General features: G+C 36.6%; 1 protein-coding gene, 4 non-coding genes and 1 pseudogene across 5 annotated transcripts; 5 read left to right on the top strand and 1 right to left on the bottom strand.

Moving 5' to 3' along the window:
• The first annotated feature begins 22,524 nt into the window (after window positions 1-22,524).
• Window positions 22,525-25,701, top strand: LOC113347570 (40S ribosomal protein S3-3-like). The gene is made up of 6 exons (XM_026591247.1): window positions 22,525-22,669; window positions 22,786-22,933; window positions 23,052-23,223; window positions 24,218-24,272; window positions 24,368-24,499; window positions 25,293-25,701. The coding sequence occupies exons 1-6, from the start codon at window positions 22,640-22,642 to the stop codon at window positions 25,494-25,496; spliced, it is 741 nt and encodes a 246-aa protein (XP_026447032.1). The 5' UTR covers window positions 22,525-22,639; the 3' UTR covers window positions 25,497-25,701.
• LOC113354866 lies at window positions 23,632-23,741 on the top strand. The gene has a single exon (XR_003362069.1). It is a non-coding gene; the product is annotated as a small nucleolar RNA snoR100 (small nucleolar RNA).
• LOC113354820 lies at window positions 24,615-24,704 on the top strand. Its single transcript, XR_003362032.1, has one exon. It is a non-coding gene; the product is annotated as a small nucleolar RNA Z101 (small nucleolar RNA).
• LOC113354832 lies at window positions 24,769-24,852 on the top strand. The gene has a single exon (XR_003362041.1). It is a non-coding gene; the product is annotated as a small nucleolar RNA Z102/R77 (small nucleolar RNA).
• Window positions 24,935-25,025, top strand: LOC113354809. Its single transcript, XR_003362022.1, has one exon. It is a non-coding gene; the product is annotated as a small nucleolar RNA Z101 (small nucleolar RNA).
• An 18,378-nt stretch (window positions 25,702-44,079) lies between the features above and the next one.
• Window positions 44,080-46,059, bottom strand: LOC113350946 (annotated as a pseudogene).
• Window positions 46,060-72,089: the final 26,030 nt, after the last annotated feature.

A 72,089-nucleotide genomic window follows, 5' to 3' on the forward strand; every position in this document is an offset into this window, starting at 1 on the left:
CCTGCTCCGCCACCAACTTCCTGCCGCCTCAACCACCACCACTCGAGCTCTCAAATCAATAACCCATCACTACCCCCATCATTATTACCACTTTCACCAACTCTATGGCCTCCTAATCTCTCAATTTCACACCTCACCCATGTCAGGAACCCTAGAGGTGAAATTGATAAATTAGGTCGGAATAGAGTTGTAATCACAGCATGGGAAAAGCAAGAGAAGACGAGGAGGAAGCATGGGTCAAAGATCTCAAGTGTTTTCAGTGATTAGGTAAAACTTAATTTGGTAAACCCTAATTTCAATGTTTTAGGGGTTTTTGGGGGAAAGTTGTTATATGTATAAATTGACGTCTTGGGTGTGAGATTGGATATGCTCGGGCTAGACGGTGCACCAAGCTGTAGTAGTATATTGTGTTCATCATGTTCTAATTACTTTTGCTAGGGTTGAGATGAAACCATTAATTTACTGCTAAGTTTGATTCATGTTTCTGATATTGTTCTTGTTGTGCTTTACTTCTTTAGGATAAATATAATCTGAGCTCTTCATCATTTTACTATCACAGTGTATGTCATGCATCCATTGTAGTTAGAATACTTCTATGATGAATGTGCTGCAATTCATGCTTCATTGTCTGTTATTGATCCCTTGACTAATTGTGCCCTGAAAAGACAGTTAGTGCTTTGGAAAGATACCCTAATTGCGATTAGAATATCCATCTTAGGAAAGTTTAATTATCTAAGTTATCAAATTGATCTGTGATTAGTTGTACTGTGAGAAGACAGCTAATACTAGGGATTAGTTAGTTGGCTTAGTTGATATTAATCCATCCATTGAGACCCTTGATAAACGGCAGACTTGCATCTTGTCCGGTGTCCATAAAAAGGGACAAGAACATTATTGAAACTGAACTGACTTAGCTGAGATTAGGTGGTGGATTCGACTTCCCTAGTGTCCTTTAATATGCATTCTTGTTTTCTATTTTGTGTTACATAACCAACATCTAGCCGTATCGGCAAACAAAACCCCCTATTTGTGTTACTTCTTGTTCAGAAATCAGTTGTAGTGAGACCATAGTTTCCAAGCTGCACCCACCTTGTCCCTGAGGACAAACCCTTTCTTACTCCACCTATATACAACAACCCTGTATACTTGCAGGTGCAGTTGTAGGTTCTTTTAAAACCTCACCAGTAATAGTGCCAAAGAAAAATGGAGGAGTGCGAATCTGCATTGGTTTTAATGATCTTAATAAATCCTGTCCAAAAGACATCTTTCCACTCCCCAATATTGATCAACTCGTAAAAACAACGTATGGATATGGGATATTGTCCCTAATGGACTGATACTCGGTTAATAACCAAATCCCACTCGCTTAGGAAGACCAAGAGCATACCGCCTTCTTCACTCCCTGAGATCTATATTTCTAAACTAAAATGCCATTCAGATTAAAAAACGCAGGTGCAACTCCCCGAGGTCTATAATGCTACACGAAAAGGAGCAAATTTTGAGAGTAAATTACCCGATAGCCACGTGTCGACATCTCAAGGGATGGTTTCATAACGAGATGATAAGGTAGAGTACCGAATCATACTCTATAGAGGTGATTTAATCTGAATTGAGACGCCTGCCACCAACACTACATGCCTGGCGCATGTGAGGAGTGGTATAATCCTCTCAGACGGTCAAGTCTAAAAATAAGGACTACGTTTAATGAAGAATCAGAAGAGGCGCGGACGAGTCTACATCGTATTAAAAGACTCGGGCGATCTATACTATAACCCAAGGATGATGCAGCACGAGGTCCCCTAAGGAAGAGCAACACGATGACGTACATGGAGAGAAAACTCGGAATGAGAACCGAGTGGAGCATCACGAGGGATAGTATAAGACTCGTTCGAAGTAATAAGAAGATGTACGATAGTTTCACCAGCTCGGCGACCACACCTCCACGAGTCTAATTTGCCTATAAATACCAGTCCATGTAGAGGGAGATGGACAAGAAATGTATTATTAGATGGTCTTTCTACAGAAAATTCCTGAGAGATATCTAGAGATAGAGAGAGTTAGAAATCTAAGTGAAATTTGTAGATCTTTCAAGGGTAAGAACTTAATCATAAATAAGAAAACATCTTCTTTCCTGTGGATGTAGATCTTCATGGCCGAACCACGTTATATGCTTGTGTGAATCTTTACTTTATTCTATTTACATCTTGTTTATATATGAATCTTGAATGTTAGTAGCTTCATAGCCTTTAGATTTACTTGGGTGTATCCATCAGAAAAAATGCAGTTACGTATGATCTTCAAGAAGGGGTAGTTCTTGAACAATGTTGGAAAGTGTTCATAAGCCCACACCTATACCAATGTGGAATGATACATACAAGAATTGTGGAACATGTGAACAATACACATAAGAACATAAGTTTAAAAACAAAATTACCTGGAGTAGAGTGAAATTCCCGACGAATTGGTTTGTAACCGCCTTAGAGGACCTTCTCATCTCTGCCATCAAATGTGCCATTACCACGGTGCCCCAAGAATAGTTATAGACCTCTTCCGACGGATCCAAGTATTGAAGCATCTTTGCACTAACCCTGTTGCCACTAGAGTCACGGAATACCTTAGTACCCAAGATGAATAACAAGTACACAGCGGTTGTATAACGAATCTGTGCGGGGTCCCATCCTTCCTTCAAACTTCTTTTCTGTGTGTTTTCAAGCTTCTCCTTAAGAAACTTCAGCTTGATAGTCTTTGTCCTACTATTCTTAGATACATAGAATCTTTCCACAGAAGTTTTGTAGTCTCAACCCAATAGCTTGTTAGTAAGAGCGTGCAACTTCGACTATTCTAGGTCCGGAGAATGATCTCCTTCTGCGATTGATTTTCCGGTAACATTCAAGCCTAGAATGTTCTGAGCATCATCAGGGATCAAGGTCATCTCTCCAAGAGAGAAGTGCATGGTATCTGTTTCACCATGATACCTTTCGACGAAGAAATTGATTGTCACAATATCACACTTCACATAATTTTCAACCAAACCATATAGACCATAATACCTTACTAATGTTTGGACCTCTTCACATTCCTTAGACAAATCCCAATGAGACTCGGCTTGGTTTCGGCAAACACGCCTTCTTACGATCCTGCAATTAGGATATAATACGATTAAGAGATTTTACATAAATACAAAAAAATACATATGCACGAGATATAAATTCTTACATAGGTTTGATAGATAGTATGATCCCACGTGTCCTTCTATCCAAATAGCATTCTCGGATCCGAAGCTTCACCCCAAATTTTACCACGATCAAGGTCAGGTAACATGTCATCAATATGAGGAAGGTGCGAACCTTTAACTTTTACTTTGCCTTTGCCCTTGCCTTGTGTCAGTTATTGACTTGGCCTACCATCTTCCTCTAAAACTTGGCTTTGGGTTGCTAATTGAGTTGGATCAACCTGATTATCTTCCTCCTCACTTTCCTCCTCATCTTTCTCATCGTGATCAACTGTATTAGTAGGTTCACGGATTACGAGTCCACTACAGTCACCACCACTCTCCCAAAATTTCCCTCTTGTAGAGCCTGCCTACAAAGGCTTGTTGCGACCTAGTTCTTTCCCTCGAGGAGGAAGAGACTTAGGAGTACCAAGATCATTCTTATTTTTTTTCTTAATGCCAGTATCTTTAGCTTTTACTTTCTTAGCTTCCTTGGCTTTAGCCCTATATCAAAAGAAACACGAAATAAATATAAGACAACTCACTTTCATTGTTAATACCGGCATAGATATTCTAAATAATGACATAGTAATTTAACAAACAAATCATACCGGAACCAAGTGTCGGTATTGTCAAATTATTGTCGAAAATGCAGGTAGTCTTAGGGAAGTTCCTGGATAACAAAATAGCACTGTCGGCGCATTCGTAATATATCAAATTCATGCCGTAATTAAGCACCGGCATGGCATTCAACATAAAACCAATGTCGATACTGATAACAAATTCCTAGGGTTTTATGCATATTAAAAGTGCACTTCCGGCATATTCGAATAAATTTAAAACGATGCCGTAACAAACTACCAGCATACTATTCAACCTAATTTGAATGCTGGTACAAAACATTCTGTTTCAGGCGATTCACTAACTATATACCGCATAGTATTCATACTAAAATAAATGCCGTAACTAGGTACCGGCATTGTCTTCATCCAAAATTTAATGTCGTAACAGAGTAACGACATGGTATTCATACAAACGTCAATGCCGGAACTTAGTAAAACTCAATTGTTTGAGTTAGGATTTGCGATTTTGACCTAAAGCCAATGATATAAATCGATTGAAACACTAGTAAAACAGTTCAAAATCACTTACCTTCTCACAGAAGCCATGTTTACCAGAAGTTGATTGTCTGAAGCCTCTTGTTCTTGTTCTTGCTCTTTCTCTTGAGCAATCAAAGCAATCCTTTTTTCTTGTTTTTGTTGAGTAATCGATTTTGATTTCGATTGGGCATCTGATTTCTTTCGTGGAGGCATTGTTATGGATTCGGACGTTTAATCGACGAATTTTTTTGAACCTACGATTAATCGTGGATGAAGAACGATGAAGAAGAAGATGGAAGAATATTTTTTTCTTCAAAAACTAACCCTAAACGAGTGTCGGAACAGAAGAGGAAATGGGGGGAGATGAATTTGGTTATTTGATTTTAGTTTTAGATTTTTCTTTTGTGGGAAGGGTATAACAGTCTTTTCAGAATGATTTTTAATTAACCAAAGGGTGTTTTAGTATTTTCTCTCCCAAAAAACACCCCTTAGCAGACAGTATTGGTTGGAGGAAGTAATTCATATCCCCCAGTTAGTTTTGATATCCCCCAATTGCGCTTTCTTTTGCTTGGGACCACTAACAGAAGGAAAACTAGAGAAGATCATAATTCATAGCTTATTGGGACCGTTATGCGCTAACGGTAGCTCAATTTCGGTTAAAAAAGAAAATCCAAATTTTGTTTGGTTAGATTTTAATAAACTTTTTAAGAAAAAAATTGATACCAGGGAAAAATAAATTATGGTAAATAAAAGAGTTAAAAGAGAAGGAATTTAAATCCAATATAAATTAGGAATATAAATAAATTAAAAAACGAAAATTGAATATGAATTCTCATTTTTTTCATTAAAAACCATACAAAAACTTAATATCTGTAAATATTTACATACGAAATCTGAGTATTCGTAAAAATATTTTAATATAGAAACTCAAAAACTAAGTTTTCTGACAAAAATATTTTACTATAAATATTCAGAAACTAAGTTTCAGTCAGGAATTTCTTAGCTTAAAATGGGAACAGATGTATTACCTTCTTAAGCCAAGCTAAGACATACAGCCACATTATAGCAAAGAGATGGCACGCAGAGGTTGGCTATGCTGTAATGTGGTCATAGCCAAGTAAAATGCACTATCATCATGCTTATCCTTAGCTTTAAACATATTAAAATGAATTAAAGAATAATGAGATCTGGGGGTTGCTTCTTCATGTAAGTAGGGGACATGCGGAAGATAACTCATCTCCATATGAAATATATATTTTTGTAAGGTCTCCTCAAAATCTAGAAGTTCTCCTATAAGATTGTATTATATAAGCCGAGGGATAAGGGGTATCCTAATGCACATAAAATATTTAAGTTACCACTCGATAAGTTTGTGTTACAGTATTATCCTTCTCCATTAATTATAAACCTAAACTATTATTATCTAAAAACATAAACCTTAAACATTTATTCTTCCCCTTATTAAAACTTGTTCGTTTATTCTTCTTTTTTTCTTTCTTTTTTTCAAATAAAATCGTCGACCATTCATCGTTAATTCTAAGAATTATTCGTTGTCCATTATAATTTATGCAAGAGAAGATTAGGCGGACGAAGAATTATAAAAGATGTAGGACTCAAAATCCCAACGTCGAATTACATGCTTTAAGTAAAGAAGAAATCATGAAGAACCAACCGATCATATACAACAACAAAATGAAGAATTTATCAATCGAGAACTTAATTGAAAACCACAATAACAAGTTAATCATCCAACAACGACTTTTCTTAAGTAAGAATCGAAAAAACCAATATTTTTTTTTGATGTCGATTTCTTAAAAAGGTTAAGTTTGTTCAATTTCAAATTCAATTTCAGGTTCAGTTGCTTCAACGACTAGGTTAAGTCTGAATTTCCTAGATGTAAAACCCTTCCAGGGATAGGTGTTGATAAACTCCTAGTTATAAGTTAGTAATTGTCGAATTTCACGCCTAGAAAATGATGAATTCCAAGTCGTGAGTGATTGCTGAATTTTACGGGTAAAAAATGATGATCTCCTAGCGGTTTTGGGTTTTCCAAAAACTTATTTTTGACACAAAAATCCTAGTCGTAAGTGGTATTTTCTAGCCGTAAATATATGTGGCTAATTTTTTTCACAAAACTTCTAGTCGTAAATAGTTTTTCTTAACCGTCAAAATACATGGTAGCGATGTTTAATTTACTGCTAGGTATTTATGTTGAAAACCTAGTTGTATGTGATCTGGAAGTTCAAAAGTTTACTTATATTTTTATGGCTAGGTTGTATTATTGATACCCAGCGGTAGGTGGTTTTGATGTGTAAATTTTTTAGCTTTGTTATATATATTGAACACGTTTCTTAACATAATTAGGAATCCACCAAAGGAAAAGAATAAAAATTCCTAAGATGTAACACCACAACATCACATCATTAGACTTTAACCCCTCGTAACAATATTTCATAAGGTGAACAACAAAGGAATAAGTGTGCACTTGTCATTGGTGGACCAAAAGAAAAAGAGAGTGAAGATGCAGATGTGATTTTTAAACCACAAAATCAAGAGAACGAAGAACTAGAGAAATAAAAAAAATAGAAATAAGAAGATAATGTCGAAACAAACGTTGGTCTAGTGGTTGCTCCATAAAAACCGAAATTCGAAGCCAGTGTGAAAAGAAGGGGATAACTAGTAGACCACCAACATTTTCGTTCGGGAACCTTATGGAAAATCCTTATACAATCTATACGTTTTGTTAACAATTTGTGTAAAACATTTTTTTAACAAGCTCGAAGTCGAGGTGGTGGTTGTACTCGTGAACAAAGTAAAAGAGCTCGAGGTGGACATTCCCGTGGATGAGGTCATGTCCGTACTCATGAATGATTTTTCATAACTTTTTAGTGGTGGTTGGTTATGAATTTTTAACATCTTTGAGTTATGATTTTATCATAGTATTTGGTTATGGATTTTTAGCACGGTTAAGGATTTTTTTGACATTTCATTTTTTTAAGTTATAGTTATTAGTTAAGCGTGAAGGAATGTATTTGAGTGATTTAAGTTATCTATTTATTCTAGATAAAAATTAAAATAAACATGTTTCAGAATATTTAGCTTACTACTGAGTTTGGAGTAGCCAAACCTAGCCGTTATTGACTATGAAATTTTGAAATTTCAGAATTTTCGTGTTATATCTAGGTCGATACCTAACAAACCCTTATAGTAAGTGACTCTGAAAACCTAAAATTTCAGAGTTTTCTTTCTACGTATAGGTCGAAATAACCCAGCTACAATTGACTTTGAAATTCAAAAAATTCAGATTTTTTGTTCCACGGCTAGGTCGTACCTAAAAAAAACATCCGCGAGTCAATCTGATATGTAATTAATATCATAGTGTTCAATTGACAAATATGAATTTTGTATTTCGTCAATCGATAAAGTACAATCAACTTTATTTATGTCCGCCTTGAACTGTTCTCTGATAGTATCCGCTAATGAAAAATGGTTTTCACTTTGTCCTATTCATAGATAGATTTTTTTTAGGATCAAGGTCCTAGAGGCAAGCGGTTTCGTTGAATTGGTACGGCTCATGGCCGAAGGTCTGGGATTTGGTAGTTAACTGGTTTATGGATAGGATTTTGATTTCACACCTAGTCGTGTGAATAACAAATACCAAAATCTAGGTTATATGTAAATTTTGGGCCTAGGTCCTCCGGGTATCGACCTCGCTACAACTAACTTTAAAATTCCGAATTTCATAGTTTTCTCCCTACATCTAGGTAGACAATATAAATCCTAGCGATAAATATAGGAACATTAATTATTATGGACATTATAGGTTATTTTATTTATTTGAAAACAAATCTGTTGGAAATCTAAATGCATAGTTTCAAAAAAAAAAAGTACAACCGTTATTTTTTTCATCTGAAAATACTAACAGTTAGAAACCTCTAATGGGGGAGTTATTGTAATGGGTTTGAGTTCCTTCATTGAAGTTTTAATTCCTCTTAATTTACTTTGTGATTGTCTCCCTGCATGAATAAATGAATCAGACAGTTATAGAAAGCTCATACTTTTAACAATCTAATTAGGTTATTCTTGAATGGAGCATGGTACTAGATAGAATGAAACCCCATAGGTCAACTCTTCGAAAGCCCCATCAAAACTCACCTCATCCCTCTTAGAAATGGGTGAAAAACGTACATGTCATTGTTCTTATAGATTTATCTGTAAGTCATACTTTAATATCTTTCTCTAATGTTATATGCAAGGGAAAGATTTTCTTATAGCAAGATTTATTAGTAAATAGTGTGTTGATTTCCTATAATTATTTGTAAGTTGAATTTCGAAAAATCAAACAATCTTTTAGAGCATGTTTAAGTTATTCTTAATCCAAAATCAGAACTCTAACTTCATTCAACTGAGGTACTGATGTTTATAATATATTAAGGCATTTATGGTGTTTTTAATACAATGATAGTTTATATTATCTTTCACATTCTCAAAGCAATATTATGCGGTTTAAATATTATGTTTTGTATACATGGAACAAAGATATAAATAATGAGACATTTCATTGATGGTACTCAGTTTGTTTGATACCCAACTTTTAAAATATCAATGGATGGTATACGGATTCATAATTGACTGCCAGGTCAAGTCGTTGGCCAAACTATTAATAACTAATTCATTTTTTTTTACTTATTACATATTTTCATTGGACTTTATCATGTATGTATGATTTATATAACGATTTTAACATTATTGGACAATGTGTGGAATAATAAGTCTAATGAATTGAGTGATATATTTCAACACATTAATGTTGCTTATTGGTGCTCGAGGAAGCAAAATTTACTTTCCTAACTACTAGAAAAGTTGGTTCAACAGTGAGCTGGTTGTTTAGATATGATTTAAATGTATATATTATTAAATAAAGAAGTTGGAAAATGACAGAAAATACTACATCCGGACGAGGAAGATTAGGGAAGTATAACAAATTGATTGGAGAATTGCCGGAAATGTCAAGTAATTTCATTAATAATAATTTTCCCAGAGATTTGATTTATTTGAAAAGAGAAGTGCTTAAATGACTGTCAGTTGAGAAAACTAACAAGATTTGTGATCTCACGAAAAGTGCATATAGAATATTATAAATATATTAAAGATCACTTATGAATATCAACATAAGTGATGGTTGAGAAAACTAACAAGTTTTGTGATCTCGCGAAAAGTAAATTTAGAAGATTATAAACATATTAAAGTCACTTATGAATATCAGCATAAGTGATGTGATGTCTATGGAAACAAGGTTAAATATGGTTGGACCCATAGGTGCAGCTTCATATCAGCATCAGATTGGTTATGTTGCTGGAAAAATAGTAAGGAAATGTGTTGATTGTCCCGTTAAAGAAGCATGCCAAACATCTCCTTGGCTTGATGCAGTCCAGAGGTGCCATTATTTTTTCTTGAGATTGTTTTTCTCTTGAAAGACTTTGCAATTGGATCACGCAACCAGAATCATCCGCAGGTCATGTTATGTTTTTTTTAATGTGCGCCCTACTGATCTTTGGATTGCGTCTTTCTGCAACTCTATCTTCATTGGATCTAGACTACACTATGATCTAGTACGGAACTCAGAGTTGGTTGATACTTATGTCTTTTCTGCCTATGCTTCCGCCTAATTCTCTGTCTCAGTGTTTCATCTCTGTCGTTGGAATTAACTGTAGTGCCCCCTAAGCTAACAGCTGACTAATCCAAAAGATTAACTATAAAATGAGGCACTAACGATCTAATACATCTATTTAAACACTAATAAAGAAGTTCTAAACAAAGATTAACCCAAATCTAAACCCTCTCTGAAATAAATACAAGAACTCCTCTCAAATGACACATATTTAATAGTGAGTTGGTTTACAAATAGAATATAAACACAAAATAAAACATATCGGAAGCTAACCAACTCCTCGAAGCTTTCTTTGCCACGTTCACATCTTGATCTGTCTCTAAAACTGAAAGTAGGAATGGGTGAGCACATCAACCCGAAGGGTGCCCAGTATAAATAACAACTAACTTTCGAGTAATCACAAGAATGATTTAAAGACAATGCATGTTTTGCTAAAAACGATAAAACGCGGAAAAACAGATAAAGCTTATTAAAATAATAAGTTGTACTGAAATATAAAGTTCTACCAACCATTAAGCCGGCACACATTCACAACATAAATAATAGTTGAGCGACATCTTCCTTCAGAGTAGCAAGGCATGGCTGTTGCGGATTCTTCAATGATCATTAAAGCGCCCATGAGGTTTCCGTCCTCAAGTCATAAACGATATGTACCTTACCAGTACCTTATTCTACGCGCACTCTACATATCAAGTATCTAAAGATATCTAATGGTAACAACATTATATCCGATCGAAGTGCTTACACAGTGGAGAGCCCCCTTCATCGTCCCCGCGTAAATCCAATAATCTTATATAAGATTCTCAACATCATTCTCTCTAAACACCAAAACATAATATAATAGATTTTGAAAGAAACAGTAAACATTCATGTATGAGACATGCGTTTCCCGTACAGAAATAGGGAAAATAATATTCAGTGACACGAGTACACACCTATTAGTTTATTAGTTGGCAACAATTTTCACTCCTTTAGCGCATAAATATAGATATAACTTTTGGTCAACCACATCACACACCAATCAAAAGGAAACTTTCTCCCTTTCATGCTAACAATAAGTAAAGATTGTAACCACTTTCCAGTCAATGGAAAGAATCACTTTTAAAAATAAGTAAATATTCCTAAAACACATATATCAGTTGTTTCTAAAGATCCAAGCCCAATCCCAAAATGTAAAATAAAACTAGTTTGTATTACACACATATATACATGCATACACATATCATATACTAACAAAGATATGCATGCATTTCATAAGATATAGATTTTTAAAACAATAATGAATATAAGAGAGTTCGTTATCGATTCCCACCTCTTTTGATGACAAGCCTCGCATACCTTGAGATCCATAATCCATTAATTCATCCTTTGAATCAATCGTTGTTAATACAGATTAACTGTTAAGTACACAATCACTCTAAAGGTTTCCCAAAAGGCTCATACAAGGCTCATATCATAATCTCATACAATTCTCTAGTTATAGACTAAGTGAACTATCTAATTGTTCTAAGACCATTTATGGTTCTACACCTTTCATTATCTATCTTTAGCACATCTAAGGTTTATTATTTCAATTAGGTTGGTTCTATAGTCTATTAGACATGTCTTCTAAATATCTACAACTTTGTAGAAGGAACCTAAAGCTAATTCGGACCATGAGGGTCCAATTCAACAAGATAATAAAACTAATTAACTCTAAGTTCAAGACTACTAAACTCGGCCCAATACACAAGGCCCTGTCCACCCGGGTCAACTAACGGTCTCTAACAGTTAAAGGGTCAACTAACAATCAACGTCCAGGTCAAATGGTCAAAGTCAATTGGTCGAGTCCAAATCGGTCAACTGATTCAACTCGGGTCAAGATAGGGAACTCGGTGAGTCAAAACGATTCAACTCACTCAGATATCTGAGTCAGGGTAATCTAAGTCAGTCAGGTTCATACTGAGCTGAAAAGCTCAAGGCCAAAGCCTTTGCACAGGCCAGAGCCAATGGTCAGGCCAAAGAACACTAATGCACAAACAAGGTGCAACACCTAACCTGCCAAGACTAAAATGATGCAAAACAACACATCAAGATCAAGAGAAAATCTAACTCTCTTAGCAAATATACAAAAGCAAAACACCACTTCCTTGATTCAGTTCAAATACTATAATCACCATTTCTAATTCCTATACACCACCCAACTCAACTTCAAATATGCTCAAGACGACAAATCAGTGTTCAAAAAATATTCTTCCGAGTCTTCTGCCAGTTCAATAACACCACCAACCTCATTCATAACACTTGCAACTTCAGTTGAGATCATACTCAGCCCAATAATCACAGTTACGGCTCCAACAACCCCTGAACCTGAGTATACCACCACTAACAGTTCGTTTCTCTTCATTCAATCGCATTTTACTACAACATTCCAAGGCCACCAACATAAATAAACCTCATCAGTCTCTACACTTCCTGTACAACAAACCATTCAATTTCATCACCATTAACACCCGTTTAACATTGGATAACTCTAACCGCAATATTCACTAGATGGCATCAATTCCAATAGCCACAGCAACAACCCCAATTCATCTCTAACTTCACTATCATCATTACAAACAAAATCCTTAATCTGCAATTCTTGTTCAACCAAACCATCCATTCATATCCACCAATTTCTACTTCCATTCAAATATATATCATCACCAGTTCTTCATTTCTTCAGCTAACCACCACTGACTTGTAACTCAGTACAATCATTTACATCTACAATTACAACTCCAGCTATATCCACCACCATGATGTCATTCCTAGATCATGCATCTAACCTTTAATTCAGGCCACACGATTCACCTGCAACTCTCACAGTTCAGCACCAATTTTGTAGCTCAAGAACATCCTTCAATTCTTTATTATTTAACTAGTACACAACCCCAGTTAAGACCAACACCATCAAAACGCCCAACATCAGTTCACCACACCTGCAATCTCAATACAATATCAACCACTATCTCTAGATACAACACTTCCCAATTAACACAACCAGCATCACCATTCAGCTGAATCAAAATATCCCTTTCACAGCTTCAAGCCAAGACAATGACTCAATCTTCATCATCTTCTTAAGATCATCACAAACATCAACCTAAATTCACCAATTTATCTTTCCACTAAAACAGTTCAGTTGATTCCCAAATCAAGAATCCAAACGCTAATTTCTATTTCTTCTCTGTAAAACCATAAATTGATATCCCAACTTCAATCACCACTTCCCAGTTCATCATCCTCATCTGAAATACCCAATTCAGGAACCCTAATCTTCATCCTAATTCACTGAAAACCCTAACCTGTGAAACTAATTTCCTAGAGAAACTAAAATTAAACCTTATAGAACCATCTACACCACAATTAAGATCAAACCCATTTATAAACAATCAAAACAAAACGATTCCATAAAGAAACGTTAGTCAATTCGAAACCCTAGATTAGCTTACCCTTTTCTGCTTCTTCCATAACCCAATCAACAACAACAGCATCGCCTCCTCCCACAATACAACATGATACTAACTTGAGATGAATCGCTCAGACAGAAAACTCGCTCAAATCTTCGAAATTAAGATTAACAGAGAGGAGAAGAGAAGAACAGGGAAGAAGAAGGAAAGAAAAGATGAAAAGAGAAAATGATTTTCTCTTCGATCGGTGAAGGAATAAGACCACGGAAAATTATTAAGGCGCCCAGAAAGGATAAGGGCAGCCAAGTTGGTCTAAGACAAAATTATTATTTTACCCCTCACACTAATATGATGATATCTTCTGTGTCCGGTATTAGAATGACACGTTCGAGTATTCTATTTCGCATAAATTTTTGAGATCTATCTAGTGATACTAGTTTTGTACCTAAATTATTGCTAGATTAATTTATATTAATTAGAATCAACGTTAACTAATCAAGTCATTCACGGCTTAATCGTCTCTTGATCACATCTAGACCAGTCAAACAGCGTTGACGAGCTTGAGGGTCGTTACAGTAACATGTTCATCCCCTGAATTTCCAGCTTAAAACCTTATTATAACATTTAGTTTAATTAGTAACCGCCTCCACTGCTTTCTTTCCTAACCTTTTAATTTTACCACAGTTACAACATAGTTTCGTCTCTGTAGAAGCAGCTTGATTCCTCATCATGCCATCTGGTTATTGTTTTTCGAAATTCAGAATAGAGGAACTTGATTGGCCCCAATGTTCTTTTTGAAAATCAGAAGTTTAGACCCAGAAAAGAATAAGTTATAAGAAACTAAGATGCTAGACAATGTACCATGTAATTCATTTACCTAAAAAAAAAACTTGTGAATATCTTCAACCACTTATTAAACATTGTTTCACATAAGTCGCATCACCAAAAGAAACATGTTAATAAAACTTATGCTTTGAAAGACAAATCATATTTTTGTATTACCATATATTGTGTTTGTAGTGTTTTAGAGGGGATGTAAAGATGTTCTTTCCATGAGTTTTAGACATTTAAGATTGGTTGATGGCTACATAGGATTTCACTAAGTAGTAAAATGAAGAGAGACGATATCTAGGGTTTCTACTAAGTAAAATGGGGAGATTACCTACTGCAAATATTTAAATGAGAAGAGAATTCTCTTAGATTTCGATATGTAGACCAAAACTAAGATAGGCCACTGACAACATAAAACAATAACGTTAATTATAAATGATAAAAACAAATCGGAGATAAATAAGATTAAATAAACTACATATACCAAAATCATAATTGAAGAGACAAATATTAATGCGGTTTGGCACTAATGGTCTACATCTACGGATGAGGACGAAATCTCGTATTATGATCTTAAAAACTTTCTAAGATGGTATTACATTTATACTGAACTCTTATTTATAGAGTTAAACCTAAGAGATAATACAATAGCTCATATCTTGTTTGACTATATATTATTTATCTAGAGATCTTGTTATATATATTTAAATAATTTTTTATTTTTAATTTGTAATATCATCTTATGTGAACATACATTGTCATTTAATATTCAATTCATCTTTGTGGTCACCTCGGATTACGACACGACTTGGAGATTTATACAATTAAGGACACAATATTCAAATAGTTTTTAGACGAATAAATGGCAATACGTTTCCCTATTTATCCTCAGAAATTTTTTCCTCCAATTAGAATCAAGAATAAACCCAGCATCAAAGTTGTTGGAATATTGTTATAAGTGGTCAGGATAAACGAGTTGTAGATACTGCTTCTGAAGATTCATCAAGGGTTGAAGATCTCATGTTTCATGGAATGAAAGCAATTCAAAAATGCTTTTTTAAAGCTCAGAGCAAATCCATACCAAGCTTCTGAATTATTCCAGATTGTTAAAACACAGTAAGTATTTTGAACAATGTAAATCGTCAAACATTACTTATGATAACATCTATGGCTCAACGCAGCTTTGTGGTCTTTCTAGAGACATCATGAGCTTTCTATAATAATCATTTTACCAATCCAATGCTATCAGATCAAGTCAGTCTACAAGGGAAAGCAATTTTATTGCCAGCCACCTTCAAATCAAAAACAAATGTAGCCAGAGAAACTGATTCTCCTGATTTAAATGATCCAATTACAAGGTTTTGAGTAAAGAAATTCAATAAAAATGGTTGCATTAGATATTTTTGAGGAAACAAATTTAGTGGACAATGGTTACAGAGTCCTGTTTGTTCACAAGTTGTTTTGATATATTCATTATTAGGAAGTTTTAGGTTGATTTAGTATTTTAATTACTATTATTATTAGTAACTTCTTATATGACTGTCTATTTAGTTTTCGCTTTGGGCTTATCTAATTAGTGCTAACTATTATGTTTGTTTTTATTTCGCTCTAGGATTGTCTTTTCTTATTTGAATAATGAAACCTATCATGGCTTAAGAAAAAGAAAAAAAGAATAAACCAAAAAATTAAATCAAGATCAAATCCAAACTGGATCAAAATAAACACAAAATTAAATCAGGATCTAGTATTCATAGTGAATCAAGGTCAAACACAAAAGTTGAACCAAGATGAAAGATCCAAATTGAACAAGATCAATCATAAAAGAAGAAACATCACTTTCATTTTACTTGAGAAAAAATTAAAAAAAAAAAGAGAAGGATTCTTTATAAATGGTATATAAGGCATATGATCGATAGATTTTTATACAAGTATGCCTGATTTAATTTCAATTAACGTTCATAACTTACTTATTTTTCTGTTCTTGATTAAACTCATTTACTAAAGAAAAAATTAACCAATTAGTAATAAGCAAGAGATTTGACTCCCAAAAGTAATTGCTTGTTTGAAACGTACCATTGACCAATTCGGTGGAAGAAAAAAAATATAATGAGGGTTGAGAGAAAGGGGACACTTTATGAAAAGGAAACAGAAAATATATTTTAAATAAAAATATAAGTTTTTATAATATCATTGTTTTTTTTGTCTCCTTTTACTTCCACCCAGTTCCCTCCTCGGTTATTAGTCAATGCTCATAAATCAACAAGCAACACTAAAAAAATGTCATTATAGCAATGCACGACACGAGTATATACATCATTAGAGAGTCAGCGGTGCGAAAGTTGTAAGAAAGAAAAATGTCTAAAAGAATAGCAAAGAACCCATAAAACTGGATTCCGATGCGAAAGTTGTTTCAACATTTTGAAGGTGCTTAACATATTTAAATCATACGTGTTGAAAGATAATAAAATGCCAACAAGATCCCCATATGGTCCTATTTCGCATGAATTTCAGAATAATACACCAGGTCTCTCATAAAAAACAACTTCAGCCCCACCTAATAATGAATGTCCAACTATAGTCAGGATCATCGCAATTATAATCTCCATATTCATAGCAATACTAAAACAAGATAAGGAAGGGGTAAAAAGATACAAAAGCAACAAGAGAAAAAGCTCAAAAAATTGTATCTGGTTTAATAACTCAGTTTAATTATGCTGAGTACATAGAGAATATCGTCAAGCAGATTAGCTAGATCAGCAGAGCGAGACTTGGTGATAAGGAAATTTCGAAAAAGTTATCTTTCACGAGAACAACGTTACATGGATTTTAACATGAACAAAAATCATTTCATGAACGCTTCAATAAGGACCCCACGACAATGTATGTCATGGGAAAGGGAAGCGGATAAGGTAGGACAAAAATTGAGTGAATAACATAATCCACAACTTGCCAGTATGAGGATGACGATGCCTATGTTGAAGCACAAGAAAAGGAATATCACCTTGATTAAATGATTCTACTTCAATGTAGCTAGTAGCTAAGTTTTATTTGAGTTTGAAAACTAAACGTACTAGCTAGTTTAAATTCAAATGCAATAATTTAAGGTACTAGTTTTAATGTGATTTTTACGCAAAATTAAATGTATTAACTTTTAACTGATCACCTAATTTAAATAGTCCCACTTTATTAAGTCTTCTTTCGAGTTACATTAACTCATTTAAATATATAAAATATAACAAAAATTCAATTGTCTTGGCTAGCACATATATTTCCTTTCCCAGCCCAAAGGTGAACATCCAGATCTTGTCTAAGTCGTTCAAAAGTGGCCCCGATTTTGAATATTATCATTTGCAAGACTATATTTTCTTGCAGGACGACCATGAAAACTCCAACATTAGGCCTTAAAATTTCTTTTTCATAACTAGTCCAGGTAGGATCACGTTGTGTTTCCTTAATAACCATGTTATGGAGAATTATGCAAGTTCACATAATTTCGTTTAGTTCTTGAAGATCGAGAAACGACACGGCTCATAAACGATGGCGAACTTCCATTTCAAAACTCCAAATGTGTGTTTGACATCCTTTATCAAAGTCATTTGTTTCATGTTAATATACTACTTACCCTTTAAAGTCGATCTGACTGTAGGTCTGAACTAAAGTAGACCATTACAGATAGATTTTCCTTGCCAGATAACATGCCTGAGTGTAGTCATGACCATTGATAGTGAAATTACAGTGTGGCGTGAGCCCATGCTTAAGATTTTCAAACAACGGTGATTTATGCAAAACATTGATTTTCAAACCCGGAGTCCAAAAAAGCATTCCAAGTCCGTCAATCATAAGCAACCGAAGCTTCCTATACAACTGGCGGTTTCGGGTAATAACCCCTTATACCTGGCAAAGCTCAATAATACTCAATGAAGTTAAGTTTGAAAATTCTAATCAGAATATACACATATTTGTCATTAAAATAATCATGCATCATCTTGTCGTGGTAAAAATGTCCCTCTCACTACTTCCGTCTCTAGTGAACTTTTTTTTCACTATTACGACTTAAGTATCATTACTGAACGTAATTGCATCATAACGTTTCGCCGCCTTTTAGCTTCATTTGACTCCTCATCTAACTGATGAAAAACTCTAAATATGTTTTTTGCTATCCTTTGTACAAGGTTTCATCCATTTCCATATTCTCTTCCAAAGATTCTAAATCAGGATCATGGTTGAAAGCAAACTAAATTAACTGAAATTGATAAAAATTTTATATGTATAAAGAGAGTTGTGATTTTATGGGAGAAAATGGTGGGTAACCGTTGGTGGTTGAACCATCATTGCTCGACGAAATTTACTCCCCTGACGGGATTAACTTGTGTGGAGTAACCCAATTTACGCTACGCGTACATTGTGTTGTCGCAGATTGAGTTTTCCCAAAGAGAAAACATGCATTTGTTCATCCACTTGGATGGGAAAATGTTGTTATTTATAAATTCCCATAAGAACTTCCATTAAATCCCTATTGTCTACAGTAGACCAGATACACCCATATAATAAATTATTTCTAATTGAATGAATAACATGCCAAGTGCTATATAATCCAACAACAACATTAACTTTGTAGTTGTGCATATGAAATGGCCACTTCCCTTCCAGGTTTACCAATTATATCTTTATAGAGGAAATCCATCAGTTTACTATACCAGAGTAAGTCATGGTGAACCATCAATTTCTCCATCATAGTCGCGTCTAAATGCCTTATTGTCCAGCTTTATACTAATGCCCTTTTCATTATTCAAGCACCACAATAAAACCTACAGATGTACTTAAGATTGTGTCTGTCTTTAGACTGAAATAAGAAGCCATATCCCTACTATGTTTCCCTTGAAATAAGTTTTATATGATTTTTACGTGCCTCAACTTTCTCACATTTCACTTGATATTGATAAGTTAATTAACATGTAGATGACAACATATATAGAGAGGTTTCCTTAAAGATTTCTTTCTTGTTTCACTAGTTATAAGAAACAACATCATATATTCCTTTCCGCCTTCTTGCTTCATGAGCCACTTGCCATTATAAGCAAAACGAATCACAATTTTCATTCTAGAAACATTTCCACAATCATCCGAGAATTAAACAAATCTTTTATGGTATCACAGTCATAGAACTGCGTAAAACCTTAAACAGTGGGAATCGAATCGAGCCATTTATCATATGGTTTTAGGAAGGTTTTTGTTTTGTGAAACTGTTGATATTAGTTCGGTTTTGGTGCACCCTCACACCAAACCAATTTTTTTATATCTTTTTTTTGGTTAAAACAGTTAAATACAAGCTTTAGATTATTTCAATTACATCTGATAGATTTTACCCTAACTATCTAATTCCAATTAGAAAGACCATGTCAACATGGTTTTTATCTTGATCAAGGCTATGTCTTTTATCATTTTTATATTGTTTTTTTTGACCATAAACCAATTTTTTTTTGTCAAACTCTCTTTGTGTGTGATAAAAATTCTAACTTTTTTTTTTGTTTCATTAAAATTGTATGCATCCATCGCTATAGGATGGGATTTTGGTAGTTAACTGGTTTATGACTAGGTTTTTTATTCCACGTCTAGCCACATGAATAACAAATATTGAAATCTTGATTATATGTCAATTTTGCGCCTAGGGCATCCAGGTATCGATCTCGCTGCAAGTAACTTTAAAATTACAAAATTCATATTTTTCTCTCTACATTTAGGTCGACACTACAAATCGTAGCCATAAATATAAGGAAATTGTTGAATTATGGCCATTAGGTTGTTTTATTTATTTATTTGAAAAAAATCCGCCAATAACCTAAATGGATATTAAAAAAAACAAACAACTGGTATTTTTTTCATCTCAAAATACATCTGTTAGAAACCTCTAATGGGTTTCAGCTCCTTTATTGAAATTTTAATTCCTCTTAAATGATTTTTTTTTTCTTCGCTTATCACATTATCAATTTTAATCCCTTTTCAAAGATAATAATGTTAGTTAAACACTTTCACAGACACAATTTGTAGTAATGATACATGACAAGTGAGGATCATCATGAACTTATAGCGGCAAGTGGCTCATGAAGAAAGAAATCAAAATGGTATATACGTTGTTGTTTCTTGTAACTAGTGAAACAAGAAAGAAATCATTGAGGCAACCTCTCTATTTGTTGTCCTCTACGTATGTTAATTAACCTATCAATATCAAGTGAAACGTGAGAAAGGCGTGGCACGTAAAAATCATACAAAACTTGTTTCATGGTAGGGATATATATATATATATATGGCTTGTTGTTTCAGTGTCAAGATAGTTGGAAGATCCTGGAGTACATCTGTAGGTTTTCTGAAAACACTTAATTGCTTGTGGCGCTTGAATAGTGAAGAGGGGATTATCACAAAACAAAAAAATAAGGCATTTATAAACGAATGCGATGGAGAAACTGATGCTTCACCATGACTTACTTTGGTATATCAAACTGATATATTTCCTCTATAAAGATATAATTGGTAAACCTAGAAGGGAAGTGGCCATTTCATATGCACAATTTGCAAACTTGATTTTGCTTCTGGATCATATAACACTTGGCAGGTTAATCTTTCTATAATAATTATATTAAAGGGGATATTTAGTCTATCGTAGATGAGAGGAGAGTTAAGGGCAGTTTTTATAGGAATTTGTAAATAACAAAACTTGCTCAACCACGTGGATGAACAAACGTATGGGAAAACTCAAGATGAAACAATACTAGAGATGCGCGACGTAAATTGGATCACTCGGCACAACTTAAGCCCATCGACTATAATTTTTTTGCCAAACAGTGTCGGTTCAGCCACCAACGGCTAGTTTGCCAACCAACGGTTACCTCCAACGACTATGTATTTTTCTCCTTATTAAATCAACCACAATTCTCTCAAAAAAGACCACAAATTTCTTTATACATATCATTTTCCTTTCGATTTCCGTTAATTTAATTTGTTTTCAACGTTGAATCCTGATGTCGAATCTTCCGAAGAGGGTATGGAAATAGATGAAACCTTGAACGAAGGAGAGCAAGAAATGTAGTTACAAAATTTTCATCAGTTGGATGAAGAGTCAGATAAAGCTACAAGGCGGCAAAACTTTATGATGCAATTACATTTAGGGATGATACTTAAGTGTCCTTAGCGAGAACAAGTTTTTACTAGAAAAAAGACGTGGTAAGAGCGGCATTTTTACCACGACAAGATGATACATGATTATTTTAATGATGGATGTGTGTGTATTCTGATCAAGATTTTTAAAACTCCACTCAAAGGAATATTTTTGAGCTTTGCTAGGTATAAGGAAGGGGTCATTACCCAAGATCGACGGTGGTTTTGGAAGCTTCGATTGCTTATGATTGTCGAACTTGGCATGCTTTTTTTAGACTTCTGGGACTTGGGTTCATAAAATGACATTAATGTTTTGCATAAATCGCTATCATATAAAAATCTTAAGCATGGGCTCGTGCGACACTGTAATTCAACATCAATGGTCATAACTACACTCAGAGGTATTATCTGGCAGGGATAGTCTATCCACAACAGTTTGCTTTAGTTTAGACCGACAGTCAGACCGACTTTAAAGGATACGAAGTATATTAACATACAACAAATAACTTTGTCAAAGGATGTTGAATGCGCATTTAAAATTTTGAAATGGAAGTCCGCCATCGTTTGTAGGAGGTGTCGCTTTTTCGATCTTCAAGAACGGAACGAAATTATGCTAACTTGCATAGTTCTTCATAACTTGATCATTGAGGAAACACGAGGTAATCCTACCTAACGCCTTGTCACATGACTAGTTTTAAAGAAAAAAATTTAAGGTCGTTAATATGCAGCTGTTGTGCAAACTACCCAACGCCTTGTCACAGTACTATGTCACTGACATCTTTACTTCAATCGCGGTTGAATGGCTTAATAAAAAACATGCATACCTTATTTTGTCGCAATAGATAAACCTTCAAATTTGAAAATTTTCCTATCCATTTTTCATGTTTGTTGAGTCCACTGTCCGAGCGAAATTAACAACTATCTGATTCACCAATCCGGTAGGATCTACCCTACCATATGGTGTGTGCCAATACGATTTCCAAACACCCATATGGGCCTATATGAGAAAGGTAATTTTTTGTAGAGCAGTGAAAGCCTATATCCAGGCCCTATTACAAATTCGGGCTGATTTTGTGAGGTATGGGTTTTATCGTAGGTATAAATGTATCTCTTTCAGCCAAATCCCACTTCTTAATCATCTCTCCTCTCTTTCTCAACAGCAGCAGCAGCAGTTTTTAGGGTTTTCAAAGACGAGCAGCTAAGTCGCTCTCGTCTTCTTTCCACTCACAGATCTTCAATCATGGCGACTCAAATGAGTAAGAAACGAAAGGTAAATCCTCCTTCTTCAATCTCTGTTCCTCCATCATTTTTTTCTTCTGATTTTTTTTTCTGATTTTTGGGGATTTGTTAGAGGTTTGAATCGGTTGTTTCGATTTTGATTTACAGTTCGTTGCTGATGGAGTGTTCTTCGCTGAGTTGAACGAAGTATTGACAAGAGAACTAGCTGAAGATGGTTACTCTGGTGTTGAAGTTAGGGTTACACCTATGAGGACTGAAATCATCATCAGAGCTACCAGAACTCAAAATGTTCTTGGTAAGAAATCAATACTCTTACAACTCTTATCAACTTTTGTTTGTCTATTTTGGTATAGATCTGATGGATTTAGGGATTTGATTTGTTGGTTGGATTTTTGGATTTTGGATTTGTGTAGGTGAGAAGGGAAGGAGGATTAGAGAATTGACCTCTGTTGTACAGAAGAGGTTTAAGTTCCCTGAGAACAGTGTTGAGCTTTACGCTGAGAAGGTTAACAACAGAGGTTTATGTGCTATTGCCCAAGCTGAGTCTCTCAGATACAAGCTTCTTGGTGGGCTTGCTGTTCGTAGGTGTGTGTTTATGCTAATTACATCTATTTACATGAATTTGATTTAATTACTGTGTTGGTATGATTTAATTTTGGATTTATGTTTTATAATAATTGCTAGTTACATCCATTGACATGAATTAATTTTGAGAATAAACAAATGACCTCAATAATATATGAATTTGATTTGTTGTGAATAAGTGGGTAAATCGGTATCCTTTTGATTTGAGTCTCATGTTCATAATGTTTGCTAATTACATCCATTTACATGTTAATATGAATTTGAGTTTTTGTGTGAAGTCTCAAGTCTCAGTTCACTTGATTGTGGTTTCTCATGTCTGTGTGATTGCAATGTGGTTGTATGTTTTTGTGGAATATGGGTGTGTCTGTGTTGGTAATTTGTGCACAATTAAGCCGATGCTCCGGAAAATAATGAGGGAAGCATGGTACTGTGTACGGAAATTGAACATTGGTACTAATGTCTGCTTGCTCTGATGCTTCTGGCTCTGATTTTGCGGGCCTGGAAATGTACCTACATCTTCTTCTTTGTTATCTGAATTTATGATTATGAATTAGTTGTATTCCTGATCTGTATGACTGTTGTAGACACATGATAGGGTTTCCATGATGTATATGCCATAATACGATGCACGTCTTTATGTCATCTATACAGCAAATAGGTAAAAATGGCACCAACTTTGTGTCGGAAGATGACTATATGGATTATGCTTTTCCAAGCTATTTAGTTCATGATGCCTTTATTTCATGTTTGTAAGCTCGGGTAGCCACATTCCTTCCAACATCTGCTTTATATGGTTCATAGAATTCCAATATTCAAATGCTTAGATCTTATCAGTAATGCAAATAGGTTTGGTGTCGCTTTGTGTCGGAAGATGACTAAATGAAAAGTGCTTTTACAAGTATCTTTGCTGTTGAATAGTATATTTTTTCTGAAGATGCTTGATTATGAATCATATAGCTCATTCTATATCGCTATTGGAATTTCTGTGCTTTAGGGCCTGCTATGGTGTTTTGAGATTCGTCATGGAAAGTGGTGCCAAGGGTTGCGAGGTACAATCTGCTGCTATTCTTTCATGCATTCCAGTCTTTTACCCTCTTTTCTGTTTGATTTCGTATTAAACTTCAAGTTTGTAATTGTTATACAGGTTATTGTGAGTGGAAAGCTTAGGGCAGCTCGTGCGAAGTCAATGAAGTTCAAGGATGGATACATGATTTCTTCTGGTCAGCCTGTTAACGAGTACATTGACTCAGCCGTTAGACACGTCCTTCTTAGACAGGTCAGTTTGTACACCTCAGCTGTTTTCTGCTGTTACTCTCTTACTCTTTACTTTTGCTACTCTCTTAACTCTTTACTATTCCTGGTAATTGTGGTTTGGTTTAACTATTGAATGTCACGGGCAGATGAGGAAAATATATTTGTAAATGGGTAATTTGCGTCTGAATATTCATTGATGTTAACACCTTGGAGATCTGATGCCCTGAATAAATCTCTTCTTTGTTTATTTGTTATTGTTTTTTTTTTCATTTTGGTTGCAAGTATTGGAGTGAATGAGGTGATGATTAGGTAAATTCCCTATTGGTTTGATCGTCGAAATGATGGCATAAATGTATTAGCTCTAGCTGATCATTCTCTCCATACTTTCTTTATGTTGTCTTTCATTGGAATGGAATCGAACATTTGATTTGTTCTGTTTGGTCTAGCGGTTGACTTTCAAGGGCAAATGAGGAAAATTTATATGTAAATGGGTAATTTGCGTCTGAATGTTTCTTTGATGTTAACACCTTGGAGATCTGATGCCCTGAAATCTCTTCTTTGTTTATTTTTTATCGTTTTCTCCTATAGTTGGTTTCATTTTGGTTAAGAGTTTGATAGTGGCCTATTGGTTTGATTGTCGAAATGATGCTATGAATGTAATAACCAGCTGTATCTGTTCATTCTCTCCGTTGTCTCTAAAAACATCTATTTTTCAGTTTTACATTTTTTTTATACGCAGAGTTTGATATTACCTTTATATCTGGGAATATTTTTCATCTTCTGACTTAAAAGTTCATCTGTTTTTTGTTGAGCAGGGTGTTCTTGGTATCAAGGTCAAGATCATGTTGGACTGGGATCCTAAAGGAAAGAATGGTCCAATGACTCCATTGCCTGATGTTGTTACCATCCACCAACCTAAGGATGAAGAAGACTTCGTTAGGCCTTCAATGATGGCTCCTACCGAAATTGAAATTCCACCACCTCAAATGGTAGTCCCACCACAAATGATGGTTGCTTGAATTGGATGTGGTTTCTAGATTGTAGTGATTTGTGAGTTCTGTAATTTCTCAAAAGAGGATTTTGAATGATATTACTTTTTGAGTTTATGTGGGTTTGAATGATATTTTGTGAAGTAGTAGAAAACTACAGAGAAGCCTTTTCAAGTTTATTGAGATAATTATGCTATTTCTTAATCTTTTTATTAGATACTGTAACTTTTCAATACTTGATCCTTGGCTACTTTTAACACCAGAAAGGGTATTCTTCGATTATTCTTCACGTTTTTTCTCCCTTGGTGATAAATCTATTTCTGAAGGATAACTCTAGTTCCGCAAAAAAATCCTAGGTTTCAGCTTATGCATGTTGGTTTCAGTTTGAACCATAATATTGGGCATACCAAAATCTTTCAAGGCATACTGAATGAAGACAAAAAAGGTTGTTGAATAGCAAAATCAGATAACCCCTTAATCCAAATTTTTTTTAATGGCAAATCTGCCCTTTCCGTATTAGTGTTAATAATCTTGATTAGTGATTAAATATTTTGTTTAGTGATTAAGATAATTTTCAGAATTATAATAGTTGTTTAGATGAAAAATCCGAGGAAAAAAAAAATCAAAGTTTTGGTTTAGTTAAGGAAAGAAAGAGAAGGAGAAAGTGAGAAAATTCTAATTCTTGATTCAATGGAGGATGAGGAGGGTCATCATTCATCTAAAAAACCTAGGAAAATACACATCAACTACAACAATGATCCAGAAATGGCTGATTTCTTAGATTATGAGAATGATTTTACACCCACTCAAGCTCAAACACAAACTCAAGATGATGATTTTTATGAGCCAAATCCTGATAATGAATACATTGATGAGGAACCCAATTCTTCTAATACACAGGTACATTTATATCCTATACTTAATCTAACTTTTATAGCTCTCAATTATCAAAAGTTAGGTTTTTTGAATCATGGTTCGGCGAAACAGGTTGAGGTTCGGCTCACATCTATGAGCCGAATCTACCATTGATGAACGGTTCGGCTTACTGAATCTGTTTACTGCATGCGCCGAACCTATAATTTCCAATTCCAACCCTTTTGCTAGACACTAGTTCGGCTTATGTGAAAGTTTCATAGTAAGCCGAACAACATCCTGAATAGCCCGGAATAGAATCATTACTAATTCGGCTTACATATCCAAAATCGTATGTGCCGAACATAATTTTTTAATTTCTGGGTTGAAATATTGTTACTGGTTCGGCACATATGGAGAATATCGTATCAGCCGAAACCTCTTATGTTCAAGGTTCGGCACATAATTTGATTATAGTATGAGCCGAACATAAATTTATAAATTTTTGGGTTAAAATATTGTTCGAGGTTCGGCACATATTGAGGATGTCGTATAAGCCGAAACCTCTTATGTCCAAGGTTCGGCACATAATATGATTATCTTCTGAGCCGAACATAAATTTGTAAATTTTTGGGTTAAAATATTGTTCGAGGTTCGGCACATATTGAGGATATTGTACAAGCCGAAACCTCTTATGTCCAAGGTTCGGCACATAATATGATTATCTTCCGAGCCGAACATGCATTTGTTAATTTTTGGGTTAAAATATTGTTTGTGGTTCGGCACATATTGAGGATATCGTACAAGCCGAAACCTCTAAATGTTTATAGTTCGGCACATAATGTGATTATCGAATGCGCCGAACCTTGTTATTATATTCCCTTTCTAGTGTTTAACCTTGTGATATTCTTTGTAGATCGTGCTTGGACCCATGGAAAATCAACCTGATCCAGTAGACATAATTCACGATGATACCAAGGATCACTTCCAAAATGATTTGGTATGTAAGAACCTTTTGCTTACCTTAATGTTGTCGGAATATTCCAAAGTTTTGCTTACTAATTACTTGTTTTGGAATGAACGTAAATATGGAAAACTAAACCAGAAGTTCTGGATTGGCTTGAGGAACACGCGATGAAGATAAATTGTGTACTAGTTAAAGGACAACAAAGCCGATGGGATCGGTTTGAAATGATTTGTGAGCGTAGTGGAACCGGCGCTAGCAAGGTTAAAAAGGGTACTGTATACGTTGGGAAGACCGGGAGAAAGAATAGGACGAAGACGAAGAAAAGAAATTGCCCTTTCAAGATCGTTTTCAACCTCAAGAATAAGTCCATGAACAAAGAAGATCAATATTGGATAATGAATAAAGATATGGATTGTCGTCATAACCACCCACGTCCCAAAGACCTTCATGGACATGTGAAATTAGCGCGACTCAAACCCGACGAGATGCTAGAAGTAGATAAAATGACACGAGCACGTTTGCCACCTTCTAGGATTCTTAGCAAATTGAATGCGGACAACAACAATAACAAGTCGACTATGCAAACTATATACAATGCAAGAAAAAAGATTAGAATACTCAATTTGCAAGGTAGGATGGTGATGCAACAAGTAATGTGGTTAGGGGTGAATAATAACTACGCTTGCCAAAAGAAGTTGGATGACTTCGGTCAAGTCACACACCTTTTCCTTGCCCACCCGGAATGCGCCCAATTGGCTCTATGCTTCCCACAAGTTATTATATTGGATTGCACGTACAAGACTAATAAATATGAGATGCCGTTGATGAACATTGTGGGGCATACTTCGACAAAGGCACCGTTCACCGTGGCTTTTTGTTTCATGAAAAACGAGAAGAAAGAGAGTTATGTTTGGGGGTTAGAACAATTGAAGTTAATCTTCCGGGAGGGTGCTCTTCCTAAAGTGTTCGTTTCCGATCAAGATTCATCGTTGATGTATGCTATTAAGAAGGTATTTCCGGATGTATTCAATTTTCTTTGTACGTTTCACATATGGTGCAATGTGAGGAAAAAATGTCAACCGATAATTCAACCACTTAAGTTGAAAGAATTAGAGAATATTGCTAAGCTACCGTTGGAGACACGAGTAAAGAAAAAGAAGGAATTCTTGAAAGCATATGAACATAATGAGATGTTGTGGGCTTCTTTCCAAGGCGAATGGGAAGCTTTGATATGGTCAATCACCGAGGATGTCTATGAAGAAAATTTTAAAATGCTTATTAAGAATTGGAAGACCGCCTACCTCGATGTCATTACTTACTTGGTCAAAGCTGTGTTGGAACCTAATAAAGAAAGGTTCGTGAGTTGTTTCACAAATCGGCACAAACACTTCGACAACCAAGCCACAAGTATGGTAGATTCGGCTCATTATCGGTTGAAGAAGAACCTTTTTGGTTGTGTTGACACTTTTGTCACGGTTTTTGATGCAATTGATGAATATTTCAAAAGTGATGTTGTGAGAATTAAAACCGCGTTCGAGCATGACCTTATGTTTAGACACAAGAATTATGGTACTAATTGGCTACGGGAATTAACTTATAAAGTCTCCCATCTATGCATCGACTTGTTGATGAAAGAAGTGGATTTGATTGAGACATTAGGCGCCACCTTGGAGGAAGAGTGTGTTTGTACAATGAAGACATCTATGGGACTTCCATGCCGCCATGACCTACTTCGGTACAAGGATGGTATCATACCATTTGAGGATATTGATCATTTTTGGAAACAATTAAGCTTCGATCCTCTCCCAACCGAAGACGATGAGGATGATCTAGAGATATGGGACACGACAAATGGGAAAAAATTGGCGGAGATGTATAGGAATATGTCCCGACCTCAAAAGAAATTCCTATGGGACAACATGATGCCGGTCATGTATCCTTTCACCCAAGAAAATATTTTGGAACCGGAGAAGAGTGACCCGAAAGGTAGGAAGAGTAAGAAAATGAATAATTTTCAAACTAGACAAGCCAACAAGGAACTATTGGCTACTAAAAGGAATCCATCCGGCGTTGAGTACCATGATGCAAGGTTTGAAAAGGCAAAGAAAGAAATTGAGAAGTTGATGAAGGAGGAAGAAGTCAAAGTTCCAAAAAAACGAGGTCGCCCGAGTATTCAAAAATCGGAAACAAGTAACAAAGAGGTGAATGATAATGATTGTCCGTCACAAGCTAAGGATAGTAAAGAGGATGTCAAGGGGAAGGCTAAGATGTATCCTTCACAAACTAAGATAAAGGAGAAAAGAACCGTACATGAAATTGGTAGGATGAGAGGACCCAAAAGAGATAAGTCCGGTAGGTATATGAGGCCTATCAATTTTATATACGATAACTACTTGGAAGATCTATCGCCAATAATTCATGAGCATATTATAGCAATGGACGACGTGCAAGGCGATGGAAATTGTGGTTATTACGTCACGGCGGAACAACTTGGTCCTTTTATGGAAGGGAATAATCCGGTGCCCCCTGAAAATGAAGTGAACTATATTCGGCAACGATTGTTACAAACCCTACGTAAAAACAAAATTCTATAAGACAATGATGAGAACAGGTCCAAGAAAAGATGCAGGGGTGGCAGCGGAGTACGTTGCATTCGAACGTCGTTTGCATGGGGATTTTATCATTACCGAAGAACATTGGATGTCAATGCCCATTTGTGGGTTTTTAATAGCGGAGACATTCAATTGCGTCGTACATTGTTTCGCATGGACGGGTAGTAGCTTTACTTACGCGCCTCCAACAAAACCTTACAATGATGGTGTAAAGGATAGAAGACTTGTTCTTGGATTTGTTCAAAATTGTCATTTTATCGGCCTCAAACTTAGACCCGGTTGCCCATTACCACCCTTGATGAGTGCAGCCTTTTGGCCTAGATTTGAAAATAATTTTGCGATGGATTGGTGTGCAAATTATGCGACGGAAATGGATCTTTGGAAATCTTTGCATGTGCAGCCTCCAAGTGGACAAGTAATTACGTTTTCAAGTGATGAGGATGAAGATGTTAAGAATGAGGTCAGTGAAGATGATGAGAAAGAGGTCAGTGAAGAGGAGAGGATGAGATTCGTTTAGGATCTCCATAAAAAATGTTTCATTGATTTATCTTCTTATTTTGTGTCAGATTCGGCTTATAAGAAGAATTCACTGAAAGCCGAACCTGACAACAAAAATATACCAGAGTTTTTTTGTCAGATTCGGCTCATATTATTATTTCACTGCAAGCCGAACCTGACAACAAAAATATACCAGAGTTTTTTTGTCAGATTCGGCTCATATTATTATTTCACTGCAAGCCGAATCTTGAAACTTTAAAAAACCAGAATTACTTTGCTAGGTTCGGCTTGTAGTATATTTCTGAAGAAAGCCGAACCTTTCATGATTCATGAAAACAAGAATTATCATATCATTCCAAATAGACTTTTCAAATTCATAGAAATTATGGATTACATCCCTGCTACATAGTAGGCTTGCAATTAATTTCTAATATCCTAAACGGGTAATGAGAAACCTTCTAAGAATGTGGTAGTGATCTTTGTATTTGAAATTATTTCCCTTCCATCGTCGCCATTCCTCTAGAGCTCGAACTTCAATCTCAGAGTTTGTTTCACCTTTGAGTCGATATCGACTCACAATCCGAACTAAAGCTATGAAGTCTGAGACTTTTTTCTTAATACTTATAATTCGGCAAAACAAGGACGCACTATCCCGGTTGTGAGGATTACCTTTTTCCGTGCTGAAGGCTTCATGAATTCTAACCAAGTAGTACATACTCATCAGACCAGTTACTCGTCGTTCTTCACCCTTCTTTGGATAGTATGCTACATAATTAGTACAAAGAGATAAATCTTCTTCTAGAGTAAACTTAGGAGTTGGGGGTGCCATTTGTTGAGCATATGTGGTTAAGAATATGAAAAAACATGTAGGTATATATAAAATATAGTTTTACAACGGCTATATCTTTCAAAAAAAGAGTCGTTCCTAGATTTTCGTGAAAAAAAGTAAAGGTTCGGCTTATAGAAATTTTAGAACATAAGCCGAACCTATATAAGTAACGGCTATTTTTTAAAAAATTTTGAAAATTTTTACAGATTCGGCTCACCATATTGGTGAGATTTAAGCCGAACTATGTACAGGATTACACCAATAATGATTTTTAAGGCTCGGCTTATAACTCAAATTATAGAAAAAGCCGAACCTGAAGGACAAATGATTCGGCGCGTAACTAACATTAGAGGATAAGCCGAACTCTATAAATTCGGCGCATAACCGTTAAGCTATTCATTAAAACATGAAATTGAAGGTGTCCATAACCAAACCCAGCACAATTAAAAACAAAGTTGAGCACCTAAAAGCAAAGGTGTTTGCAACACCATAAAAGTGTACTTAAAACTTAAGAAAAACATTAAAAGGAAGTTGGAAACATAAAAGGACATTTAACCACGACCCCTCTTCTTAGTGGTAGGCTTTTTTCCGGGTTCCTCGGGTCCTTCTCCTTTGTTGATGATTGCATCCCACTTTTTGTAGAAGTAGTTTTGTTCTTCCACGGTCATTGGTGTTTTGGAATCAATTTTGTCCTTCATTTTTTTCAACATCTCCCTACCCGCGGCATTGGTCCTGACACAAGTATGAAAGTTATAAGACTAATTCGGCGCAAGTATGAATCATGTCTTGAAATTTTTATTAGATTACACAGAGAGTGGATCGGATCATACCACAAAATAATTATACGCCGATCCTTAATATTCGGCTCAAAACCTATATTGTCGAGTAAGCCGAAACCTGTATTCGGCTCACAACCGATATTGTCGAATAAGCCGAATCTATGATTATGAACTCAAACATGTATTCGGCGCAACATGATATCATATAAATAAGCCGATCCTACACACTTGTAAAATTTATGAAATTTTAACAATGATATTCGGCGTAGCCCTAATACTATCAAATAAGCCGAATCTAGACTTATGAATTGAAACATTTATTCGGCGCAAAACTAATACTACCATACAAGCCGATCCTAAGCACATGCAAAAATTCTGAAATTCAAACAACATTTATTCGGCACAAAACTAATACTACCATACAAGCCGATCCTAAGCACATGCAAAATTTCTGAATTTCAAACAACATTTATTCGGCACAAAAGTAATACTACCATACAAGCCGATCCTAAGCACATGCAAAATTTCTGAATTTCAAACAACATTTATTCGGCACAAAGCTAATACTACCATACAAGCCGATCCTACGCACATGCAAAATTTCTGAAATTCACAAAACATATTCGGCACAAAACTAACACCATCGAATATGCCGATCCTAAATATAAGTCTCTGTTTTACTAAGTTCGGCTCAAAACAGATTTCAGATATATGCCGAGCCGTTCATATGCACTTTCAGAGTTCAGTTTCAAGAACAGCTCGGCGCACATCAAACATTTGTTTTACGCCGAACCATACCCTGTAACCGCCGCAGAACACATGATTTTGACGAATTAAATCGACCAAAACAATCAAAAACATCAAATATGAGATGGGTTTGTAGAACTAACCTTCTTATTTTCATTTCCGGCGTTGGTTCTTTTTCAATCTCTTCTTCCGATTGATTTTGTGGTTGATTTTGAGTTTGTTCTTCACTCTCTAAATCTTCTTCTTCATGAATAGGTTGTTCAATCGATCGATTCGAACGAGATACTGCCTTACGATGATCCATTATATAGTTTCACAAATCGACAATTAAATTTCCGCGATGAAAAAAAAAGAAAGAGAAGGGTGGAGTTCGGATGTGGAGAGGAAGAAGAAGAAGGTGAATGAAACTGATTTTAGGTGTAGTTGATTATAGGTTTTGTATTAGGGTTAGGGATAGATTAGTAGTAATTTAATGGATTTAAGGGCATATAGGCAATTAAACCACCCCATAGGATACCCCTTATAAGGTCACCCAAGTTAGGACTAGTCCTTTTTATGCCTTGAAAGTTTTAGGCATGCCCAAAATTGGTGTTCTTCAGCTTTGCCACAAGATTCGGTCGGATTTAAATCCTAGGTTGGCCGATTTGCACCTTTTTCTCCAGCATTGCCAATATGGGCCGTATTGCAGTGTGTACCCAGATCCAAACAAAAAGTAGAATTCTTTTGTAGCCCAGTTTTCTTTTTTTCTTGGACACAACTTGGGTTCAACAGTATAAGGTGTTGGTTAAAAGAGATCTTAAAGAAAGGAGGCACGAAACCTTTAACCCTCTTAAAATCGTTCAAGTTTTGGTTGGTTCTTTGTTTATTGGACTTGTTTGGTGGCGAACGCCTACGTCTGACTTACAAGACCAGATTAGTCTCATATACTATTTCTCCGTGTTTTGGAGCATGATGCCAATCTTTAGTTCAATAACTACATTTCCTCGAGAAAGACTGATGCTTACAAAAGAACGTTCGTCAAGCATGTACAGGCTTTCAGCCTACTTTGTTGCGAGAACAACAAGTGAGCTTCCGATGGAGTTGGCCTTACCAACATTTTTTACCATCATAACCTATTGGATGGGAGGGTTAAAGCCAACAGCTTCCAACTTCTTCAAAACACTATTTTCATTACTATACAGCGTGTTGGTTTCTCAAGGTATGGGGCTTGCCATTGGTGCCGCAATTATGCATTTGCAATCTGCAATAACATTGGCAGCGATTTTGGTACAGATGTTCAGTTTAGTTGGTGGGTATTATAATCAGAACGTGCCTGCATTCTTATCATGGTTTAAGTACATCTCCCACAACTATTATACATTCAGACTGTTGTTGGCGTCACAATATGAAAGCGATGAAATGTATCTATGTGGTCCAAATAATTTAAGATGTAAGGTTGGGGATTTTCATATGATACAGGAAATGGGACTGGGAAACATAGGCATCCCTATTGGTGCTTTGGCAGTAATGATTGTAGGCTACAGAATTATAGCTTATGTTGCCCTGATGAGATTCGGAAGGAGACGCAAGATAAAGAGTCAGTGATTTTTTTTAATTTTTCGCTCGTTATGCCCCCTTCTTTTTCTTTTTTGATAGGAGTTTATGTCCTCTTAATTCTTTATTAGATACATATACAAAATTTCAAAGTAATAGAACTTGATTTAGATTGAAATCTGTCATTAGATTGAAATTTGTGTCATCCTACGATCTTGCCTATTTAAACGAGGGCAGCCAAGCAATATAAATTAGTTTTAGCTTTAGCTACTTAGGAATTTCATCCAGCTGAGTGTTGTTTGCAACCCTTGGGTCCGTAGTGTTGGGAGCTTCGTCCAACAATCTTTTGGCACAAGTAGCAATAATGCTTCTGGCAAAACCAGCAGAATATGTAGTTGTTATTCCCAACCTGTTTCATTTACAACAAAACAATTATATTAGTGTAATCTAATATATATCAGTCGAACTATTTGCAACTTGGGAAAAAGTTCGTTTTGCTCACCTTTCTATTCATATGACAGCACATTGGACATGAGTGAGGAAGGTTTGCTAGATTTTCAGCTCGTATCTGATTTAGTATCTGCCTCTGACGCTCCAGATGCAATTGTGCTTCCTGTCGTTGTTTCATCATGGCTTCCCGCTCCACACGAATAGCTTTATGGCTGAAAAAGCTACAGTTATTGCAGTGATGTTTACCTTTGTCATATGCCTTGCCACATTTGTAACAAAACTCCTGCCCACATTTCGAGCAATGCATGTGGTTGCAACCTTCGGTTCGGAAGATTGCCACCGAACACTGAGGGTTGGGGCATTGCTTAGTAGTGCGCTTTATTTCCTCCTCATTAAAAAACTGATTTATCTGGTCCAGCTCTTTACGCTGTTGCTTAGTCATTTTGAGTAGGAGCTGAGGATTCTGCTCAGGTAATAATAAAACATATCAGATCTTTACATAACTCTGGAAAATCAAGCAAACTTAGAAATAATCATATATGTTACCTGCAAGAACATAAGCTTCTCTTCTAATGCCTTACATGGAGCTCCAACATGACATGGACCTCTACAGAGACTACAGAAAGCAAAGAAGCACTTGGGACATTGGGGAAGGTGATCCTTGTCCTCAAAACAAGCAATTTCACATCTAGGGCAATAGACTAAATCAGACATTGAATCAAGTGTCTTATTAAACAAGAACGACTCCCATTGCTCAAATTTTTCATCCCCAAGTAAGCTTTTGATCAAACCAGGTGGAACTAGTTCCTTGCATTCGATTCTTGGACATACTATTGCCACAATTTCCTTTGCGCGCATGGTTCAATATGTCTCCATGCAATTGAGGCAGAAGAAATGCTTACACGGCAATCTTACAAACTTGGTGCCTGTTAAAAAGAGCGGACTATATCATACACTCAAATACTATAGTTGTGCTTAACAATCTAGAATATGAATTACAAATTTGAGATACCTGCGTATTCACTTAGACAAATGCTGCATTCATGTAGGTTTTGACAGAATTTCTCATTGGACTTGTCGTCATTATAGTTTAATATGGAACGTAGATCCACATCTGGAGATACACTTGTTGAAATAGCACGTCTATCTCCTGCATTATCACTTATTAGCCTTCTTAAGTGAAGCGAAGCGAAGCGAGCTGTATTCCGTCATCGAACTCTAAGTAGGAGAGACATGAATTTTGTAGCCAATCCACCCATGAATATACAATTTCCTGCCCTGATTGACCCGTCCAAATCGTATCCAGCATTTGACACAAGCTAGATATCCTCATGGCATCCACCATTGAACAGAGATGGTAAAAAACGGAGCACAATGGCTAGGATATGCCTTGGGTAGTAAACATGTTAATACGATTGGGGGAAGATGCTGAACTTTGAAGGAGTGAAGGAATCCATTCGAACCGTCATCAACTATTTGTTGGGGTTCAGAGCCATCTACGTGCTAATCTTGCGGAAACATATTAGCTAACAAGAAACACTTGATCTCTCGGATTGCTCCATGAACCTTACTATGATCTAGGATAAAAAGAAGACAAAGAAAACCACATAGATGCAAGCCATAAACAAAGCAACAAGAAGTAAAGTACTCACGGATTTAACGTGGTTCAACAATATACACAATGTGTGTAATATTGTCTACATCCACTAAACGGCTACGACCTCTTTATTCATTATAGAATTACCACAGAGAATTACACAACTGATTGACTAAATCAATCCATCGACTCACCACAACGTGACCGAACATAAGAACTCTCACAAGCACCCTATAAGATCCAAAGTAGCATCTTCACCCATACGAGATAATGTTTACCACATTATCTACCACAACGAGACGATCTTCTATGCACACTCTGATATAGATTATCATGGACGCCTTCAGCTCAACACCAATAATCTAATCCAGTACCACCAAGATGATCTTCTCCTTAACAAGATGTCTTACTAACATCTCCATATGAATACTCCATAACGACATATCTTCCAACATCGATAAGTATCTCATAAACACCATAATGATGTACTCCTTCCACCATTAGGTCTCTCACATAACCATCTCAATAGGTGGGATGAATCCCTCACATCTCTACGAGATTTTCATTGAGGATTGCATAACTAAAACACTTAGCCTAGACCTCCTTATATAGGAGTCACAAACTTGGTTCCCAAGTATTAGCCTCCTTGGTTTAGGAAACCAACTCATACTAGGAAACCATTCTCCATTAGGCAACCCATATTATATATGGAAGTTGACCCAATTTAGAAAACCCACTGTTTCCTTACAATTCTCCACCTCGGATCATGCATTCATGCATGAGACGATCAACTGTTATCCCTCTATCTTCTGAACATCGATTGCACCATCACTGGTTGCCTACATATCCTCAGTAGGAATCAAACTGAAATGTAGTTCATCCAAATTGTTCCACAGAACCTCCACCAGAAGAGAGCAAACCAAACTTGAACGTCACCAACTCAGACTTAACAATCCAACCTACCGGTGATTGTACAAATCTCCACCACGGTGAAAAATCTGACCACCTCAACAACTATCATCATATGATCATCCGTTATTCAACATCTTGAGAAACACCTTACTCCTTTATGTTCAAAACACCACATTGATTGGAACCATTCTAGGTGTATTGCATACCACAATCGTTGTACATATGCTACCAATTGAACTTAGTTACAATTATTATGCGCCTTTGAGCCTTCGCTACCTCTTGAAACTTTCTCCACCATGAGCGCAGCTCCATCTCGGCCTGCCTTGCTCCACCTAGGTTAATGTTCCACTATTCTGAGCCACTAACTCCAAGTTGCGCACCACATCCGTTAGGGATGACATCCATAACTACTCGATAAGCAAATGAAACTACCACAGTAGCCTCCATGCGTCTGCCTAAGCATTACCTTAGCAAAACTATAGTCTTCATTTTCGTATCTAAACTCCAGCCGAGTCAATTGCTTATTTAAACAACTGATCACATACTTGCTCCTTTCCACGAGCATGTCCACCAAAGCGAGTTAACGAGATACTTTGTGTTAGTTTGTAACAAACCAACCTTTATGTTAGCTTCCAAGAAACTAACCATCTTGTATGTACCAAAGCATATTGAGCATGACCCTAACTGCGCACCAAATACAACCAATCCACGGATCATTGCCACTGTGTGCCAATCTCGAGCTTATCTATATGAATCTTGCTTTACAAGTCTATCTTCGATTGGATCATGATTCTACGACCATATTTCCCAAATTGAGTTTTACTCCTTTAAAAAAGTCATCATATATTCAACCATTGCATACATACCAAACACGTGTCCAGCTTCACAGAGACTTCGACAGATGACTCACCAATCTTCTTCTGCACCACTTCAGCAACCTCAACGGGCTTTGACAACAATGTCCATTTTACGAGCTTTAACATAATTATCAATATAGTCTTTTATCAATTTCTTAAGCAAGCATGTAGTTTCGACTTCATGACAGTCAAACCACAACACAATAGGACTCGGATAGAACTGTGACCATCGTCGAAGAATTTACTATTACCCTTGTAAGAATACATAATGTCACACATTCTCTCTTGTGCATATCCATTTTCCAATCTTGCTCCAAATGTACACCAATGTTCGAAATCTGATAATCCGTCCTCACACAAAGACCCAATCACACCCAACCATAATCTGAAACCTTCGGTAACTTCCTCAAGCTCCAAAAAATTCAAGACGCTGTTGTTTTTATAACTTGACGGAAACTATATCGTTGCTGAACAAAATTTCTCAATAGAAATTTCTACCTTCATCTCTACAGGCTCTGTCCCTATTGAAATTAATTTCAATAACTGTAGAAGACGAGCAAACCCCCAAATATTATCATTGCTATAATGTTGCTCTCTCCAATAGAAAGTCTCACACTGATCATTGGGAAATCAAATAGCTAATGCATAATAAAAGGTTGATGGAAAAACACGCTGAAATTGTAGCCCACTCGAATTCATGCACCGTGTTTTCTCCAAGTAGTATGCGCTAGCTCCCGTAGCCACACCACCATACACATTTTAGTATTGTATCTTTATTCTTTAAAATCTTGAAGTGTCCAAGCGATACCTTTTTAATTCCTCATAACAGGTCTTCACCAAAGTAGGAACGTATCCGCAACACAAATAGACCAACCTGTTTCTCACAACGGTCTTGCACTTCAACTAGCTCCGATCGACTTCAAATGGTGTATACCAAAAACAACTCTTCGATTGAACGTCATTGATAAGAATCAAAAGATCACAAACTATCTAGCTTCTCCATCGGAAACAGTATGAGAGAAACTCCATAAAACATTGTTCAACCCGACATAATGTCAAACTTCAAAACAGATAAACGAACCCTAACAAACTGTGTCGAAAAACTGCTTCTTATACAATAATACAAATCCATAGCTCCACCACACACAATATCACATCTCATCCAATGATCCATGTCCTGCAACTTACTTGTAGCCACATGCTTCAAATACTAAGACTGAAAATCAAATTCTTCACTTCTGGAACATATCAAACCCTGTCCAACGAACAATATTTCCAAAACGAAACCTACTACGAGATTTCCCCAAATCCTTATTGCAACAAACAACTGAGGCATAACGAGTACGAATCCATGTTCACATTCTTCATCTTCAGGTTAAATACAAGCAGCAACATAATCCAATTGATGACGATTGATAACCAAATTATTGTTTCCTTGGTTTGGAACAATAATGAGACTTTGACATGCTTATATTTCGTCTTTACTTCTACAAACATACAAATCAATATTTGTATCCCAACTACAATATTCTTGCCTTCTTGTGTCTTGCCAAGCAAACACCGATTAATTGAAAACCAATCTACGCAGGTCTTTCAAACAGTTCCAAGAATAGTACGAAGTATACAGAATAAATAAACTTACTTGAAGCCATGCATAGGGTTTACGCTCCAATAAGTATCAATGTCCAATCTCCAATGTAGAGCACCATAAACATCAAGACAACAATTCTTGACCATATCGAATGTAGATCACCTGATATAATCCCATTCCTTTCGAAGTACACTTTACTTTGCTTTGTTCCCAAAACTGATGAAATCAAATCTCATATTAACTTGAAAATATCAAACCCTGCATCTTCGGAAGCTGTAGCATCAAATCCTTACATACTTTATGAAACCAAATCCTTCGTCTTCAAAATTTTCTTCCAACCAGGAAATCCAAAACTTTCTCTTCAAATGTTCTACCCAACCTATAGCTCTGATACCAATTATTGGGGCAATCGGTATCTAACCTAATGCTCTGATACCAATTGTTGGGACAATTGGATCGCTCTGATATTAATTGTTTGGGTTCAGAGCCATCTACGTGCTAATCTTGCGGAAACATATTAGCTAACAAGAAATACTTGATCTCTCGGATTTCTCCATGAACCTTACTATGATCTAGGATAAAAAGAAGACAAAGAGAACCAGATAGATGCAATAAACAAAGAAACAAGAAGTAAAGTACTCACGGATTTAACGTGGTTCAACAATATACACAATGTGTGTAATATTGTCTACATTCACCAAACAACTACGTCCTCTTTCTTCATTATAGAATCACCACTGAGAATTACATAACTGATTGACTAAATCAATCTATCGACTCACCACAACGTGACCGAACATAAGAACTCTCACAAAAACCCTATAAGATCCAAAGTAGCATCTTCACCCATACGAGATAATGTTTACCACATTGAGCAAGGGAGTAGGCGTGCGGTTAATAATACAAGCAGCACTTAATATACATTCATCCCAAAACCGAAGAGGTAACTTGGCTTGAAATCGTAAAGCACGCCCCACATTTAATATATGACGATGTTTGCGTTCAACTCGTCCATTTTTTTGTGGTGTATCTACACATGAAGTTTGAAATTCGATACCTTGTTTAACAAAGAAAGAAATTAATGGAAGAAATTCCATACCATTATCACAGCGCACCTTCTTCAGCTGTCTATCAAATTGTGTCTTAGCCATAGCATAAAAATTCTGAAAAATTTCCACCACCTCAGTTTTATGTGCCATTAAATAAACCCAAACACAACGAGAATAATCGTCGACAATGGTAAGAAAGTAATGTGCACCACAAGAAGATGGAGTACGGTAAGGTCCCCACACATCACAATGAACTAAATCGAAGATGTCATCAGCTTTATTCTCACTAACCGGAAAAGTAGTCCGAGTTTGTTTAGCTTTAAAACAAATATCACATGGTTCATTAAGAAATTTCTGACAACCAACTTTATTCATACTCGGAAGTAAGGAAACAACCTTATTAGATGCATGACCTAAGCGTTTATTCCATAAACAATAATCTTCTCCAGCAGATACTCGATTTGCAGTAATGAGCGTTCCACTATGGAAGATATAGACCCCGTCTCGTTCCTCACCCACACAATCACTGTTCTCGTAGTGCGGTCCTGTATCACACATAATTTATCAGTCAAAGTGACAATACATCTCAAATCTTTAATTAAACATGCTAAAGAAATCAAGTTGCAGTGGAGATCAGGAACAAATAAAACACGAAATAATTTCATATTGTTTCCAAACACCACAGTGCCTTCGCATCGAGCATGAGAGTATGTGCCGTTCGGAAGCTTCACGGAAGAAAAACCTATTTTGTGAGTCTTGAATAAAAATTGTTTACTTCCTGTCATATGTCGTGAAGCCCCTGTATCAAGTATCCATTTATCCGAATCATTATTCGAAGTTTTAAGCATTTGCACAATAGTTTTCCATTGGGTATCAGTAAGAACATTGGTAAGACCTAGTCGATCTTGCGACGATAGAGATCCTCCACCAGATTAATGGTTGTGATCGCTACATTAGCTACAACAGTCATGGTGCTAATCTGAAGCAAAATTTTCTGATTTGAATTTAAATAGATAAAGTCTTTTTTGGCTCTGATACCAGGAAACGACAAGGTAGAGAAGATGAAGATTTTGTATTATCAAAAGCGTGAGATTACAATCTGTTTCTCTAAGACTAAATAGGGAGAAAACACAAAAATGAATTTACGCCAAAAAATATTATCTTTCCTAACTAACATATCTCCTAACCATATACAAAATATATGTACCAATATGCATATCTCCTAATAAGTTTTGATTACGGGCAGACGATTCTGCGCAAGTAATAACTAAACATATCAGATCTTTCCATAACTTCGAAAAATCAACCGAACTTAGAATAAGTAGACATTTTCTGGATAAGATATGTCATATATGTTACCTGCAAGACCTTAAGCTTCTCTTCTGATGTCTTACACTTCACCCCAACATGAAGTCGATCTCTACAGAGACTACATAAGGTAAATAAGCACTTGGGACATTGGGCAAAGTGGTCCTCGTCCTCAAAACAAGCCATTTCACATCTAGGGCAATAGACTAAATCAGACATTATATCAAGTGTCTTATGAAACAATAGAGACTCCCATTGTTCAAATTTTTCATCCCCAAGCAAGCTTTTAACCAGACCAGGTGGAACTAGTTCCCGGCATTTAATTTGCGGACACATTATTGTCGTGATTTCCTTTGCGCGCATGGTTGAATATGTCTCCATGCAATTGCGACAGAAGAAATGCTTACACGGCAACTTTACGAACTTGGTGCCTGTTAAAAGGAGCGGATTATGATACACTCAAATAGTAAAGGAGTAAAGTTGTGCTGAAAAACCAGAATACGGATAACAAATTTGCGATACCTGCATATTCACTTAGACAAATGCTGCATTCATGTAGGTTTTGACAGAATTTCTCATTGCATTTGTCGTTATCATAGTTTAGTATTGAAGGTATATCCACATCTGGAGAGATACTTGTTGAAATTGCACGTCTATCTCCAGCATTATCAGCCTTTTCCAATGAATCAAGCAGTATTCCATTATCAAACTCTAAGTAGGAGAGAGATGAACTATGTAGCCAATTCACCCATGAATATACAGCTTCCTGCCCTGATTGACCCGCCCAAATCGTATCCAACATTTGGCACAAGCTAGATATCCTGATTGAATCTAACCACTGAACAGAGATGGTAAAAAACGGAGCAGAATGGCCAGGATATGCCTTGGGTAGTAAACATGTTAACACGATTGGGGGAAGATACTGAACTTTAAAGGAGTGAAGGAATCCGTTCGAGTTATCATCAGCTATTGTCATTGCTTTACTGCCTATTCCGCCAAATTCGACTTCTCCACAATTTGAGTTAATTTTTGTAGACATTACAAATTTATCAGAAACTTCAAGATGTATATTTATCTGCACAATAAATAAATAAATAATAATAAAAAAAAAATAAAAAAATTAGAAAATAAGATTCTTTAATGGGTTTCTCTGCAATGCTGATTAAGCTGGGTACTTGCAGAACCTGTAAAGACCGTAAGCCATCTTCTCTGTCAAGGACAACGACGTTTTCACCATATATAGCCTCCAATGCTAGAATCTGTACGCAAAGAACAGCCTTGACATGAAAAGAGCAAACTTGCTTTATAGCATAGGAAGTCATAATCCTTAGTTAATTCGCCATGCACTGCTAAATTCTGGCTCTACATTGGCATGTCATGATAATATGACATGAAAAAAACTAAATATTGGGAGTTAATAAGTATATATTTACCTCCTCTTCCTGCAACCTATCATTAACTTTAAGTTGTTCTTGTGACAATATGTGTTCTTGGGATGCTAATTTAATATCTTCTAAACGTTTACGAATTTGATCAACCTCATCTTTGGAATTCTCACCTTCTCGCACTTCCTCTTCTTCCTGCTGTTCAGATTCTGTTTTATCGATGACATAGGGTTGTTGATTTGGATCGAACCTATTAGAGTCTGGATACTTTCGAGCTGATTCTAGCGAAGGTTGGATGAATTCTACAGCTGATAAATCATGCTGTGGGGGAAGACCTTGGCGATCCTCATTGTAAGGTTTAGTCATGGTAAATTTAACGAAAGAAAAAAGAAAGAAAGAATTCGAATACTTATTAAGGGCAAGCTCCAAAAGAGTTTCCTGGAAACTAACTACCTTCTTATAAATAAACTAGTTTTTTTGTTTTAATAACTAACCATCGCTCACTAGGAGATTTTATTAATAAAGATGTAAGAAACAGAACATGAGGATGAGGAGGACTAGACCTGACCTCAAAAGAAGAAACAATCAGAAATATGGAAGTAGAAAATATAATTATGTTTGGTAATCCAAGGTTTCTTGAAAGGGAATCATATGTGTAAAAACGCTCTTGATATATGAGTACAAACTCTAGCATCTGTATAAACTCGACCCGGTCGACAGACATACCCCTTTTCCGGTGCACAATGAGTATCATTTGAGCAGATACAAAGTCCATCCAGGGCACAACCATCCTTAACAATGGTCACTCCACTATGATCTAAACCAAGAATTTGGTCAGTCCATTTACTCGAAAACACTCCAAAAGGATCATAGCTCTCTTTCACTTTCAAGAACTCATTTGCATGTTTAAACTTATTGATTGCAGCAATAAATCCAACGTTGCGGTTTTTACCCCAATGTGGTATTCCTCCGTACTTGAAAACTGCCATTTGTTCTACTTCTTCTAATATATCCTCGAAAAGCCTAGGCGTTGAAGCACTTCTACTTCTATAATATGTCAAGTCGAAATCGAGGGAGTCTTCTTGTGTACCTAGGTAAGCATCTGAACCTTTTATGTATCTCATTAGGATCCCATTATCATTTTCTAAACCGCAAAAACCTTGAGGTACTAGGTTTCTAAGCTTTTGTACATCTTTGATGAAGTTCTTAACTTTTGATAACGGTAGATTGATGCCAGTGCTATAAAAAAAGTGGCCCTTAATTCTTGAATCCCATAGACATGTTGTGAGTGGATCAGCCAAAGAGCTATCTAGGCAGCTGCCCGAGGACTGTAAAAGGTTTTGATATCCTACTACCGGGTAACCTGTAAACAAATTACCGTCATTTGTGAAACCAAATCCAGCAATCCTTAATGTTGATGTCAGTACCTTCGCGCTGATGCATCTTCCGGACGCATCACCTGTTGCTTCTTGAATATCCTCTTTTAGACAACAGCAAAGTTTACGAGTTATTATATATATCGTTGATAGAAAAGATTAATGTAATTTGAATCAACTCAAATTGTACCTGAAGCTCTTGTCAACTCTGACGCTGGTATCAAGAAAGAACGTAAACCTATATTATCGTTGAGACCATTCCCGGATACATTTGATGAGACTCTATCATCAAGTCGATAAAGTGCCTTACGTTGGAACGGATACCAAGTTATGTCTCCAAACTCATGTTCTTTGCTAAAGGTGGTCGCTCTAGTCGCTAAATCTGAGTCCCCTTCCTCGACAATTGTTATGGATCGTTTGAATAGCGGTTGAAGTTTTAATGTAACCTACAAAAGTTTAGCACAAATGCTTGAGTTTGGATGAAAATGAAGTGCAATTAAACAAACGGGCAACAAAATTGTGCAAAATTTAAAAGGTCTGAATCATTACGTACCCGTGAAATAATACCAAGAACTCCAAGGGATAACTTAGCTGCTTTAAGGTCCGGGTGATTGTTGTCAAGAATCCTCACTTTGGCATGACCGTCATCTGAATTAGCTGGTGTGACAATTCGAAGCCCTATAACATAGTCATGGACATAACTTCCACCCCACATAGTACTTCCATGTGCACCAGTAGAAATCATACCGCCAATAGTTAAACCCCACCAGTAAGGGCTAGAAGGAAGTGCCAATCCAACTTTGGAAGCCTCACTGATTAAATCTCGAAGTAATACACCAGATTCAACTGTCATGGTCATCGCAGATTTATCGTAACTCAATATACGGTTGAGATTTTTAGTGCTTATAAGTAAATTGCCATTCTGACTCTCGCCGGGACAAACCAACTTCGGTTGACTGTGAGAATACCGAGTTGAGCTTTCACCTTGTATTTTTTCATTGAAGCCATGGCCACCGCTGAAATGACTTCTTGTTCGGTTTTAGGGTAAATAGCTTTTGATGATTTGCATATTGATCTGTCTGGAAAATCACCTAGTGAATTTGTAATGGTGCATTTACTATTACCTTGTGATGAACATTTTATGGGATTTTCTGGAGGGGTACAATTGATGATACCAATTAGTAGAAACAGATGACATGTTGCTAATGCAAAACTAAACCTGCAGCTAGAAACCTCTAAGCACCTTGACATCTTTAGGTGTTATAATTCTCTCTGTAGTCTCTTCTCTAATTCTCTAAGCTGATACGGAAGAGAAGAGAGACTCAAAGAAGAAATCAAATTTGTATAACGAGAAATAATAATATTCACCACCACGTAATCTGCATTTTGAAGGGTTTAATAATATTCTAAGGATGTTGAATTTGTTCCATGTAGTCATGGTTATCCATGATAGAGCAAGATTTCTAGTTTCATATGCTAAACAAATATAGTATTATTGGTAGGTCAAACAGATAATGTTCGCCGCTTGACGCGCTCCATGTTTTTGAGATCACGCTCGATTTAATGTTCAATCAAAACTGCATTTGCATTAGTTTGGTGTGCAAGCCGAGGAGATAATTGATAGGCTGCACATTTTACCGTTATCACTATAGCAGCATCTCATTTGGTGTAAAGTTTTAGTCTGCCAAATAATACTGAGACATTCTTTACTGCTGGATATGCTCCTCGTGATGTTCTAGAGTGGAGATAAACACCCTCTGTTGATCTTGAAGATGAGAATCAGGTTCCTAACCAACTAAGCCTACTAAGGATTCTGTTAATATTATTGATATTGGTGTTTGGTGGTGGGTGGGGTTGTTTGACTTTTAACCATCACCTCTGACTTTCAAGATCAGACGGAGATTGATATTGGTGTTTGGTGATCGGTTTGGATAACATATCATGTTTGCCCGAAAATTGGATCATACAGGTCTGCACAGAACCGAACCGATAACCGCACTAACCGAACCGTAAATGCACCGAACCGATAATCCAACGGTCGGTGTCGGTTTTAATTTTGGTAACCGTTGGATATTCGGTTCGACTATCGGTTCCACTAGTAACCACACCCTAACCGAACCGATAACCGATTATTATAGGTCGTTGATTTATTTCTATTAGGATTAATCCTAGCCGTCTAAAATCGGGTATGTAAAAACTGGAAAACCTAAACTATTTCTGCAGCCATTTCATTTCTTCTTCTCTTCCTGTCCGACTCCGTCTCTCTCCAGTCGCCTCCATTACCAGAATCTCCTCTTCCTGTATATAGTCTCCTGATTCGCCTCCTCCACCTCCATCAAGATTGAAGACTTAAGAGCACCACCACCTCTATGATCTAGTAAGTTGTTTTCTCTTTGATTGATTTTTTTTATCAATTTCTAGGGTTTTTATTTTAGGGTTTCTTTTGATACTCGAGATGGTTTGAAATATGTTTAATCAATCGATTTGTTAAGTCAATCGATTATTGTTTATCAATCAATTTAGTGTTATAATTTTTTTTTTGTTTTTTTGGTTTTATGTTCTCAGAACTTGAAGAGTATTGAATTACCAACAGCTGGAGTTCTTCATTAAAAGAGTATTGTCAGATCAAACAGGTAAACCCTTCACTTGACTTGTTCTGTTTGATTTGAGTTCAATCTTCAGTGTTGATTATGAAAAAGGTTTTTTTGATGTAAAACCCTTGAAGTGATTTATGATCTGTGAGTCTGTGAGTATGAATCTATGAGCAAAAGGGTTTTAATGGGTGTTTAAATCTATGAGGTATTGTTGTTATATGAATTACTCTTTGAGAAATTGTTATTGGAACTATTTGTGTAATACTGTGAAGTGAGATTTTGGTAACTGAGTTGTTAGAGTTATAAATTATAATGCTGATTAGTTTAGTGGCTAGGGTTTGATGATGAAATCCATGATTGTAATGCTGATTGGTTCCCAAATTGTTGCCTGAGCTTAAGTAGAATCCTTTGTTCTTCCTTATCTTCTTGAGTAGTGATATGTGTGCTTGTATTGTTGCCTCTTGAACTAAATGTTGGAAATGATATTTGTTGCAGGTGGTAATACTTGGATCAAGTTCAATTTCATTATCGAGCTGCAAGATGGTAAGTGCATCTCCATCCTCTCAATCCCCCGCAGCTGAGTCTACTCAAGTGACAACTTCTGCAACACCAACACCTCAAGTTGATGCTACACAAGAAACTCAGCAGGCTACACATGACCCTGCAGCTGAAACTGAACCAAAGAAGAAGGGAAAAGTGAGGTCGAAAGTATGAAATGATTTTACAAGGATCAATGACAAACAAGCCCAATGTAAGAACTGCAAGAAGAAGTTGCAAGAAGATAGTCGAGGAAATGGCACCTCCATCATGAATACACATTTAGGCACATGTCCTGAGAATCCAAACAAGAAGCTGAAGGGTCAACAAAGTTTATTTTTTCCACCACCAAGACCACGACAGTCATGCCAATTGGCTGCTGTTAGCTATGACAAGGATATGTGTAGAAGGAGATTGGCTGAGTTTGTCATAATAGATGAACTGCCCTTTAGAATTGTAGAAGGAGAAGGGTTTAAAAGATACAGTGAACAATTGGAGCCTAGATTCAAGGTGCCAAGCAGGATGACCATATACCGAGATCTCTTAACAATCTACAAAGATGAGAAAGATAAGTTGAAGAAATATTTAAAGGAAAGTAAACAAAAAGTCTCTCTCACAACTGATACATGGACCTCTCCAAACAAGTTCAACTACATGTGTGTGACTGTGCACTTAATTGATACTCATTGGAAGCTCCAAAATAGAATCATCATGTTCTGCCAGAACAAGGGTCATACTGGAATGAATATTGGGAAAACACTTGAGAATGTTTGCTGGATTGGAGGCTAGAAGATCTTTTTGGTGTGACTTTGGACAATGTCAGTGTAAATAATGTGATGATCGAGTATCTTCAAACCAGTGTCATTAATTGGGCTGGAGCAACAGTTAGAGCTGAATACATGCAGGTTAGATTGCTTTTCTTCTTGCTGTTAGTTTAATTGTTTCATTTAGCCATTTGAGTACTGCTCATTTCAACCATGAAATGTATTAATTATGTAAAGTTGTAGAGTATTTTTGAATCTTTTGATGCTATTTTTCTTAGTCATGTTGTATGGAATGGAGAATATGTTTGCAGTTATACTTAAGTTGTAGTGTTATTTTATCCTAAATGTAGCTTTAGAAAGCATGAGTACTTAGATAATCAGTATGCAACATGATTATATTACTGTTACAAATTATCAGTAGCATTTCTTGTACACTTTGTATTTCCTTGTTTCATGCTTTATGTATATGCAACATGTTTATATTTCCTTGTTTCATTCTTTTATCAGGTAAGGTGTGCTGCGCATGTTCTTGCGCTAGTTGTTAGAGATGTTGTGTTGTTGTATCACAAGTCAATTAGCAGGATCATATCAGTTGTCAAGTATGTCACTGGATCTCCCTCTAGGTTGACCAAATTCAAAGAATGTGCTGCTCTTGAGAAGATTGATTGTAAGAAGATGGTTTTCTTGGATGTGAAGACCCGGTGAAATGCTACATATCTAATGCTGGAAGCTGCCATTCTAAAAGAGAAGGTCTTTAAGAGGTTAGAAAGAGAAGACAAGAGCTTTCGAGATAAGTATATTTTTAAAGAATCTGAATGTGAAGCTTTACCTAATCCTGATGATGACACTGTTGTAATTGATGATGAATCTTATTTTCTTAGTTCTAGTGAATCCAAAAGTGAATGTGATGTAACTAAAAAGAGGAATACGAAGAAAATGAACAAGCCCCGTCATCATGCTCCATATGCTGCAGACTGGTCATATGCTAGGAGTCTTGTAAAATGTTTAAAAATTTTCTTTGATGCTACTGTTAAATTCTCTGCTTCAACACAGGTTACTACACATGAGTTTTTATGGTAGTTAGCTTTGATTCATGAATAGTTGGTTCGTCTTAGAGAGATAGGAAACCGAGATGCTCATATTTCTAAGATGGCAGAAGTAATGTTTAAAAAGTACAACTCATATTGGGGGGATTACGAAGACATGAACTCTGTTCCTTTTTTTTGCTAAGTTGCTTGATCCTCGAGAGAAAGAGTATGGTTTGAAGTTTGATCTTGAATGTTTGTATGAGCAAGAAGATTTCAGGGTTGGGACTGTTTTGAAAGTTGTGAAACAAGACATGGGTAGACTTTATGAAGAGTACAACACCATGTATTCAAATGCTAATGCAGATGAAGGTGACATCATCTTTTGAACTTTAGTTATATGCTTTTGTTCTACTGTTACATACTTAGATATTATAAATGTTGTTATCATCATCATTTACTAATATTGATTGTGCATTTCTGCTGAAGTATTTGGTACTGGGTCAACAACTGCTGCAGGTGTGGATGACATGGTAGTTTGTGTGCAAGAAGAGAACATTGAGGATATGCTTGAGTCGAGGAAGAAAAGGCGAAGAATGAATGTTCACTCTACTCATCCAAAGTCTGAACAGTAAAGGTATTTGCTTGATGACTGTGAAACATCAACCAGGGATTTTGATATTCTGGCATGGTGGCAGGCTAATAGTACCAAGTATAAGGTACTATCACTTACGGCGAAGGATATTTTGGCAATACCAGTGTCCTCAGTTGCTTCATAGTCTGCATTCAGTACCGGGAAGCTCATTCTTACTCCATGGAGAATCTCGCTATCTGCCAGGACAGTTGAAGCACTTCTCTGTATGCAAAGCTGGTTGCAGAAACCTATCTCTCTTGATTTCATATGTGACTATGTACCAGATGACAATGCCAACATTGAAGAAGGTAATGAAATCTCTTCTCTTCTTATTTGACTTAAAATTTATATAGTTGAATGAATCCAGTTAGAACTGTTTGTCACTTGAATGAATCCAGTTAGAGTTTCACTTGAATGGATGCAGTCACCTTTTACATATCATAATTGACTTCTTATTTAACTTAAAATTTCTATAGTTGTCATTCTTTTGCATATCATGATTTATGGTTAGTGGAGTTGCAAACTTGCAGTCAGTTGCACTCAGTTTCATTATCTATGATTATGTAATTGCTTAGGGCTTGCATATGGAGATTAAAGACAAAGTGGTTGATCCTTGATTCTTCAAGTTGTGTGGTGCTGGTCCTTTTTATGTTACTTTTGTAATCCCTGTCCTTTTTATGTTACTTCTTGCATTCCCTCATTCCCTGTACTTTTTGAACTTGGAGTTTCAAGTTGTGTGGTGTACTAGTTGTAGACACTTGAAGTACATTAGCCATGATGTGAAGAATTTGATATGACTTTTGATTTTTTCTCTTTGAAGACATTTTGGGCAAGGATGAGGATTAAGGGGATTGTTGTCTTAAGAATTGGATGGATGGACTGGACTCTGGAGTCTTTTACCTGTCTTCGACTCTTCGTGCTACTTTTTAATGTTAAACTTTAAGACTATTGTGTTTGTGTGTGATCTATAAAGTTTAGACTCCTTGCTTTTGGACTTCATTATGTGTGTGACTGTGTGTTTGATCTTTAGAGTTTAGACTCTTATGGAATGGATCTGTTCAATCTATTAAATATGGTAAGCTGTTATTTCTTAAGTATGGAATGGAAGTACACTGTACAGGTGCAGGTACAAAATCTGTCAGAATTTCTGATAGATTAATTTATGGTTAAAACCGAACGGAACCGAACATTTAACCGAACCGAACACTATTGAGTTCGGTTACGGTTTTAAATGTGCTAACCGCACTATAAACAGTTAGTTGAGCGGTTTTACAACTAACCGCACCTAACCAACCGTGTGCATGCCTAATCATATATGTGAGAAGATTGTTTGTCGTCTATATTACACCCCAATAAGCTGATTAGCATGAGCTGTGTGATTGATACATTGGCAGCTAGTCAGCTTGCCTCACATAATTCAAACATCGCACAAGATCTTTAGAGATTCTCTATAAGACTATAATAACTCATCATAATATTTTTAGCATGTGCCACCAAATTTTAATAACGAGAATGAGGAAACTTAAAAACAAGATACTATATCTTTGCAGGATCCCTCACAATCAATTCTTTTTTAATTATTTTTAAGCTTGAGATTCTAGTTTTTGGTTTCACAACACAACATTACAATAAGTCATCCAATCTCCCTAAGAGGTTGAGTTGAGCTGATGTTTTTTGCGTGAGAAACGTACTAATTCGATTTCATGCTTTATAAAATTTTTAATTAAATTTCAATAAAATCTAAAAGCGAAAGCTAAAATAGGTCTCTCAAGGATTTTTCTTACGAAAAAAGAAAGTTAAATTATGTGGTATTTACAAGCATATTAAGCTCTAAAAAACCAAAGTGATGCTCTTTGAATTACAAAAACTCCAGCCATGTTGTTTTTAATAAATAAAAACCGTTTGGTTAAAAAATGGCACAAAAATCCCATTTCTATTTAAAATGTTTAAATTTAGTTTTTATTACTTTAAAAAAGCCAAACATACCCTTTTTATCATGATTTTTTCCTCTTCTTCTTCTTCTCTCCTTTTTTTTTCTTGTTTCTTCCGCCTCCTTCTCCTCACAACCATCACCACCAGCAACAACAATAGCTCCGCCAACAACACCTCCATCTCCTTATCTTTTTCTCGTCTTTTTTCTCACAATCTAGCGTTTGAAGTTTCGCACTCAGGATCTCCTTCTCTTTTTCCCGTCTCTTTTAGTTTGTCTATTTAATGCCTTTTAGTATCTGGATCTTGGTTGTATATGAGCGAAAATTATGAGAGGAAAGGTAATTTTGTTAGGGGATCGTGTTATATGAAAGTCGATCTAGGTGGAATTTGGTAATTTATGAGATTTGGAAATGAAATATAGGTGTTTTTTTCGAGATTAGGTTGAAATTTGGGGGGATATTCTGTTTTTAATTGGTTTTGATTTTTGATTGAGTAAGAATTAGGTCGAAATTGGAGATTTCTCGTATTTAATTTGTTTTGAATTGCATTGAAATTTTTGGGGGATTTCTTGTTTCTAATTGAGACATTGAGTGGAAATTAGGTTGAATTTCTTGTTTCCGATTTGTTTTAAATTGGGCTGGAATTTTGGAATTTGTTGTTTTTTAATTTGGTGGTTGTAAATTAGCAGGTTTCTTCAGAAAATTGTGATGATAAATCTTCATCCTCGAAATCAATATTGTATTGGGGAAATGACAGATTTATGTTGAAACCAAAATTGGTTTCATCAAATTCTGACAGTTTTGGTTGGTGAAACCAAAGATTTTAATGATGAAAATTAAGTTTATGATGAAACCAAATTTTGGTTTCACCTAATTGTTGCATATTTTATTCGGCATGACTTGGAAGACGACGTTTTTGGCTTCATCATTGAAGTTATGTTGGTGAAATGATAATATGTGGGAAAATGATAAAACCCAATTAGGTTTCATCGTATTTTTTTCATTTTGTTGAATATTGATCTCTATAAAACCAATTTTTGATGGTGAGACATAGGTGGATTGTTTATTGTTGAAAGTAGTTTTAGTAGAGGAGGTAATGGTAGTGGTGGTTGTGGCAGCGATATGGGTGGTACAGTTGACGGTGGTGGTAGGTTTCATCTATTGTGTTTCATTTTTTGTTTTTTCTTCCTTCTCCTTTCTTTTATGATGAAACCAAATTTTGGTTTCACCTGATTTTTTCCTAGTTTATTCAGCCTGACTTGGAAGTCGGCGTGTTTGGTTTCATCATTGAAGTTGTGTTGGTGAAATGACAATATGTGGAAAATTGATGAAACCTAATTAGGTTTCATCGTATTTTTTTCATTTTTGTTGAATATTGTTCTCTATGAAACCAATTTTTGATGGTGAGACACAAGAGGATTGTTTTTTTGTTGAAGCTAGTTTTAGTTGAGGAGGTAATGGTAGTTGTGGTTGTGGTGATGGTGGTTGTGGCGGCGATAAAGGTGGTGCAGACGGTGGTAGTAGGCTTTCATCTTATTGTGTTTCATTTTTTCTTCTTTCTTCCTTCTCATTTCTTTTATGATGAAACCAAATTTTGGTTTCATCTAATTTTTGGTGAAACCAATTTTGGTTTCATCATTTTTTCTGTTTGGCTTCATTATTTATTTCTCATTTTGTTGGATATTGATCAATGAAACTCATTTTCTGTGGCGGTGCCGACTGGTTGGTGGTGGCCGGCGATAATGGTGGTGTTGCTCGGCGGTGGTGGCACGGTGGTGGTGGTTGACAGCGGCGGTGGTAGTGGTGGGCGACGACGGTGGCGGTGGTTGGCGATGGCGGTGGACGACGACGGCGGTGGCGCGATGGTGGGTGGCGGTGGTGGTGGTTGGCAGCGGATGGTGGTCGGGGGTGTTGCTAGTTGTTGGTGGTGGGTTATAATAAAAAATAAAAATAGGGTTGTTTTTCATTTTTGTTGGGGTGATTTAAAATAGGAGGGTAATATAGACAGTTTATGCTAAATGGGGTTTTTGTGAACAGTTTGTTTTGTTAGAGTTATTGTGAATGGTGGTAACACATTTGATGTTGTAACTAGCGGACTATACAAATAAAGCTCCCCATCATAATATGAATGCCATTCTACTAACGACGTTTCTCAGTTAAGACATGCAAATTTACTTGTTTATTGGGGGACAAATGATTCTCGGCCCGCCATAAATCAGTTGATTTACACCTTTCACCGCGCTTGCGAGAGGCTTGCAGTTGGAACCTTAACAACTGCGGTTACTGGCAATTTATATTTACGTGATCAAGTTGCAATTAAGCAGCATTCTTTGAAAATCGAAAATAAATTTATCTATACGTAGGTAGGAGGAGGTCGACAATTAACAATTCCCTTTTCCGGAGGAGGTTGTACACCGATAACAATTAACAATTCCCTTTTTCCGGCAAAGAGAACGGTAAAAGTGTAGGAAATATTACTGATGATGATGACAAACTGGTAAAGGTGGAGTAAAAGGAGATAACAAGTGAGCTTCCGGTGGAGTTAGCCTTACCTGTGATGCGGTGGAACTATGAAATGGATAAGGGATGGGCCTGACAAGCTTAAGCCTGTCAAAAAATTCTATACCGGGCTTAAACATATATTTTAGACCGGATTTTTGGACACCACCCTGTTTTTGTGGGGAGTGGGGACCATGATTTCATTTTTGGATAGATATTAGAAGTAACTTTAGGTCGCCCTTTATCTAGATATTTATGTTAATATCAAATTTACCCTTCTTAGTTAAATTAGTTAGTGTAATGATTAGTTAAATAAATTAAATTAATAAGTATTAGTGAGGTTAGATTAGAAGAATAATTTTTGAGAAGAAGAGGGTTTTGGTTTAGTTTTTTTTTTTTTAGTTTTTTTTTTTTTAAGATGGTTGATTCGAAATGAGGGTTTTGGATACTTCGGTATACTTCAAATTTAGTTAATGTTATTTGAATTGACCAGAACTTTAAAAAAAATGAAAATTTTATAAACTGATTTCAGCTATGACAATAGAGTTCGGCTACGAAATCTGAAAAAAAGGTAGCTGAACTCTTCTGTTAGTGTAGTTCGGCTAATGGTTCTGAAGACACAGGTAGCCGAACTCAGCTTTAATGGAGTTTTTCTTTCATAGAAAAGTTCGGTTAGGGAAAAAAATTGCGACATAACCGAACTAGAAGTTCGGCCAGGAAAAATCTTTTGCGACGTAACCGAACTAAAAGTTCGTCTAGGAAAAAAAAACTGCGACGTAACTGCATTTTTTTAATGAAAGCCAAAACTCCATTAAAACTAAGTTTTGCAACCTGCACCTAGAATCTTTTTTTTTTTTGCGAAATAGCCGAACTGTTCTTCATGTTCTTCGTTTCCATCAGGTTCGGCTAGTTCGACAAAGTTTTTCCCAAAATTCCTAGCCGAACTTATAGAGGTCATGGTGTTTGTGGTGGTGGTTGTTGATTTAAATTAAGTTATAGAGGTGGTGGTAGTGGTAGTTGGTGGTCGGTGATGGTGGGAGGAGGTGGTTATATATATAGGTGGTTATTACGTTGGTTTTAAATTAAATTAGGTTAAGGGTAGGTTAGTCATTTCCACACTTTAGGAAACCCCTTATAACTATAGGGTAAATATATATTTTTATCACATAATGATCCCCCAACAAAAAAGGGTGGTGCCCAAAAAACGGTTCATATTTTAAGTGTGACTACTAATTTTCCGATAGTCTACGTGATATGAAAAACTTAGAGAATCCAATACTAAGTAGTAATGATATCTCAGTCGAACGGATTAGGCTAAGTTGTAAAAGGTGCTCAAGATAAGAACATTAAGAAAGATAAACACAATGATAATGTAAATTCTACTAAGTTATCAAGAGACATATGAGATTTACGTGGTTCGACTTTCGTTTACGTCCACAGGATAATAAGTGATGAGATTTTATTAAGTTGTGGTGGTTACAAGATCTTAAATGCCTCCCAAAATAATAAAAAGAACTCAAGTTGAAGTAAATACTTAAGTTCTAGATATTAAAGAAGTATAAGCTTAAGACTAGATCTTCCTTAGTAATTGCATGTCCCTTCTTTGGTGTTGAGGCTCTATATTTAATCATAGCACCTTCCGCATCAGGACATATTCGCGGCTGTAAGGCCCATCGAGATCTGATGTGCCTTCCGTATAGGTTGCACCTTTGTTGGCTGCATGGCTTCTCAAATCAAACTTTGCCACCTCAGCTCGCCCAGTTCCCTCAGTGATTATCCAACCTTTGGTAAAGTTGTATCTTCGTTCACCGCGAGCCTCCGCCAGTCAGACACTTCCATCTCGTGCTTATCCACATCTCTTGAGAATACATACCAACTTTGCTTTATCTTAATGCTGGTTGGATATGTCAGTTGTCTTTGTCTCTTCGACAACCGCCACCTCTTTAGGATAGGTTATAGCTTCATCGTCCTCACCGTTGAGGTATGCTTCCTCTAGATGAGAAAAAGCAGATTGACAAGGGATCTGCTGCTCCTCAGGTTCCCGTTTAGCGTTGTGGCTACATTGTTATTTTTCATAAGACCACTAACATCGTGACACGTGCTCATAAAACTATTGGTTCTCACAGTTTACCTCTTTTCTTTTATATTCTACCATGGGTAGGATGGGAAAAACATATCTTCATGCCGCGACTTTTGCACGCACGAATTTGTTGGTCCAACTTGTACTCCCATGCAATAACTGCTCCTGGATTTAGGGACAACCATATTTTGGATTTCCCAGCCGCCTATAAGAAGAAACCTTTAAGGAAGAATGAACATTAACTTTCTTTTTCTTCTCCCATTATCGCTCTCGGCTTCTGTCTCTTTCACAGAGAATGTTTTTCGTCTTCTCCAATTGTTAGTCTTCTTCATTGGTTTCGTGGAGTCTCTGCTCTGCTGCAGTAGTAATAGGTTAATTATCTTCACCATTTTTGGCTCCCCTGTTTTGGTTTTTTTCTCTTCCATGCTTTCGTTTGGTTTTTCATTTTTCGATTTATGTTGACGACGATTAGTGTTTGCATGTTCCAACTTTGGCTTTGATTAACTTATTTAAGTTGTTTAAGAGACTGGGTTGTTCTCTATTTGTGTTATTCCCATAAACATTACCATGATCAATCTCCTGTATGATTTTGATCATGATGATCAAATTTATCTCCATTGATTTTCTAGAATCGATTAGCTAATTTTATTTCATCTTCTGTGGTAGGTAAATTGACCCATGCCCCGAGTATGCTTGTGTTTGATTCGAACAAATTTTTGAACTTGATTCGATTCTTATTGCTACTGGTGTTCTCAAGTATTTTTTGATGAACTACTTTTCCTAGTGGTGTTAGTAACGATGAGACTTCCTAAGAAGCCTACGTGTAAGGAGTCTAGGTCCAAATATGTTCCGGAGCCTCCTCCGCATATTCGCCTTCCTGATGCTACACCATCTCCTCCTTCGGAGGATATTGATGTCATGGAGGCTTTCGAAGCGACCGAGGAAACGAGGGATCCTAAGCAATCTAAGGTTACCGAGGTAGTGGAGGTTGCTGTTGAAAATCTCCCCCCTCTGTTCCCCATTATGAGTTATGAAGGTTGCAATTGGATAACCAAGATAGTTATCGTAGCTGCTAGCTTTGTCAAATCTCAAAGTATTTTCGTAATGAGAAATTCGATATATCCTTCGTCAACGGTCCTGATGTTCTCACAGAGTACCTTATCAGAGATTTTCCCTATGATGAAAACAACTTGTTGATTAGCCTCGGTTAGTTAGCCGCTGGTTTGCTTCTTCCGCTGTATAGTAGAAAAGATCCCTTCTACTAAGATGTCCTGTCCTCGAGGGATGCTCCTGTGAATAAGACTCAGATGCGAGGCATTATGCAAATGGCAACTTCTGGCGTATCCTTCGTGAGTGTTGGCGCCGCAGTCAGGGTCAGACAAGTATAATGTCTGATGACCCCTTCGCTCCACAAAGATGAAAGAAGAAGGATTTTACTCCTGATAACTTCAATTCTATGTATGTTGATGCTATCCATAAGAGATACATTTATCTTTGGAGTGTTGGTCCTCGATTCTTCACCTTGATAAGCAAATCCTCCATCTGTTTCACGGGAAAGCCAACCCCAAGGGCCGATCACTCCACGCTTGTGAAGTATTTTTGGCGACTTCTAGAAGATTCTTGTTTATATAACACAAGGTCCTCATATCAAGAATGCACTCTTGCACCAAATGACCGCATCTCTCAATAATGCTCCTATAAATAACGGCTAAGGCGGAAGGAACCCAAATACCATGTGTAAGAGAATTGCTCGGTCGAACTCACAAGTGTTTATATCTCAAGATTGTTGTCAAATTTAGTTGTCAAGACTATTGATACGCACGCAAGTGCGACACTTTTATACCCACATTTATACTAGCTATATCCTGATAGTTCGCTAATAATTGTATTTTAGAGTTTTTACAGGAGATATAAGAAATTCTGATCACTAGTAAGATAAGTAGCTTAATTAAAAGCTATACTGGAGTTGGCGGCTCAAAGTACCAAAAGCAAAGAGTCAGTCGGCTGCCAAGGAAATTCACCTGCTCAATTGCAGCACCACTTAGGCCGTCCATTGGCTAGAGAGGTTGATTAAACAGAAAAAAGAAGTAATTCTCTTTGCTTAAGCATGTGAGATGCACGAGGGGCATGAGAAGTGAGACATGGCCAGTTCTCCACCACTTATTCTTTCTCGATCAAAACATGGAAAAGAAGATTTCATTTCCCGTCTCATTCATTTCATAACAAGAGGAGAAGGGGATCTGAGAGCTTAATTTCTTCTTCAAGATGCTGCCAACGAGATGGAGACTCCAAGGACTGAAATTAGTGTTCGTTTTGTCGACGTTTACAGACTGAATTTCTCTCAGCAACAACTGATGATGTTTGGGGGATCGATTGATGCCGATTCTGCGTAATTGAGAGATGAAACTGGGGTTTATTGAAGCTATCTGAGATTGGGTTGAGATCGAATAGTTGCATGATCTCGGTTGGTGATGTTTAGGGGTTCTAGTGTGTTGGTTGTACGTGCAGTTACCGGAATTTTAATGAAAATTATAACAACACCCAAGTTAGGGTGTAGAGTTCTGAATCAACCTGGTATTGTTGTATGTGTTTGAGAGTTGCTGACACAGTGGGTTATTGCTCTGGAATGGGAATGAACTACAACAACCGGATGGTGGAGTTCAGTCGTGAGTAGAGATGGAGTGAACCTTCGTTTCAGCTGCGGGCTGAAAGGGTTTTGTTGTGCTCTGAATTTGGGTCTGATTCCAAGTTGGTTTTGATGGCAGTGATGGATTTGATGATTGCACGGATCTTGAAATGGATAGTTGATGGTTGTAGGCAGTGGAGAAGGGTGTTGTACTGCTGCTGATATTTGTCGCCAGGGAGTATGTTGATTTGTAGACGAGAATGGAGCTGGTGGTGAACTGAATTGGGTTTAGATCGAAGCTGTTGAGACTAGGAAGACTTAAATTAGTGATTGGTGATAAGCATGTATATGCTACATTTTATACCCATATTTATATTATCTACGATACAATATTTTAGTTACTAATACTATTTTAGTGCTTTTGTAGAAAGTACAAGTGAATTCGATCATCCAGCGATTAAACAGCAAAATGTGAGACTTAATGGTGTTTGCGACGAAAATTGCAAAATGTGGTTGTCCTGGTATTTTCATATATCAGCAACCACAATGATGAAATGTGGTTGGCATGGTATTTCCATATATCAACAATCAAAATGATGAAACGTGGTTGGCCTGGTATTTCCATGTATCAGCAACCACAATGATCAAATATGTTGGCCTGGTATTTCTATATATCAGCAGCACTTATTATGCTGGCCTGGTATTTCTATATATCAGCAGCACTTATTATGCTGGCCTGGTATTTCTATATATCAACATCACTTATTATGCTGACCTGGTATCTCCATATATATCAGCAACATAGAATTATTTCACAGTCGAGGTCACAATGGGCAGACAATTTTTAATTTGCTCTTCAATTAATGCATGGTGAAGCGAGTCAACGTTAGCACACTAATGCCACCTAAGATTGGTCAAGAGTGACTTTATTATTGTTAGCATAATAATGGAAGAATATCACCTCCATGTCCACGTGCAAATGAAGTGCAAATGAAGAAAAGGTAAAGATTAACATATCTTGTCCTTACATAAGTTCTCTTGCTATATATATATAAAGAATATGAAGGAATGTTTGAGACCAAATGACGTCATTTGTGCAAATACAATTAAGGTGGGCCCAGCACATGCAAGAAAATATCATGCTTTTTAAATGAAATTAATTCATTTCCTTGGTGGTTTCATATACTATGGAAAGTGGATATTCGCCGATACTTTACAATGTTTCGTCATATTACGACACGCGGCACAATATTATTAGGCGGATTGTATTTCATGACATGTGGCAGACTTCTATTGGGAAGTGATGTGGCGACGACGTGAATTCATCTGTGGGTTATATTTATGTGTTGTTTCAAAATGAAAAAGGGGTGGGGGTGGGGTGGGGTTTGGCTCGGCCATAGTGCCGCAACTAGAGAAGGGTTTTTAAGTTTTGTTTTGTATTCTTAGTTTTTATTAGCTAGAGTTTGATATATTTATATTGATTTATGGTTTTTTTAGAAAACCATGTGTAGCTAATCCATGTTAGGGTGAGCGGATGAAGTTTTAGGTGATTTATTTTATGTTCTTGAATAAAGTTTCTACCAATTGAACTTAATTATAATGTTTGTGATTCTCTTTCAATGTTTCACCTTCTAGCTATATTTTTCATGTTCTATGCCATGTATAGTCCATATTTAGATTAGTAGAAGAACTCATTGAACCTTTGGAATAATTGAATTATGAATTTCATTTGACTATTTGTGCCATGTATAGCTAGTGCTTAAGAATTCTACATTAAGGTGACAACAAACTACCATTTTGAAAATGATAATTCTTGTCAACGATTCTTAATGAAATATCTTCCGTGTACTAGTAGCTAGGTTTGCTATTTTACATGATTAAATTAGAGATTTTTGTGATTGAATACAAATAACTTTCCTACAACGGATTCCCGAAACCTTAACACTTTCACATCTTTCGTTACATTTTTATTATTTTGCTATCATTTTGTCTGAATTTCTGGAAACTCTCAAAAGCATCATATTTGATTACTTAGTTTTTTTGGTATTAGTTGGTAAAGTATTTCACACTCCTCGTGGGAACGACCTGTACTTGCCATTGTGTACTAGTTAGACACTGTGCACTTGCAGTTTATTATTTTAGGTTTCCGAGCCTACCAATTGGTGATTACTACAAGTCCTTGGTTTGAACTGAAGTTAGTGTTGCTATCCATGAATGAGATGGATGGTACAACCAGCGAGAAGAAAAAGTGAATGTTGGGTTTTGTTGTGGCCTGAGGTTAAGTATCGATTGCAGTCGATGGAAGTAGGGCAACTGTTGTTGCTGCCATGGTCGTGTGTACATGGAGAGAGATATGGTGCAAGTCAATGGATGGAGTGGATCTACAGTTTTTACAACAATGAACACTACACCAAATTCCCTGAATCGCAACAGCAATTCGTAACGGTTTATGGGCCGTTACGAATTCCCCGTTACAAACGCCCGTTACAAAACATTCGTAACAGGCGAGAGCCGTTACTAATTTTTAAAAAAATCTGTAACAGTGTTAAGCCGTTACGAAATATTTTTAGGCGTGCCAGTCACACGCTTGGTCACACCAGGGTGGTAACACCTTCAAAATGTGCGTGTGCCATTCACATGCGTGGCATTATGTTTCCACCCACAATGAGTTATACCAGAGGATATTTCCTCCCATCCATATGCGATTCACATGCCTGCTATGTATTTTCCTCCCATGCCTTGGTAATATTTTTCATTTTCTTCCCAAATTTCTATCACTCGACCTCCATCTTTTTCATTCTTCATTCTTCTTCAGTTCATGGAAGAAAAACCACCTCTCTGCAAGTTCGTCGCCTTTGTACTACCACCACCATCAGCAACACCATCAGAAACAACCAAATCCAAATCACTCCGCCGCTGTTATCTCCAAATCACTACACCGATGTGATTTTTTCAGAAGAAATAGAAGAATAAAAAATCCCTAATTTCTCATTAGATCTATATTAGTATCATCTTTACCATTAATTTTACATCAAAACCCCTAATATGTTTTCTTCATTTCATGTTTTAAAACTAGGGTTTTGATATTTTCGTGGAAAAATGTTTAAATTAGGGTTTTATTCCTATTTTGGTTTCGATTTGTAGTTGTTGTTGAATGATGTTTTTGGTTTTTTCGTTAGAAAAGAAAGGTAAATCCTCCTTCAATCCATCTTCCTGTTTCATTTATTCTGATTTTTTGATGATTTTTTGAGGCTGAAATCAATCGTTTCGATTCTGATTTACAGTTTGTTGCCGAGGAGTATTCTTTGATAGAGAGCTTGCTGAAAATGGTTACTCTGGTGTTGAAGTTAGGGTTACTCCTATGAGAACTGAAATCATCATCAGAGCTACTAGAAATCAAAATGTTCTTGGTATGAAGTCAATACTCTGGCAACTCTTATCAACTTTTGTTTGTATATTTTGGTATAAATATGAAATTAAGGATTTGGTTTGTTGGTTGGTTGGATTTTGGATCTGTGCAGGTGAGAAAGATTAGAGAATTAACATCTGGTACCTTCTCCTAGTTGCTTGTTAATAGGATTTCATTTCATGTCAATGTTCTGTATTCTGAATGTCAAATTCCTGTATTTGTAGGTGCTTTCTACTGGACTTGGTCGGATAGTGCCAAATTTGATATCAAGGAAGCACACAAATAGTGAAGCTACAGGTATTTACCTTTAACTGTTTGAGGATGGTTGGTTGTTGGTCATTTATGTTTGGATGCTTGCCCAGTTTAGTGTTTTTCCAATAACTGCACTGTTTTTATTCTTATCTGCAAAATGGAAGTCATAACTCTTGGTCTAATGGTTGTTTTATGCTGTTATATATCCAGTATTTATGCTTTTCGGGTTACGTCTGCTTTACATTGCTTGGAGATCAGAAAAGGAAAATCAGAAAAAGGAAATAAAAGAAGTATGTTTCTGATTCTTAAACTTCTGATTGCATTCTTGTATTTGTGGAAGTTGTACAAATTGCTTAAGTTTGCTTACAAAGAAACTCTGCAACTTTTGTTTAGATGCGTATTAATTAGGCAAAGTTTGTTAATGCTTAATTTATACTTACTCCACACATATACTGTCACTTCCACTTTTGATCCTCATCTGTATGAGTTTCCTTTTATCATTATACAGGTAGAAGAGAAGTTGGACGGGGGGAAAGGAAAATCAACGTTTGCCGATTCTTATCAAGATTTCTAACTCCAATCTTCTTAGAGGTATTCACAAATGCTAATATGGTTTCACAGTTACTTTTCTCCATGGATTTGTCTGACCTCTCATTCAACATCTGCTTGATAGCAAAAGAAGTTAATCAACATTATCTTACCAGTGTAATCACTTCTGATTGGTTGTCTGAGGAGGGTTTACTTGCTGCGTATTTTGAGTTGTTTTTTATTGCTTGTTTGCATTTACTTGCTGCGTATTTTGAGTATTATTTATTCCAGTTTACTTGTCGTAATAATGTTGCCTGTTGTATTTTGCAGGATTGCCTACATCGAGTTTTCTGATGCCCAAGCTTTCAATAAAGCAAGCCTGCAAAGGATATAATGAACTAGTTGCGGTTATGAATGATGCTCTATTTCATCAGAAAGGGTGGAGAACAAAGGAGCTTCAAGATTTGTAAGTTCCATGTATTCAAGTTTTGTAGGAAGTTAGTAAGTTTGTATGTGTTCCCTTAGAAATTTGGAACCTTCCATGTATTCCTTTAGAAATTCGGTACTTAACAAAAAAAAAAAAAGTTTGGTACTTAGAGAAATTTCAGTTCTTTTGTTATATAAACCTGAGATGAATTGAATGAATGTTCTTTTGCTTAGATTGAAGAAATTGTTGTTGAGTGTGGTTATGAATGTATTGAAAGGTGTATGCAGGGTATTGCCGCTGTTAAACCGTTGTTAACAGTGTTTTGTGTCTGCAGGTGAAGTACTGCGTAGCTGCTTCTTTATTGGTAGAGAAATCCTATAAGAGCAATGTCCATTGGATTGAAGATACATAGCTGTTGTCGCGTTGGATTCCATCATCTTTGTCTATCCTGCTTCAGATGCAGCAGTCTGCGACATGAGAATGATTTTATGTGAGTCGTGTTTGTGTTTCTGTTAGCCTGTGACATGGGAAAACTTAGATATAAGTTAGGAACTTAGAAAGTTTTTTAAGTTTCTATGAACTGAACTTTGAAACTTAGTAAATTTCTGTCTATGTATTCCCTCAAAATTTGATACTTAACAAAAAAAAATTGATACTTAGAAAAATTTGTGTTTTTTTTAAATGAATGTGTAGATATGAATTGATTAGGTATAGTATGAATTGATTGAAAAATATTGTTGATTGTGAAGGATAAACGAAAGGTGTATGCAGGTGGTTATTTTGAATTCCGGCGTATTCCGGCCGAGAATGAGCTGCCGGTCAACCTTGACCTGGTCAAAATTGGTCATTGCTGACTGATTTTGACCAGGTCAAGGTTGACCGGCAGTAATTTTTTTACTGTTGCAAAAAATTCGTAACGGCCTTAGCTTGTTACAACGTTCTGTTACTAAATAAATTCGTAACGGCTCTCGCATGTTACGACAGTGCCACGTAGTAACGGCTCTTCGCTGTTACAAGAGCCGTTACAAAAAAAAATCGTAACGGCTGCTGGGCCGTTACAAAAAAATTGTAGCACCCCTTTTCGTAACGGTCCAGAGCTGTTACAACCCCGATTCGTAACGCTCAATAACCGTTTCGAATCGGAAAAAATGGTGTAGTGGAAGTTTGGTGTTCAACTAAAATGGTGTGGTTGTTGTCTATGGGTAGAAACAATTGATGTAGTGGATAGAGGGACAATGCAGTGGAGGTGTTGCTCAGTTGGTTATAAGTCAAGTTGGGTGTTGTGGCCGGACCTTGGACAAGGCCTGTATTTGGAAACTGGTGGTTGTGATTGGACCGGGCTTTGGAGATGCTGGCAGCTGTCAAAGAGAGATTTCAGCTACCTATAAGTAGGAAGAGATAGCTCAAAGAAGAGGAGGCGGTATGTAGAGGAGAAAACTAGGGTTTGTTGTTATTGTTTTCATTTCACTATGATTTGCTAAACCATTGTTAGGGTGAAAGGATGGACTTGTAGGATAGATTGTTTGTGTTTATGAACAAGAGTTTCTCTAAATCAAAAACTTAATTTATGTTTGAGTATCTCATATTGGTTGATTGTTCTTATAGATATTTTCATGTTTTATGCCAAGTATACTAGATAGGTAAGCTGTAGACAATCTCATTAAGACCTGATTCACATTAGATTTATGAACATTCTTCTACTTTGTATGCCAAGTATACATAGTGATTAGGGGTTCTATCTTTAGGTCGAGATCAAACAATCTTTCGTTCGATTATTTTCAATAGTTCTTAACGATATATCTTCCATGTTTAAGTAACCAGGCGTTGCCTCTTTACTTGAGTAAAATAAAGACTCTCATGATAAATCACAAGTAAATCTAGCCTATGACAGATTCCTGGATCCTTAACCCTTTCTTATCTCGCTCGACACTTTACTAACTTAGTTTGCATTTTATTTTTGTTAGTATAAATTCCAGAAATCATCCTTTTGAATTGATTGATATTGATTAGAAAGTTAGTTGTATTAGTTGGAAGTAGTTTACACTTTTCGTGGGAACGAACCACATTTCCTATTGTCTATAATTTGGACACCGTGCAATTGCGGTAAAACAAAGTCGGTTTTCCGACCCATCAACTATATCTTGATTTTTAGTTTACAATTAGTTAAGTCTCGGACTAGGATAAAAATGTAGTTGGGTAACAGTGGATCACGACAGTCATCATTGCATTCTACCATTTGAAGGTGAAGATCAACTGAAGCTTTTGGAGAACTTCATCAACAAAAGGTAAGTGAAGAATGAACCACCTATATCTCAAGTTATATTCATTTTTCTATTTTGAGACAATGTCGCATAATTAATTGGGTTTTTTGGTTTTTTGGTACCCAAATTTTGACCAAAAACTGGATTTGGTCTAACATTTGTCCAACCTTTGCATTTGGTACTTGGAGAAACAGTCAACCCGCTACCCAATTAAATCTAGTGTTATTTGTCCAGGTCTTTTAATGGTCAACTCAACTCAACGTTTCTCCAAGTACCAAATGCAAAGGATGGACAAATGTTAGACCGAAACCAGTTTTTGGTGAAAGCCTGAGTACCAAAAAATAAATAACCCTAACTAATTAGACTATTATGTATAGAAAAGAATTTCGAGACAAGTTTATCTGTTAATTAGTTCTCGAAATATAATGACTAAGCTTAATGAACATTTGTTCATACTTGATGAATTTTGGTTAAGGAATCAAAATCATGATTCAAGTTTTACCGTTCAAAAATAGCCTGAAACAGTGATATGTGTCATTGATGTTATTCAGGAATGTTTTGAATCGATTTAAAGAGAAATATAGAATTACTATAGATTCGGATACAAGACAGTGTTATCAGTCTTACAAACTAGGAAAACTGTTGTAAGTATGAACCCGTATTACATATATTCATACACGTAGAGGATTAGCTATATATCGACTTACATATTTGTGGTATGCATATTCTTATGTATATCATATGAAAATATGTTCAACTCGTGAACCCGATTGGTATGCATATTCGTATGCAAATCATTTAGGAACTTTGGTTACAAAACCTAGTTGGTTGACAAATCGGTACACAAACCAAAATAATTCTTTGTTCCTGAACTCAGTTTAAGTACCCAAACCGGTACGCAAACCAAAATAGTTATGTGGACTCCGAAACCGGTCATAATATTAAGGTTTCCAAACCGGTACGCATACCTAAATAGTTCTGTTAACTCTGAAACTTGGTTTGATTAATTGAGTGTTTGCAAACGGGTACACGTACTCTGACCGACATGAGTTACCAACGGCCATGTATTTGTACTTTGTGCATTTACTAACCATGTCGATTATCTTCAAGTACGATTAAATTATTTCTACGAAATAATTAGCATTTGATTAATTCTCTAGAAACACTAGACTTATTTGGTTACATGATTGAACTCAAGATTAATGTCTTAAGTGTTATGAAAATAAGTATTAAGATTTTAAGTTCAAATCGCCTAGCTTTGGCTAACCATGTTGAACATAGTCTTTGTACACAATTCGGTTACGGTTTCACCTAACCAGAGTGTATATCTTTCTTACGTAAATCAGATTCAAAGATTCATCTAAAAAGGGGAACTTCAAGCAACCTAAAGCAACCTATGCTTTGAATGTCTATAAAAGGGGAACTTCAAGCAACTTGGATCTATGAATCCATACACTAGAGTCATCCTCTTCCTAACCCTTTTAGGTCCAGGTCCAGATATCTTTCCTTGATAACTCGTGCATCCTGATCTAATTGATTGTTGAGCTTGCTCCATCGATCAAGATATATAGAAATCATCAAAATACTCTTATTCACAAACTTTTTTGATTCCACTGGCTTTATACTTGTGAGGTGAATAATAATATAGGATGCACTTCGGGTTGCATAAGTATGGATTTTGAGGTTAGCTAGAATTTGTCTATTGCTATTGATTTCCATTTCACTTTGATCACAATATTTTTGATCATAAAGGAAATCATATATATATGATTAATTTGTGGGAGGCACATTGGTTCAAAGTCTTCAATTGAGTTGAAGCAACTCTTAGGTGGTGTGATGTCATCTAAGGGAATCATTGCGCGGAGTCCTGCTGGGATTCAAGAGGCGTAAGGAGCGCGACTGTACCTTAATAGGTAGGATACCTCTTATGGATCAACTACATTCTAGTCCGAAGTTAATTAATAGTAAGATAGTGTCTGTAGCGGCTTAATACAGTTTGGAATTTAATCTGGACTAGGTCCCTTTTCTACATTTGTCGTTTCCTCGTTAACAAAACTTCTTAAGAAAGAAAACTCAACGTATATAACTATAATGAAAACAATGGACGCCACAGATTAAACATCGTGCTACGTGTAAGGCAAAGAATGAGCAGTTACCTTCAAGAGAATCTAGTTGAGGAACCACCTGGACAGAAGACCCGCCCAAAACCGAATGAGTTGATCCGGTAGGACTAAGAGAATCCAGCAACTTACTAGGGAAATCTAAAACTTGGCCTCTAGTACGAAATCTTTTCTCCATTCAAGGATTAACCGATGAGACATGCAAACATGGAGAAACCCATCAAGATCCCTCTGAAATTCAATACCAAGTCTTTGCGTACGATCCGTGAAAGAAAGGGTCGGACTACCGCCAGTACCCCGTTGAGTCTGCACAAGAGACATACGTAAAGTATTAGCGGAGGAACAAGCACGAGCAACTGATGACATAGCCGCGTCCCGTTTGGCCTTTTTGGAAAGACTCTTCTGAGACCACTTGCGTTCAGGTATATTCAGGTACTCCTCTATCAAATATGAGGGCAGTTTGCAACCCACATGATTGGATGGTAAGGGCCTCTGTGAATGCATGAACCCGCTATTTTTTCCGAAAAAAGAAAAAAGGAGAACACAAGACAAGTTCAAAATGCACCTGCGTCACTGGAAAGCTAGCAGCGAGTCTCGGGATATAAATCCCAGTAGGTATCCTACTAGAAAAGGGGGGCTTATCTCCTTTCTTCTTCAATTCTTTCCTTATAGTCTCATGCCCCTCCGGTGGGTCCCAAGAAGTCACCAGCGGCTTCAAGGGGCGACCTTTGGTGCCAGACCTAAAGTCATGCTCTCTCGCTACTTCGTTACTTAACTTAATACGACCAGACGCATGCATCAATTTAAGATCATCATAAACCAGCTGAGGAGGAGGGGACTCCTCATGCAAAACAAAATTCAACGCGCGCCGACGAATCTGATCATGATAATCATGTGTCACCTCAGAAATGGCTAAGGGACGATCTGTGATAGGATGTTGGAAAAAAAACATTAATCCCATGATCACTTAGACGAGTTGCATATTTAAAGACAAAACTATCTAAACTAGCACGAACCGCCGAGACATTGGATACAAACCAAGGGGAGTAAGGAAAAGGAACCCCTTGATGAAACCCCAATTTCTGATACGCACGATTAAGATTATAACACATCTCCATATATTTCCCAATGCAAAAACCAGGAAGAACCGGGAAATACCGCCATTACTGAGTCAAGATCCTATATTGACATAACCTGCAATGAATCCAGCATCAAACCCTCTAGCTGGGATGCAAAGTCATAATACGCAGGGCTAGAATGATAATCATGGAAGGGGAAAGGCTTGAAATCCTTAGATATATCCATAAAATCCACTATGGCGTCCTTGGCGCGCCAAAGAGCAATGCGCGAATAACTATAAGTAGCAGGAACCGTGGTAACAGTACAATCTTCTATCTTAACTTCCTCTTCACGATGAACTGCCAATGAACGAGACCCATAGGCGTACCCGGAAAGGCGCTCCCAAGTCCACACATGAATAAAAGAAGTAGGAACAAAGGTTTCAACTTCATGAACTACGTCTACCCGGCGGATATCATGACACAACAACTCCAACTGACGATACAAACTCCCCAAAAACATCGAATCCAGAGGGAAAGAAACATCGCGTGACATCAATACAGCCATCGGCATGAGCTCTCTCTTAATGGTGTCCCGAGGACTGTACTCAAAAACATCGTGACAAATCCAAAATAAAATAAAGGCCACCAACTCTGCATGAAGTTTCTTTTTCTTATGAAGAGGAGGCATGACCTTCTGATCAACTAATCTTGAGGCCCAATATTTGATCCAGGGAGAAAAGGAGGGACGTGTCTGTTCAGTTTAATAATAAAATCATAAGAATCGACATCCTGCGCGGGTGAAGCCGTCGAACCATGGATGGCCTCAAAGGCTGCGTGGAGCTGGCAAGTAAGCGCTCTCCTGTCGGACGCGACGAAGGTGGTTTCCTGCCGAACCCTGATTTTGGGCATACCAAAATCTTTCAAGGCATACAAAACAATAGTCCCATCTTGGATGACCTTATAAGGGGTACCCTATGGGTAGTTCAATTACCTATATACCCTTAATATAAAAATTTAAAATCAGTTTTCTAATCAAAATCAGTTTCCCTTAACATCTCTTCTTCTTCTTCCTCCTCTAGCCGAACTCTTCCCCCTCCTGCGAAAAAAAATTCATCATCGTGATTAATTGTCGATTCGTAAAAATTTGATTGTCGATTAAACTCAACCACATAATGACTCGTACAAAGAAAACTAGGGACTAGGCAAACCAAATCGTCTTCTAATCCATCAAAAGTGTTGGGTTCGGCTCAAAATTGAGTTGCATTTTTAGCCGAATTGTTCATCACAAAAGCTTCCTGTAAGTGTATATGAACAATTCGGCTTAAAATTTCATGAAATTTTAAGCCGAACCTAGTCACAGATAGAGATGCATAGGGGTTCGTCATATTCGATAATCATAATTTGTGCCGAACCTAGCAGATTTATGAGGTTCGGCTATTACGATATTCTCAATATGTGCCGAACCAATAACAATATTTTAACCCAAAAAATAACAAATTGATGTTCGGCTCATACGATTTTCGAAATATAAGTCGAACCAGTAATTATTATTTTTCTGGGCTATTCAGGATGTTGTTCGGCTCATAGATGTGAGCCGAACCTCAACATGTTTCGCCGAACCATGATCAAAAAAATCATCTAAACAACCTTTTATAATTCTGAAAATTATCTTAATCACTAAACAAAATATTTAATCACTAATCAATATTACTAACACTAATCGTAAAGGGCAGATTTGCCATTAAAAAAAGTTGGGTTAACGGGTAATCTGATTTTGCTATTTCACAGCCTTTTTTGTCTTCATGCGGTATGCCTTCAAAGATTTTGGTATGCCCAAAATTAGGGTTCTTCCTGCCCCCAATGCGATGGATTTCCCTTTAGTTGCAGGGGTTAACTTTTCCTTTCGACCACTGGCTTTAGGCCCACCCCCATTTGTCGACATATGATCCTTTCTCACCCGCTTCTTACGTGATGCATCTTTCCAATTTATCAGATAGGCCCATAACTATTTATCTTCATCAATCATAACCTCGAAAACAAACGCCTCGTCATAAGAATGAGTGCCATGGACGGGAAACCCCGTAATAGAAACCACGTAAACTGAACAATAGTAGCTTCCCGCCATGCAAAAAAAAAGTGTGAACAGGAGTCACCCAGCGGCAGCAAAGTCGCATGACGTCATGCCTATACCTAACTACCTCCCAGTAAAGGGACGCTTTTATTGCATCCTTTCTACCTGCTGATCTGATAGCGGCTACGTAGTCGGGGTTGGACAAGATGTACGACACCGGATGTGTCCATATAGATTATGTTACTGCAGTAGAGCGGAACTTGATAATGGGAAGAGAATAATCACCGCGGTGAACAGCCATGCACGGTACCTTGTTGAATGAAAAAAGAGTTAGTTCCTCCGGCTCGGGGTGCATAAGCCATCCGGGTATATGAGGGTATGGATACGGAAGGGTTGAGAATGCGAGGGATGAGGATGTCTTCTGTGGGGGGCACATTTTAGCTAGTACGAAGAACCCTCGGC

The sequence above is a fragment of the Papaver somniferum genome, chromosome 2 (assembly GCF_003573695.1).
Source record: "Papaver somniferum cultivar HN1 chromosome 2, ASM357369v1, whole genome shotgun sequence".
NCBI classification, from domain to species: Eukaryota; Viridiplantae; Streptophyta; class Magnoliopsida; order Ranunculales; family Papaveraceae; genus Papaver; species Papaver somniferum.

Bases quoted from the DNA above. Each gene is read 5' to 3' on its own strand.
- LOC113347570 (XM_026591247.1), top strand. From the start codon at position 22,640: ATGGCGACTCAAATGAGTAAGAAACGAAAG. The intron at 22,670-22,785 runs GTAAATCCTCCT...TTTGATTTACAG, and splicing joins AAATGAGTAAGAAACGAAAG to TTCGTTGCTGATGGAGTGTT. The intron at 24,500-25,292 runs GTCAGTTTGTAC...TTTGTTGAGCAG, and splicing joins GACACGTCCTTCTTAGACAG to GGTGTTCTTGGTATCAAGGT.